A 71,274-nucleotide genomic window follows, 5' to 3' on the forward strand; every position below is an offset into this window, starting at 1 on the left:
CAATCCGATTCCGACAAAAAAAAAAAAAAGAAACAAGAAGAAGAAATTCTTCAAGTTCAAGTCAAAACCTAATTTTCTTTCTATTATGATGGTTTGCTTTCCGCTTTGAATGGTGAAAGAGAGTTTTCACCACTACCGGGGAAGCTTCCTTCCTCAGCTCGACAAATCGCAATTCAATCGTCAAATCAAATCCTTGGTATGCACGTTCATCTATGAAAGTGCAAACCCTAAATATAATAAATAAATCAATATAAACAATTTTTTTTCCTTTTTATTTTATCAAGTTAGACAGCTATTCAAATCTGGTTCGACTATTCCTCATCATGAAATTTTATGAAATTTTGGGTTGGACATGATGTAGTTGAAATAACTGAATTTTGGGTTGTTCGAGCAACTAAAGGAAATTCTATGAATTCAGAACCATTTAATATTAGTTATTTTTACTTTTCATCGTGTGAATATTCAGGAACTAAGACCGTTCTTCCTCGCCCATAACCAGCCCAAAAGGGGAACTGGCCCAACTTGGGAAGGAACATTCCCCATAGGAGTAGGTAAATCGCGGTCGTAAAATCAAGCATACAGACTATGGAACTTGGATGGAATCTTTTTTTTTTTTTAGTCAAGCAGGATTGGTTCACTAATGGGTAAAACTTTCACAGCTTGGATTTTATGCATTCACAAGCATGGTTGTTAGAATCACGATTCGAATCGTAAAATCTTACGATTCTACGATTCAAGGGGTGGTTACCGATTCCGATTCTATGGCATGAATCGGAAAGGTAGAATCGTGATTGAATCGCGATTCGATTCGCAAAATCGTAGAATCAAACAGATTCTACGATTCTAGTTTCAACCCAAAGTCATATGCCCCCTCCCTTTCCCCTCTCATCTCTCTCATTGTGCAACAGTATTGCTCATCGGTTCTCTTATTTTATGAAAAGTTTAAAACTTGTCTCCTGACTGTAAGTGATAGGGACTTGGAAAGTTTCTAGAACTGCTTCGAATTGAGTTCCGGCCAATTCCTGATTGTCGTATGGTTTGAGATGATTTAGGCTGAAATTTTTTCAACTTTTTAGAGGCAAAGATGATTCCAAGAAGGAATAGACCAAGAAGAAGTTAGGGAGAAAAAACAACTTCGCCTATAAGATTCGTGACCACGGTACTATATCAATTTTCATTTGAGGTTTATCACCGAACAAAAAAATTTCATTTGAGGTTGTTATAGTGGGAGCGCTTTCTTGTGAAGACTAAGCACCATCTGATTTTGACGAACAAAATAGAAAGCAACAAGATTTATCATTTGATGTTTACTTCTACTATTTCTGACATGAGATTTGATGTGTATGTATATATATATATGCTGTTTTTTTAATTATAGGTAAAATCTTACGATTCACGATTCGATTCTACGATTCACGATTCCACGACCCTCGACCGATTCTAGGTAGAATCGCGATTCTGACAACCTTGTTCACAAGGATTCAAACCCAAGAATTGACTTAAGTGAAACAAGCGACGAACTACTTAAACTAATCCACGTGTAAAAAAAAGGGGGGAAAGTGGCCCTTATTGGGCCACATGTCCATCACAAAGAGAATTTTAAATATATATATATATATATATATATTTATGAATAGAAAATTTTAATAATTATTTCTCGCAATGATAAAGATAATAAGATGGGAAAGTATCAATGAGAATATTCACCATTCAAATTTATGACGTACTATTTGTGCAATTTTGTTGCAATCATATACTTTTTCACAATAAGTGGTGGCGATGTTAAACTTTTAGGAGTTTTATAATAACGAACATATGTTCTTTATGATATAATCTAAAGTGACACAATTGTTAGCACGATCCATTTTATAGGCTCTAACCTCAATTCTCGTCAAGGCACTCTTTGCACTCCATTGATTTAGCTTCCTTTGTTTATTTTAATTACTTTGTTCCTTATTAAGTGCGATGGTCTTTCACGTAGCTAAAAATGGGCAAACGGAAAAATAAAGGATAAGATACTATTCGTGTGGAAAATAACAACACATTGGAAATTTGTGATGAATTGACGCAAGATAAGAGGTAGGAAGGCACGTGAGGGGAGTTCCCTTTCCTATCGACATGTCTCGAATTGGTAATAGAAATCAAAGAAGGACGACAAGACATCCTCATAACTAGGAATCCAATTCGGGGGGCAAAAAAAAAAATCTTCAACTTCAAGTCAAAACCTAATTTTCTTTATGTTATGATGCTTTGCTTTCCGCTTTGAATGGTGAAAGAGGGTTTTCACCACTACCGGTAAGGTTACTTTCTCAGCTCGACAACTACAATTCCATCATTAAATCAAATCCTTGATATGCGTATTCATCTATGAAAGTGCAAACCCTAAATATAATAAATAAATAATTTTTCTTTTCTTTCGTCAAGCTAGACAGATATTCAAATCTGATTGGCCTTTTCCTCATCATCCGTCATAAATAGCAACCAACCCAAAAATTGGAAGCCTTGGACGTGATGTAGTTTATCTTCCATCCGGGGCATTATCCATAAGCCCTGCAGGATCAAGAAGAGCAGCTACAAGGATGCCGACGTCAGGCTGGACTCCTGTAGCTTAGAGGATTAGAGCACGCTACTAGGAATCACGGTACCGAGATCGAATCCCTCCTCGCCCACAACCAACCCAAATGGGGAACTGGCCAAACTGAGAGTAGGTTAAATAATGATCGGAAAATCAAGCCTAGAGACTATGGAACTTGGATGGGGGGTCTTTTTTCTTAAAATGGCCTTCCATTTTGACTTTTTATTTATTATTATCCGTCGATAATGGCTAGAAAATGAAATATAGTATGCCCCGCCCAAATCAACATGATTTTTTTTTATTCACACCCCTAAATCTTCCTCGTCCTCTCACAGCAGCTCGAGTTCAATCAACTAAGAATGTCAATTATAGCTTCGGAGAGAATCTTTGCGACCATCGCTCCACGTAGCGATGGCAATGTATTTATGTAAATGGGTTTTACACCCGACTTATACCTTTATAGTTCGTTAATAGATCTTAAGCGTTGGGTTTTGAGATGAGATTTTATAATATATGTCAAAATCTGTAGACTTTTAGAGGATTCAAGATTTTTGCCTCAACACCCGTCCGAGACGTATTAAACTTAAATTACTAATATACCAGTCATATATATCATATCAATAACTAATCTACATTTAATTTTTTATTTAATTAAAACTTTCACTTATTCTCTTATCAGATCTAATCCAACTCTCTCGAAATCACTCAAGATATCATTAGTTCCACATTTGATGAAATTTAGTTTCATTTTAGCTTCTTTTGGATTCTTCATGATATCGTTTAAAGTCATAGATGATATCATAATTTAGTTTTATCGAATAATTACTCCATTAATATAATTTATATTTGAACATTTTTTTTACCAATAACTAATTCTATAGCATTTTTTCCGTGTTGCGATGATATCCAGAAACTTAACAGGTTCAGTTCGAATCATGTTGGTCCACTAAGGGTAAAACTCTCTCAATTATGAATTTTCTCCATTTATAAGAAAAATTAGTCTTTTCTCAAAAATGATAAAATTCTGTCAATGGTTAAAAGACAGCTTTTAGTAAGGAGTCGATAAACTAGTGAAAAGAATTTGAAAATTTTCATTCAAAATCTTTTACAAATTTGGGACGGGTTCGAAGATTAACTTAGAGAGTATGAGTATGGAAGGTGATGCAGAGAAAGAATCCAAATGTTTCTTCCACTAAGATCTTTCACTAAATCTGAAAAAAAAAAAAAACTTAGTGTGTTTGGTTTTAGAATTAAGTAGAGTTGAGTTTTGATTTCAATTGGGTTATAATGATTGTATTGTTGAATTATAAGAAAAAAAGTGTGAAAAAGTAATGAATAGATGAGAGAAAATAATGATTGTGCTATTGGATTGTAAAAAATGTAATGGATAGATGAGAGAATTCAATATTAAAAATTGAATTGAATGATTAAAAAATTGAAAAAATGAAAAGGTAATAATTGAATTATTGATTTTTGTTGTGTAATAAGTAGAATTAGAGTTAGAGTTAAAATTTTAAAACTTTGATTGCAAAATTATAAGGGTGTGTTACATCTTCTCATTTTCTATGATTCCAAAGCCACTCACTTGCTTTCTCACCAAACTCTCGTGTTTTGTACCACTGCTTGGAAGGCCATAAACCACAGAAACAAGGGTCAGCAGAGTTTTTCTCTAGAAACTCCCTCCGACACTCGAGTAAGAATCTTTATAGGGAAAAGAGCCAAAATTATTGGTAATGAACAGTGAACTTACCAAAAAAAGAGTCAACATATAAGTATTCATGGGAAAACTCGCAGGAACCTCTCTTGTTATCTTTGGACCATCAGGCCAAGGGATGGAATTGACTTGCTCCGCTTAGTATGAGACTGCATGAGCCTTGCTTCAGCCGTGGCCCTTATCCGAACATTTGGGGCCTGAAGCCCAGTGAACTGCTCCTCGACCCCCTCCGTGGGGAGGGGCTCCAACTCTTTATGAGAATGCGTGTGTGATTTGGTTTGGTTTTTTTTTGGGGGGGGGGGGGTGAGGGGGGCCGGGGGTGCGTGGGTGAAGGGCGGCGGCGGCGCACGCTGAGCTCCCCATCCCACTCTTAAGGGGGAAGGGCTCGGACCCTTCTATAAGAAGGAGGAGTTAAGAGTCTTTCAACCGAGATGAGCTCCCCATCCCACTCTTAAGGGGGAAGGGCTCGGACCCTTCTATAAGAAGGAGGAGTTAAGAGTCTTTCAACCTTCTCGCCGAGAACACATGCTCAGCCAGGTCCTTTTGACCCGTCTCCGCGTGGTTGGGGGCTTTGGACAGGGGTCCGTGGATTCATTATTGAGAGCATTGGGGTTTAATTCTTCCTTGACAGTTTTCCGTGTCAAACAACCAAATTAAGTTGGGTCAGCGCCTGGTCCCATTGCCATCCCTAACTCCATGGACCAAGATCAGATTTAAACTGGTGACCCGAGGACCACAATTTACCATCTTAAGTTGCCTCAACGGTCAATTCAATAAAGGAAGGACTCAGATCAGATCGGACTCGATCATCTAGATTGGATCCAAGAGCCACTGAATAGTGGCTTCGTCAGATGCTCGAGCCAACGGCAAAGTCAATACACAAAAATCACTATTCATTTTAATGCAACTTTCAGCATTCAATTAAGTTGCAGATTCCAAGGAAAATAATACTAATAGCCATCATTTCCCATGAATATAAAAGCCCCCGAGCAGTTCAGATAACTCTTTTAAGGTTCAGCAACTCAGCTCTGTTAGCAAATCACAAGGATGGCCACGATGAGGTCCACCCAAGCGATCAAACACGAACCACAGACTATGCATATGTGACCAAGCTATGTTAAAAATTCTATGTCATCAACACCAAATATTCGGTTGAGTTTGAAAAGTTAAGACTGATTATTGATACCCCAAGCTACAAGCTGAAAATGGAGCAGCTCGGTCAAGTAGCAGCCACAGCATCAGCTCTCGGTTTTGCAGCCAAGAGCTGACGCAGCTTAGAACCTGCACTTAAGTTCTGCTCATATGCCCCTTCCTCTTCAGTGCTCGTTTCCCTAGAACCCGCATTATCCACTTTGGAGAGCAAGTTCTCGGTAGTAAGAGGTAATACTTCCTCGACCTCAGTATCTGATCCCTCCTCACCAGTTCCTTCAGGCTCCAAATGCTTCAGCTTCTCCTGAATGCACCAACACAGTTTAAAATCATATAATTCAGCTTGGGTAAAAGGAAAACAGTGGAATGATAAAAGGAATATACAGAATGATACCATCAACATAGCATTTTCTCGTCTCAGCTTATTGGAATCTTCCATCAGTAGGTTGATTTCTGCTGTAAGAGCTGCATTCTCGTCAGTCAGGTATCCCACTCTATTTGCAAGTTCCTCAGCCTCAGCCTTGGACATAAAAGTAGAGAAAAAATCAGCAACAAAGTCTAGATTTCAGGCACTACATATCAAAGTGAGTATTATCCTTACCTGCTTCCTCAATCTTGATCTTCTGGCAGATTCACGGTTGGACTGTTTCCTTCTCTCCCGTTTCAGCTCCCTCTCATTCTGACCAAAGAGTGTTCCGAAGTTAGAACTGCTCAGACGAGGGAACAGCATTGTAAGTAAAACCATACAAGTAGCTCACCAGTAACCAGGTCTCCGAGGGAACTTTCAAATTTACGTCAGGAGCTGCACCTCCCTCAGGTTTCGCGACAGCTACAGACATTAAACATGATTTCAGTGTGTAGCTAAGTAACATCATAAAAACATATTGGAACTCCTTGTATTTGTCCTTCAACTTAATCTGCATAGCATACACAACTTTTTTCTTTTTCAGTTTGTTATTTCCTTCGAGATGGACCTCTCAAGACATCTTTAAATGGGAGAGTTCGCCCAGATGCAACAAGAGCCGTGAACATAGTTACTGTTCATCATTTCTCTTCTCGCTTTTGTTCAGTTATATCCTGTTTGCCGCTTCCTTCAGTTGTTACAGTTAAAACATCCAAAACCCAAATGAAACATACAAATAGGACTCTTAGCACCTCTAAAGCATTTATGAACATTTCAAATAAAGTATTCAAGTCTTTACCAGCTGGTGGTGTTCCATCATACATTCTTTTTCTCCTGATTTGATCGGCCTGTTAGGGGAATACATGAATATAGTTTTAAGTTATTACGTAAGAAGGATATTTATATGTGAAGACAATTTTGAAAAGATGCCACAAGGCCAATAAAATCTCACCCCGCTTGTGTTACCATCACTGCCATCACTGGTACCTTCAGTCTCTGTGCTGCTAATTTATTTATAATTCAAAAATACAGACACGTTTAGGAAAACTTATGCCAGTAGCAATGAATCAATAAAATGTAGCAGACACGAAATGTTTTAGCCCCACAAACCTCTCTGACACCCTCGGTTTAGTCCCGTTCTCAGCAGCTTCCACATTCCCATTGGTAATTGGCATTCCAAGCCCGTCAAAGGATTTCAACTTCTTCATCAAGCCACGACTCGCATCACCTGACGACTTTGATGGAGTTTCTCCGCTCATAGGAGTTGGAGTCTACACAATATGACCAATTAGAGTTATGACAAAGATCAATATAGGACTCATGAAAATCATCAGATGATGAGATGGCTTACAATAGGAGTTGCAGGATGTGCATAAACACCTCCATGTGAGTAGGCTGCTGCAAAAGGAGCCCCATAAGGTGGGATCATATGCTGCAACAAACAAAAGATGATTTTAACACATTTAGATGAAAGACGCGGAATTATAACATGGAATATTTGATTAGTTGGGGGCAATACCTGTGGAGGACCCCAGATGTAGGGATGTGGAGCATACCCAGGTGGCACTGCAGAGTTGTAATATGAAGGAAGAGCCAATCTAGGCCCATAATATGCCTAAAAAATGCAAGAGCTTTCTCTAATGAGCCAGAATTTCAATATAGAGCAATTGAGGACAGAAATTGTCCAAATGAAAAGAGAATAAAAAAATCTGTGCTGGTGTAGAACCTGTGCAGCTGCCCAATCAGGGTATACATGAACATGAGGTTGATCCTGTCATGCGGAGAACGAAAGAGGAAAAGATTGAGACTAATGATAAGTAGCCACTCATCTTAAGAAGTGAACATAAAGTGAAGAGAAAATCATGTTTATTAAAACAAGATTTTTTCAGGGCAGAGAGAATTATGCACATATAAGCGTCCTCAGCATTACCGAAGAAGCTGGAGGGGTGGAGGGTTTCTCGGTCTTGCTAGACTTTGCATCTTCCCGATTCCCCATGCTCAAACCCCTAATCAAGGACTAGCCCGAATGATACTAAAGTTACCTTGCTTTATTGATGGTTTCTCGAGGAGCTGCATGAAAAGGAGCCATATCAGCCTAAAATGTGCAAAAAATTGCATAACCGAAAAGAGATGCACAAGCAAATATAGATTTGGGACAAAAGGATTAAGGGGGCCGAACAGGACACAGAAATATCAAGATCAAGGGAGTAACATTAGATAATTTTTTACCAGAAATAGTATATACCAGTCTTCTCAACTCCAACTAGACCAAGTGGTCCTCCTCAGGTTAACATATAAGTTTTTTCAGATGCAGCAGAACTTTTTATTTATATATAGTTGCAACATTCATGAAAAATCCCATGTCACTTATTTAGAAAATAATAAATAAAAATGAATAGTAATTCATTTTCATACTATTAAACTTTGTAATGCTAACATGCTATACACTACCAATTAAATAAATTTTGATCCATCTTGGATGCAATATAACTGATTCTTGGCATCACATGTCCCAGAAACTATGATACCGCAGTTCTAATGTACATGCAGGTTATTTCTTGCCAACAACAAAACATAAAGACATAAGATTTAAGATCTGCCAGTAGATCTCAAACTTCTTCTTGTTCCTTTCTTATCATTTTTCTCTTTAATAACTGAGCATTGATCTTACTCATTTTACACACAAAATCAGAAATTTTGAGAACTGCTTATCAAAATGGACCCAGAAAAAAAAATGAAAAATGAAAATCTTTGCTTTGATCATGAAAAAATTTCGATGCTAGAATATGCCAAAAGATATAATCCTTAAACCAAAGTCTCTACTTTTTCCTGGATAGAAACACCAAAGTCTATAGCTCTATGGGGCATACACCTAATTCTCCATGCATCAAAGCTTCAGCGTCTAAATTCCAAGATAGACTGCAAACAGGAACTCCGTAAAAACCATAACTTTAGTATTTTCTCATCAACGTAACGGCGTTTGTCGGTAATGGAAGATCGGGGCAACGAAGATTGAGCCGCAGGGACCACGCTCCATTCAAGTAGTATCTGTCTGCTGCCCTAATCTCACAAGCAACCTCGCTTCTCTCCAATCCATCGTGAACAAAAACGGGGCCCCCCCAAAAAAAAGAAAAAAAAAATTGCCCGAATTACCGAAGACAATGATTCAGCAGCGTGACCCCAAAATCAGCTCACCTTCAGCTCGATCACCGGACGATCTCTTCCCGAATGCACCGAAATCGAGTCGAAGACAACGCGTTGACGGTTTCCGCTGGGATTTGACCGCTCAGACTATCCCCGGCAACTATGAGGAGACCACGCCGGCGACGAAGAACTCCGCAAGTGGCTCACAAGCCCTGCATTCCCAATCTCCCTCTCTCTCGTTCTCGCTCGCTTGCTCTCACTGAGATTTTGGGTTGCAGTGGGAAAGTGAAGAGTTGAGAAGGGAAACAGAGGAGGACGAGGAAGGAGGTGGTGAGCGCCAAGGCAACATCCACGTCACCGGACACGTGTCCAGGGAGTGCGTGGGAGTAGGCATACGCCGTATATACGGAGCCGGGAGGGAGGGGTGGTTAGTGATGTGGGGCCCACTGACATGTGTTGCCGGTGGGGCCCGATTTATTTATTCCGCCATCACCTGGCCGTACACGTGGCTTATCGTGGATCAATCTGCGAGCACCGGGACAAAAGGAGTCCAAACCCATTCATCCCCGTCCCCCCGCCATGTGGCTTACGTGGCCTTAATCCTGTCCCGTACGCAGCGGATTAAATTACTGTTAGATAATAAAAGATCTAATCGGTTCTTTATTGAGATTTTTTTTTAAATTTATAGTGATGATGAAAATGCAACTTTTAGAGTCCGCCCGCGGCTGGCCCCGTCTCCTCATGAATGAGAAATTATGTTGGACTCGTCCTTGAATAAGCAAGTCCGTCCATACTATGGGTGTACATGGAAATTCGATATCCTAGAATCCGGTCGGATCTTACTCGTTAGGGTAGAGTCCGAGTAGTTCGTATTGAAAATAAGATAGGATCCGAGTATTAAAATTAGAAACCGATAAAAATAGATTTTGATTCCGATTCCTACGTATAGAGTATCCAAAACTGAAATCGAAATTGATATCGAGACCATATAATAATTTTTCTAATTATATTCGGATATAATTTTTTCTTTTACTTTACTCTCCCCTCGAATTCAAGAAGAGAGAGGAGAATTTTGATAGGTGGTGTCTCCAATCTAGACCGCCACTATTCAAATCAAGTCACTGCCTTTTTTGAGGTAGTCAATGACCTAATCTTGGGATTGTGATCGAGATCGAAGCCATCATTGCCCCTCCTGTCTAGTCGCCTCTCCTTTCCTTTTCTCTCCTCTCCCTCTCTAACTTCTGCACAAAAATGACAATGGGACCATTTTGCAAAATTGGAAAAGTTTGGGGGACCACTGCAAATCTTGTAAAAAAATGATCAGCTGAGCGATTAAGTCACAAAATAAGTAGGTTTTTAGTTATTGAATCAAAGTGCTTTTTTTTTTCACTTAACTTAATAAGTTAAGTTATTTTTTGTGATAAACAAACAAACTAAATCCCATTAAGTGTTAAAAAATTAATTTAAGCATTTAATTGGCGTACACAAACACCACCTCTTTTTTTTTTGGCTGAATAATTCTCTTATTCACCAGAATCTCCTTTAAATATGCCACAAGAATAACCTTGGCTTGTCTAAGATGGGACTTTTCTTTTCCATACCAGAAAATCTACTGAGTTTCTTCCAATACCATGGTTCTTTCAAAAGATAACGAAAGTAATAATTAAAATTTTATGGATTTCTCGTAGTTTTTTAAAATTAGCAAGGTTAATCTAATAATTTAACAAATTTATAGTAATATATTTCCGTTTTTTTCTTCTCCTCAATAAAATTGGAAATCAAAATTGGGTTGAAATTTAAATTTCTCGTTCTTTCCCTCCTTCTCCATAAATTGCAATCCAAATAAAGTGCAAGAATTCCGCTTTAGACATTTTCTCTATTTTTTTGAACATAGTCATTGTTATTCATTTCTAACTAAGGGTGCAATGGAAGCACCAATAAGTAAGTCAAGAACTATAGACAGAGTCTAAGGTTGTATTTGTCTGAGTTTAAAATTTAAGCATTTATTTAAGAGCTGAAATTTTAAACATTTAATAGAATGCTTGTTTAATAAATTCAGTAATTATTGTTTCGTGGAACAAATGCTAAAAATTTGAAGCTCTTGGAAGCTTCTACTCACTTGACACCTTATATTTACACTGTTGTTGGAAGCTTCTACTCACTTGACACCTTATATTTACACTCTTGACCCAGCAATTATACTGTATTATTTTAATATCTTCTTGAAAAAAGGTTGCAAAAGAAAAGAAGGAGGAGGAGGAGATGAAGAATTGCCATTTGCCATAGACGAGGTCGCTGACAAGCACAGAGCTTGTAGGTTATATCGCCAGGGGCAATGACAATGACAGCTCGCTCCATCTGCCCCTTCTTTCTCTTCAAAATTGAAGAGATCGAGAAAGAGAGATAGAAAGGAGATCGGAGTGGTGGGAGTTGACGATCGAGCCCCACTATTCCGATTTCCCTTCTCTCTCATTTCGATTCAAAAGGAGAGGGATTTTGAGCAATGGTAGCCGGCAACAGAGCCCCGCCACCCCGATCAGGAACTCGTCGCCCTTCCCTCTCCCTCTCTTTGTCTCTCTCCTCCCCTATGAGGTTTAACCAAATGGGACTTATTTGCAATTCAAAAAAAGTTGTAAGGTACAACTATAATTTTTATAAAATTGCCTCGTTGATTAAGCGAGTAAATAAAAGTAAAAAATTAAGTAGGTTCTTTTTTTTTCGATGTGTACTTGATATCTGGTAGCATAATGGACTCCGACAAATCTAGTTCGAGCCAAGTCAGTCTATTAAGAGGTAAAACTCTCACAATCAATTATTTTATTCATTCACAATACTCAAACTCGAGACTTTCCTTAAGGGGAATAAGTGCCGAACCACTTGAATCAACTCTTATTAGTAATTAAGTATGTTCTTAGTTACTTGATCAATTATGGTGCGTTTGGATTCAGAGTTAAAGTAACTTTGATTTTAATTTTAATTTTGATTGTGGAAAATGACAAATAAGATGTGATTATAAATTTGATTTGAGAAACGTGTGTTTTTGTTGTGTAGTGTGTTGAGTTAAAGTTAAATTAAAATTTTTGAATTGGAAAATGTGTGTTTTTGTTGTGTAGTGTATTGAGTTAAAGTTAAAGTTAAAGTTAAGGTTAAAATTAATTGTTTGGGAATCCAAACAGGGCATAAAAGCCTTCTTGACTTGACTTATTAAGTTAAGTTGATTCTTTTATGCTAAAAAAAACTAGTCATATCTAATCAAGTGCTGAAAAATTAATTGAAATACTTAATTTGAGTAAACGAGTACCACCTAACTTGAGAACCAGATTGCAATTCATTAAAAGTCGAGTGCCAAATCCCAAAGAAACCCCAAGGCGTATACATACATTAGAGTCACCAGTCATTGCTTTACCCTTGGGGGCGTTTGTTTCGTAAATTATTAGAGGGAATATGACAATGCCGCCCTCAATTGGCGAATTTTCACATGTTTGAGAGAAAAATGGAGCCTGAAAATCCCAATTGGAGCTTCCTAAGGTCCAAGATCCCCCCTCTTCGTTAGAGAGAGTTTTCCATCTTAGAAGTGATATTCTTGAGGGAAAAAAAAACTTTCCTCCATAGAATAATATACAATTTTATTTTAATTGGACTCTCTTGCCCTCGGTTAGGAGGGCTGAGCTTTTTCTAAAAAATTTAATTTTTTAAAATTATTATTTAAAAATAAAATTTATTCATTGATTATTTTATAAATATTCATAATTTATTATAAATTAAAATAAAAAGTAATTCTTTATTAATATTTATTTCATGGATATATTATTACCTCATTAATTATACACTTGCAATTAAAAAATTAAATATATTTATTCATATAAAAATTAATATTCTGTGTTATCTTTTGAATTATAATTATAATTATAATTATTTTATCAATTTATTTTCGTACCAAACACCATGATATTACATTACCATATAATTCTCAAATAATATAATGTACTTATCAAATCACTGCAATATAAAATTGAGTTGGTAGTCAATGTCATCCTCGAATTTTTCATTTGCCATCACATTTGCCCCTAATTATTTTTGCTAGTAAATAAGCCTAGATGTTGGCCTTTCGGTTACCGATCTTGTCCCTCCGTTAACTCTCCTAACAAAATTCTGACATGGCAATGTAATGATGTCAAAAATATTATTTTTTAATTACATTTGTCCAAATCGACGTCCATTTTGTAATCTTTTGAGGAGGCAACTGTCGAGACCGATTGGTGAAAAGAGCATTTTGGCGGGGGGCTCCATTGTTGACCATCGCCTTCTTAGGCGTGGTCCTCGAACTTTGATGACCACGCTTGAGGGGGTAATGGTCGATGGGGGCACCTACTTGTTTAAGGGGAGAAAGAAGGGGGCCGACACGACTGGCTTGCTCCCCACACCACTCAGGCGAGGTCGTCAGACTCAGGCCACCTTGCCCTAGGGGTCGACAGGGGAGCCCCAGCCAGATCGACCTCCTTCGCCTCTCCCTTTGTTTTCGAAACCCAAAAAAGACATAAGGAAAGGGAAAAGGCGCCGACTCGACTAGGGGGTCCCCTGTCGACCCCTCAAGAGAGGTCCTCGGACCCCGAGGACCTCGCCTGAGGGGGCTTGGCCTGCAGTGGAGCCCCTATTCGGTCAGCCCCATCCATTCCTTTTCCTTGATCGGTCTTGAGGTGAAAATGAAAAAAAAAAAAAGGAAAAAAAATTAAAAATATGAAACGATGTCGTTTTGAACCTGATATGATTAAAATAATATATCTTTGACGTCATTACATTGCCACGTCACACTTCTGTTACAAATGTTAATGAAGGGACGAGTTCAGTAGAGGAAAGGCTAACGCTTAGGCATATTTGATAGCAAAAATAATTTAAAATTTGAAAAATATAAGGATGACAGTAAAGCCTAACTCTATAATAATTGATTACACTTCTAAATTGGGATTCCGTTCGCTTTTTTTTCCCCCCCTAATAATCTAACAATTGTTGTAATCTGACGTTTGACCAACCAAACGCCTCCTTTTTATGGAAAATATCGACTTTTCAATTTCTACTGTTGACTTTTTTTTTCCCACCGCTTATAAACTTTTTAGTTATAATAATAAAATTAAGGACATATATTTACCGCACTAAACCTCCTGCTTTAAGTATGTTTTAGAAATAGCAATAAATTATATTTATAATTTGTGTTAGTCAACTCGTGGGTGTGAATGCTTCCCCTGCGTACACATTGACACATTCAGATGAACAATTTAGTTCTGTTGTGCGTTAAACAAAAAAAAAAAAAAACAGAGAAAGTAAAAAGAAAGGTCTCTAAGTAGATCATGTTGATTCCTTGAAATCCAATTACGATAAATAATCTTGTAGTTTTTGTTATTGAGGAATTTGACCACTACCCCTTCAGATACTACTAGTTTTTAAACACAATACAGAACAAATCGGCATTCGTAAACCTATGGTGTCATTTCCTTAACTAACCCATGACACTATGGGCATTAACAGCGGAGGGTCAAAGTAATCACCTAGATCATGTTGTAGGTCTTACTTTGAATTGAACTGAAGATTAGACATGTTTCTTTATCCTCAATTTATATATTTAAGGAAATTCTAATACGATTTCGAGTCACGAAATTATCAGTAACATACTTAATATATTAGTTTAAGTATTTAGTATTTTAGTTCAAGTGATTAATATTTTTATTATTTGTGATGAATTATATCAAATACTAGACATTTAAATTAAAATACTAATAAGTAAAAGTAATAAATATTTGTACTAATCACGATCGCAGACTGCAATTTGTTTTCAATTAAAGATTATATTCTACTAAACTCAGCTCTAGTCTTCTCAAAATTCAATAATATAATCATTACTGTTTTATTTTTTCTTCAATTTAATAATAATTTCTCACTCATATTTTTTCTTAATAATTTTTATAATTAATTTTTTAATAATAAAATTTTCATATACTTTCATATTCATATATAAAAATATATATTCTCACCCATGCATATATTTATCAAAACTTGCAATAATTATTATTTTTATTTTTTCTTATTTCAAAAAGTTGAGTAGAATAGAATTGTTATTGAGAAAACTACCAAAATGGTCCCTGATTATCAAAAAGCGTCTCATTTGCATCTTAAGTAAATTTTTATACCATTTTAACCCTTTTACTAAAGAATTGTACATCAATTTAGCCTTTTCGTCTAAACTTAAACGAAAATGTCTGACATGGCATTTTTAATTGTTTTTCCCGATGACGTGGCTTAATTTTATTGTTTCTCTCCTAGTTTCTCTCTCTCCCCCTTAAGTTATTTAAATTCCTTTTTTCTTTTATATATCCTAACATCTCTCTGTCTCCTCCATCTTGTACCCGAGAGCTTACGATTGAGGTGAGGGTGGGAAAGGGAAATGGAAATTGGTGGGATTTTGCAATAGGTAGAGCACATGAGCTAAGTGAGAAAGCATATAAACCCAAAGTCATCTTCAATTTTTTAGTTTACTGTAGTTTGTTATGGGTTTTGAGCAAGATCGAGGTGACCTCGTGCTGGTTGTGTAGAGCTTTAGTGACGATGGAGGCTTCGTAATTGGTAGTGACAGGTAGGTAAGTTTATTTACTACTGCCACAACTGATTCTGTGGTTCCCCTAATTGTCCCCTTCATGTTTTCTTGAAAGTGGTCTCGTGCTTGTCTTTGTCGTGCTTACATTGCATGCTAGAAACCCATAAAAAACTAGCATTTCTTTTTCATATTTTTTGGTCTTTGCGAGATGGGAAGTTAAAGAGGTTCCTTTTTGGGGGTTTTCATCAGAATGGCTTAGAGCTATATCAATATAGTTTTCTATCACGGTGGAAGGTTTGTTAATGACCGGCTGGAGTATTTTGGTGGTGAGATATATGTATGGGAATACACGCATATAGATATTTTGTCTGCTATAGTGTTGAATGGCATGTTGAAGGATTATTACAAGAGCAAACTCACTCGTTGTTGGTATGTGATCCCTGGAATGACTATGGAGACTGGGCTTGAAAAGTTAAAGGATGATACTGATACTAGAGTGATGATGTCTATTGTATAAGGATTTAATGAGGTGCATATTTACTATTAGCATTTAACAGATACTCCTAAGGAGCTTGATGGTGAAGAAGCTTCACAATTTTTTGTAAGATTAGAAAGAGAAGCAAGGGAAATTGAAGCAAGGGAAAGAGAAGCAATGGAAGAAACGGCAAGAGAAAATGATGAACATGGAGATGATGAAGGGGATGAAGATGGTGATGATCATGATAGTGGTGAGAACAGTGCTACAACCTTGGGCCAGAACAATATTATAATTGGGATGAAGATGATGATCAGTTTGTTTAATCAACCGAGCCTCATTTAGAAGATCATGAAGTGCACAATGCATGTGCAGGTGTAGTGTCTGGATCTTCCAATCTACATGAAGGCAGCCTTCCACCATATGAACTGCAACATGAGGAGAAGCATAAAAGGAAAAGGAAGAACATGAAAACAATGTTAAAAAAAAAACAGCCGAATAAAGGGAAAGAATGTTTGTAGATGAAAAGACACAGGTTCAGATGGAGGAAATAGAGGACTCTGATGGTTAACATAGTGAGAATTTAGTGTCTCCTAATGGAGATGAAGATGATAGTGTTGATAAGGGTGTAAAGTACCTAATGTTGAATGAGCAATTTGGTTATGTGAATATAGAACTTGGGATGAAGTTTCATTCATTAGATATCTTCAAGTATGCCATAAGGGAGTACAATATCAACTTGGGAAGGGATGTTCGCTTTAAAAAGCCTGATGCAGAGAAGGTGAGAGCCATGTCTGAAAGGATTTCCTCTTTTATATAGATGGAAAGGCAGTGATTATTTTGGGAAGGTAGATTAGAATGTGGAATGCAAAGATGGAATGGCTAGTTTCATGGGAATGGATATACTTTTGTATAACAAATACCAAATCCTAATACCTTTTGGATTTGGTAAATGTTATATGTAGGATACTGAAGGATTTGTTCTTTTGGAAAGGAACGAATGTAACCATGACAATCAATCGGGTTATCTATATGGTATATTTTTATGCTTTTTCAATTGTTCAATATTTGGTAACTTATAATGCTCGATTACTTTGATAAAATCCTATCAAACACAACAGAAAGAAGATTGACAAAAAAACAATGTCATTCTTCATTACAAAGTTCATGAGTTTCCCTACACTGCAGAAGTACAGAGGTTCACCGTTATTTACAAAAGCATCCATATGGTAAAGTACAAATGCTTATCAGATACAAGAAAAAACATCCAAACTTCAAAGCAACTCCAATCAGCACCAATGCCAACAAAGTTCCCAGAACAATGCAGACAATCTCTAGACTCTTCACTCTCTTTTGGTACTTCAAATTCTTTCTCTTTAGCTTGTCAATAACCATTGAATCAGCTCCCATTACAGTGTTCTGTCCATCTCCTATATTTGTAACCTGCAACAGGCATGTTCCATCTCCACTCTCATTGCCACCCACTGTGATATTAGAGAACTCGTCAAAACCACTTGAAATACCCACAAGTGATTGATTTGTTCTTCATCGATCACATTCATATATAAAATAGGTATCAAAAGCATCAAATGACACGTTTCACAATGCAATCAAAGTCAATTATGTTAATAAAGTTACTTGATAAAATGGGCAACAAAGGAATTTTCTCCTAAAATTCTTGGGAGTCTTTGAGGTCAATAGGGAAGCTTGTCGTCCCAGCCATAGAGCCATTCCGCTTTGTTCCTTCATTCCTCATGCTTAACCCACTCGTTCACATTTTCACTGTGCATATGGCGTCGATGACAGTTGAAATCAATCCCCCCATTACATTAAGTAGATCTCGTCTTCACCATTAAACCAAATTGCGAGTAATCTGAAGACTAGAATTTAGGGGTTAGGGATTTGGGCTACTTTGAATATCAATTTAGGGGTCGATTTGGGGGTAAGGGATTTGAATGCCTTTGGGAAAAGCTACCCAGAGAATAAGAGAGAGGATACAGGAGGGAGATGTTTGGAAAAAAAAAGAATTTAAATTAAATAACTTAAGGGGGGAGAGAGAGTCGAAAAGAAACAATAAAATTAAGCCACGTTATCAGGGAAAAAATTAAAGATGCCACATCAGACGTTCCCATTTAAGTTTGGACGGAAGGCTGACGGAATGGCTAAACTAATGTTTCAGTTCACCTGGGATGCAAATGAGACGCTTTTCGAAAGTCAAGGACCAATTTGGTAGTTTCCTCAATTGTTATTCTACTCTAAAGCAAACACAAGCTAAAAGTATTACACGTTTGAACTGAATTACTAAACACTTGAACTGATAGTATTAATACGTGTTATCGTGACTTTGACTCGTGCAAGAAAGACCCATATTTACTATATATTTATTTCGATTATAAAAGGAGGTTTAAGAAGCTATAATACCATATCAATTTATTTTCGGGTTTCCATCAATTAATACCTACTATAGTTTCATTAAGAAACCATGTTGGACTAGTAATTAAAAAGTGGGCTACCTCCAATTGCAATTTACTCAATGAAATAATTCATGACAATTAACAAACAAGGACATAAAATGAAATTTTCCGAGCAAATCTATAAAACATAAAGTAAAGTAGAATTAGTTTTTTTAAGATAAATTATTAGTTTTATTTTTTATGAAAAGTTATCCAATTCTGTTTTTGTTCTCTAGAAAATGATTCATCATAAAAAAAAATCTTGAAATTTTTATAAACCGAGTAAATATAATTATTGTTATAGGAGTTCACATCCTAAAATATTTCAAGGAAATTTACCAAAGCAAAATATTTTAAAGAGATGTTTTGTAGTGGATTTTTTTCCTTCTTAATATTACTACAATTTCAGCATATATATAGTTTTTAAATCGATAATATAATAATGGAATAAGTTTGTATGTATTATAATTTATTTGATTTCTTAGTTTATTGCTAAAAATTTAAAATACTAATAATTTTTTAGTATCTAATTTATGAATGAAAGATTATTTGAACATCGACCATATTTTCATCATAATATTTATCTATCTATCTATATTTATTTATCATGATACTTATTTAAAAATTAGCTTGAATAATTTATATAATAATTGATTTAGTTATGCAAATCATATGATCTTCGCTTGAAAATACTATATGTGTTTATTAGAAAAATCACTTCATATAGATAAAGTAATATTTCCATCATCATATTTTCCATATGTTAATTTCATGATTTTAAGTTGTTAGACATATATTTTTTAACTGGAGTATAAACTTATGAAAATACAAACATTTCAATTATAATATTTAACTTTTAAAGTGATTTTAATACAAATTTGAATTGTAAAAATAGATCAAAAGTCCATGCATTGCATGGATAGTAGACTAATACATATAAAAAAATAAGAGATTTGTCTAGGGAAAAAAAAGAAAAAAAAAAGAAAAAGATACTGAATAATATCTCATCTGGCTAGTGCTGGTACGGCATTGAGGCAGCCATGGCTATGACCGGGGGAGTGCTGTGCCGGCGTGCTTGGGCTTCACCTTGGTTGAAGTCAACCGTCCCTTAGCGAAGCTAGTCAATAGTCATGCCTTGTCATGCACAACCAGCTGATATTTCCCCGATTAGTTACTTTGGCTTAGTTTGTGGAAAGCGAGATCACATTGGTTGGGGTCATTTTCTAATTACAATACTTAAGGTAAAAATCTTATATGATTCAACCTTAAAATTAAGGATAATAAAGGCAATTATGCAAGTGCTTAAGCTTAACGCTTGTACTCTTATTTATTACAATCTAATTGATGTTTTTTCGAGGTATGATCACTAAAAAATTTCTCAATAAGTAGAAGTGTGTGTAGGTGTAGCATATACTCGGGGCCAATATAAATCTACCCAAATGAACAGACGGGGGGGCTCATCCACTAGTTCCATGAAGTGACTATCGAAAAGAACGGTTGGGTTTGAATGTGGAATCCCATATGGATGAACTTTAGTACGGGGTCTAGAATTCTCTAGCTAAAGTTGACGGGGGTGACATGGTCAAAATATGATATTAGATTTTGACTACTTAAATCATGATTTAATTATAGGAATTTTTATGTCATATATTTCATAATTTTATTATTTTTTCAAATTTATCCCAAATTTTAAAAGTTGTCCGAAAAGGCCTATGATTTTATATCTTGTTCTAAATCTATCACGATGTCAATTTGTCATTCAATGACACAAATTTATTTTATGGTTTTAATTTTTATCAAATCTATCACAAGATTTTAATTTTTTCTCAAAATCATCCATGGGCAAAGGGTCACAGTGGCAATGATGGGTCCACTTTTGTTCCACATCAGTAGTACTATTAAATATTGATCGAGAAATTAACGCTAAGATAGATTCGGAACAAAATGTGAATCATGAATCTTTCTGAGTAATTTTTAAATCATATAATAAATTTGAAAAATGAATGAAATCATGAGATATCTAATGATAAAATTCATTAATTATATGCAATAATAATAAATTTCTGGAATATCAGAGACTTGGACGTAAATAAAGCACCTTAATTAACACGCAATGCTACGTAATTTATACAAAGATTTTGGGGCTATTCATGTCCGGCAAGCAAACTATGGCGACCGGCCTTGAGAGATTGAGAGAGAGAGAGGATAATATATTGCAATTACGCGTGGGACCCACCTTCCATCTTCAGAGTGGGGAGAGCTGGAGTCTGACTCATCTCACTTTGACTCCGAGTCCAGGTCCCGCCTCATTCAATCTTCAATCCCAACCGTCCATCAAAGATTCCGACCCTTCATTTTCCAAGTCCACCTCACTTTCAAAGCCAAAAGCAACCACGTGTACGAGAAAGAGGGCACAGAGCGGTTAAACATGTTCCCGTCCGAAATCAATATATTCTCGTCGAGGCAATTTCTAGCATTACACGAGGTCGCCCGGATGCTTGCATTCACGCCTACGCAGGTCCCACGGGCATCCGCTTCGAGAGTCGCGTGTTATTATGATCCAAGTTACTGTAGATGCAACCGTTGATTGATTGATTTCGATTCTTGTCATTCGTACTATTTTTAATTTTATGGAAGCGACCCGTATGAATTTTCAGTTCGAGCACTCGGTATTTTAGTTGAAAAGTTTAGTAATTCAGCTATACGTGTTGACGTGTATGAATTACTGACCACTCGAATTCACGGAGTAAACACTTGAACTGAAAGTAAAGTAGCAGACACTTATACTAAACTCTTGAATTTAAATTACTAAATATTAAATTGAAAATACTTAATGGATATGTTTTTTCATCTTTTCCTATCCTAGATTCACCAAAATAAAGCAACCAAAAAATATATAAGTTAAAAAAGTCTTATATTTTTATTTTACTTTTTAAAAATAAACATTGTTATATAATCATTTTTAATCTTCGTTAACTTTTTTATTAAGAAATAATTTTTAACTTTAGAAAAATTAAAATAATTCATATGTTCAAAATTGAAAAAATTGAAAGGTTAAAAGAAATAAAAATGAAGATGCTTAAGAGGCGCTAGGATTTGATAATTTGAAACGCTCTAAACAAGGTTTCTTTCCTCTCCCTTTTCATCCCCTCCGCCACCCCTTAGTCGGGATCGTCGACAACTTCGATTGAGGGGTTTGTGGCAAGCAGTGAAGCCAACGCCGTTCCCTTCTCTCTCTCTCTCCCTATTAACGAGTTACATTTTGCCTTTCATAAAAAAATAATTTCTAAAAATTATATTAAAATATTAAAATTATTTTCTGGATGGAAAAATGTTATTTTTAACAAAAAAAAAGTGAAGTTCGAACTAAAGCGGCAAAAAATGAAAGATAGAGGATGAGAATGAAAAAAAAAATTAAGACTAAAGTCGTGGAAAATTCCACAGATTTCCTTAAAGGAAAAATGATTAAAAAAAAAAAACGAAAGAACGGAAACTTAACGGAATTCAACGAAATATTTTTAAAATATATGTGTTTTGATTTTTTAATATATATAAATATACAAAATTAACTCAAAATAAATAAATAAAGCAACCACGTGTACTGGTGGATATCTGAAAAGTAAAGAAAACCTTGGCCAATTTGATTAATCCAACGGACAGGATCCAGCCACGCACCAGCCCCCTTCTCATTGTTCACTTGCCAGCGAGGCGTGATAAAGCAACAGATCTAAACAAGTAGTACCTTTCGACTAGCTGGGTATGTTGGGCCCCACCAGCTTAGCACATGCCGGGGAGAAGAGAGGAAGGTGGCAGGTGACGTGTCCCGATTCATTATCGAGAGAAGACATCAGCCGTTGATGGGACAGTGGACGGACGGAGATGCGCAATCTTAGCTGATGCCTACGGCACATGTGATGTGACCGCAGGTTGGTCTGACGTGGAAACATTTACTTTTTGTAGAATTTTCTAAAACCTTTTCTATATTGACGTTGACGAAGAGCTAGCCGTGAAAAGACGTCCAACAAATTGACGAGGTGCGTTGCAATTGATTATTTCGTTATATTGGAGGACGGGAGGCACTTTATGAGCAAATTAAGCCGGTGTTTGAGTGGAAATTTAATCCAATAAGCCGAGGACATCGTCAGGTCTCGTGCTCCAATGAATCCAAAAGTCTTATTCGTCATGTAATACATTGTCACAGGACTCATGTTGTGTTTGATTTTAAAATTAAATAGAGTTAAATTTTAATTTTAATTATGTTGTAATGATTGTCTTGTTGAATTATGAAAAAAATTATAAAAAAATGAATAGTTAAGAAAAAGTAATGATTAGTTGAGAGAAAATAATGACCGTGTTGTTGAATTGTGGAAAAAGTAATAAATAGTTAAGAGAAAGTAATAATTGTGTTGTTGAATTGAAAATAAATGAAGTTAAATGGAATAGAGTTAAAATTAAAATTAAAATTTATTTATGAAACCAAACAAATCGTTAATATTTTTATTTTTACTTTTTAAAATAGTAGTCATAAATTTATAACAACATATACTGATGTATTTAATACTAATTATTTTGTGATACACGTCGCGCGATATATTGTTAGATATAAGACTTTCTATCTTAAAATGAAAAAAAGAACTTAAAAAGAGAAGGCAAAAGGAAAGGAAAAGAATAATGCACCAAATATGAGATAACTTATATGTAACGGATATATTATATCACAATATCATTAAGCAAGAAGAGTTTTCTAATCCCTCTTAATTAAAAATAATATTATTCGATAAAAATATGTTTTCTTTTTATGTGTCTAATGACATAGTGTTATTTGGTTATCAATTATACATAATACCGTCTCGGCAGACACCATGGTGACGTCAAGCCTCGTTCAGCAACGAGCAGTTCCTTCAAATCGGGAAATGGATAAAACGGGCTTTCCATACGATAACTCGGGCACTGGGCTGGGCTGACTCAATTGACAATTTCGGCCATTTTGTTTTGTTGCCCTCATCTAATCTGGTCAAAATTACTGATGTGCATCTTCGATCCATTCACATGTTTCACTTATGATAATGATAATAAAAGAAAATGATCGTTTAGCCAAAATTTGATAAACTCATCGTACTTTCTTGTTGAGTAGAGCAAAAACCATGAATATGACAAAGAATGAGTTCGATCTGTCCTTTAACTTAAGCTCCTGGTTCGAGCACGAGCCAGTCTACTTATAGCAAGTCCGGAGGAAAATTGACGATTTTCGATGATGGCGGTGGAGGGTGAGCACAACCATCTTATAATCTGGCGAGTTTCGTGACAAAGTGAGATATGCATGATTGCACCACTCTTAATAGTGCCATAAATTGGCCACCCCGCCAAAAAGGCTACTGATAAAATGGGTCATGACGCAAGACCACCGAGCAAGCCCATGAATTAAATGGACCGTGTTGACACGCGCAAATTCACAACCGACCATTAGTAGGTTTACTAGAGTAGCACTTACTCTTGATTCAAATCAAAAGATCCCGAAGTTAATCCTCATTAATATGACTTTTCGTACCTGTTAATTTCATTTCTATTCCCTACGGGTTGTGCGAAAGAAATTGTACCCAGAGTAATTGAAAACTCGAGGAATTGAATGAACTTTATTCTTCGTTTTTTCTCTCAAATTTATTATCTAGTAAATGGTCGTGTTTGTCCGGCCATAATATAGTGTTAATAACGAGCCAATTATGGATACGCTAATTTTGGACATTTTGATGTGCTATATTTACATGTGTCAATAATTCTTCTTTTTATTTTATCATTTCATGCTAGAAGGGGATAGAGATAGGCTCGTCGTGGTAAGGTAAGAAAAAGAAAAGCAAATTACTTTATTCTCATTTTCTCTCTTAATCAAACGATTATCTAGTACATATTATCGTGTTTTGTCCGTCTATAACAGTGTCAATAACGTGTCAATTATGAATGAGTTAATTTTGGACATTCTGATATGCTATATTTAGATGCGTCGGCAATTCTTTCTTTTACTTCATTATTACATTACATGGTCATGTTTCTACCATTCCAATTCTTTCTTTTCTTTTCATTTCATTCCTTTTTACCAAACGTAACTTTACTTCTTTTTGGGTTATAAATAACCTTACTTCATTATTACCTGGTCATGTTAGACCATTCAAGCTTTGATACTAAGGTGATATTTGATAAATTAAATATTTAAAAATTAAGCACTTAATTAATTAATGGATACAAAGTATATGAGGTGGAAAGGAATGATAAGAATGATAAAAGTTTTCTAAGGAGAAAAAAGAATTGAAATGACTCATTTTATTAAGTTAAAATTTTCTACTCGTTTCATTAAGTGATTTTTTTACTTAATGATTAAGTAGTTTAGACCATCATCTTTCATCTTTCTCTATTTCTTTCATTTACTTTTCCTTAATTTGTAACTAATTTTTCAGCATTTATTTAATTAAGTTGAAACGAACACACTCTAAGTTATTTTCTTTTTGTCAAGGAAACTTATAGGCTTAGAAGACGATAGAGATAGGAGAGATTTAGTCGCGGTGAGATAAGGAACAAAAAAGATTACTATTAATCCTTCGTGTTTATATAATTATCATGTAATTTTTAATTATTGAAATGGCTAAAATTATCAATTTGGATATAACGCAGTGATACACATCCGCACTAATTAAGATGTTCCAGATTCGATATTAGTGGGATTATTTATCAACATTTAAAGACATCCCGTAAAATTTGACATTAGAAAGTTTATCAAACATGATTTTTAGGAAAAACTTACAGCTGCATTTGATATACAGAGAGCCTTCTTTTTTGGGCATGATGTATGTATCCACTCAAATTTATCCTCTTTATATGTTAACTGTTCACTTTTCTCCATTCATATATCCTGACAAGATAACACTCTCTGCAAAGCAGCAAAATTGTGTTAACTCTCTCTCCCTTCTTCCTCCCCTGTCATCATTCTATTTAGGCCACTGTGATGTTGAGGAAGCGCTTCATTCCGTGGGCTCTGGTGATGGTGCCAATGCTGAGCATCTCGTGCCACTCGAAATGCGCGTTCGAGGCAATATTCAACTTCGGGGACTCGAACACCGACACTGGCGGGTTTTACGCAGCCTTCCCTGGCCAGAACGGACCGTTCGGGATGACCCACTTCAAGCGGCCTTCTGGCCGGGCTTCTGATGGCAGGCTCATCGTCGATTTCTTGGGTAAGTATACTTCAGCTTCAAAGATTTTCGTCCATTAGTTACATATACATATATCCGTCTTTCATTGTCCCAGCACGTATAGTTGATTTGTGACAATTTTTTTTTTTTTTTATAGATATGAGACAACATATAGGATATTGATCTTCAAAGCTAATTTACTGTAATATCCGATCCGTATAGAGGACTCTCGTATCAGTATAAACAAGAGACGTACACGAACAGTTGGTGGAATACGTTTTGTTTTAAATTATCTGAATCCACAACCTTACCTCGTTTAAGAATTTTCCGAATGTAAACGACCTTGTCTCTTTGAGAAAGACGTATAATTAATGGAGCTTAGCCAAATCTTCACTCAATAGAAGACAACTCAATATTTCTCTCATTATTAGTTTGCTTTCACGTAAGCCATTACCGCCCTTATCGTCTAACTGGAGGTCTCTCTCATTAGCGAAGGGGCGAAACTTTGCCTTCAAGCGATAACTGCGAACCCGGTTTTTATCAGGACTTACTATGGTTTAATCGATCGCCCTTGTTTTTTAAGTAATGTATGCGTGATGCATCATATGGTGGTCTTGGAGTCGGGAATGAAGTTGGAGTGCGTCGTGCGTTGTTCTTCTAACTTTGTCTTGGAGGATTCGAAGAAGGGCCAGTGAGTGAGTGGTCTAGACTGATGCTCGTCCCAAAGGACAATTTGCGCCAACCTGGAAATGTACAATGATTGGACCATGTCGTGATTTTTAACATATTGGATTTATAATTATATATATCTTTGGTCGATCACATTTGTCTTACAATGGAAACTTCCTCGCAAGATTTATACAATAATGTTGGGACGTCATATATATAAGAAATTGGAGATTTTGAAATTAGATCTTCCAACATGAATTTTACATTATAATTCTTAAAAATTGTCACCTGACATTGTGAATGTATCTATATTTTAAAAATATCAATAAAGTTCTTTGCTATATATACTATATAATATGAGGATTGATTTGTTAATTTGATCTCTTCGAAATACTGACAGCACAGGCTCTAGGGCTGCCATTCCTGAGCCCATACCTCCAATCAATCGGATCCGATTATCATCATGGGGCCAACTTTGCGACTTTGGCATCGACCGTTCTCATCCCAAACACGTCCTTGTTCGTGTCAGGACTCAGCCCGTTTGCCTTGCCCATTCAGGTAAACCAAATGAAGGAATTCAAGTCTCGGGTCGAAGAATTTAACTCCTCAGGTAAAAATGGCGTCGGCATGGCATGTTACTACTATTTACATCAAACCTTCCTTCAAATGTGCTTATTTTCCTTTTACTGTAGTTGTGTTTTTTTTTTTTGGGCAGTGTTTCTATAGTTGTTTTTGCTACTAACTATATGTTTTATATATATAGGATCGAGCATTCTGCCTTCACAGGACATAATTGGGAAGTCCATGTACACGTTCTATATCGGGCAGAATGATTTCACGTCGAACTTAGCTGCCGGTATCGGAGGAGTGCAGCAGTATCTTCCGCAAGTGGTTGGCCAAATTGCCGGGGCCATCAAGGTTAGTCCGTACAAACTCCAGATCGCCCCATTATAAAAATTGAGAGTTGGTCCAGGAAAACACCTGAGAATTACCGGAAATCATTAGGCTAGTTGCATGACCTATTGATGCCGCCATGAGGACACTCGATTCTCGACCATTTTGCTGCCCTGAACATGACCTATGGAGCAGGCACTTCCAATTTAGCGGGTAAGATTTCTGTTGGATTGAATTCAACTGGTTGTTGCTGCAGGAGATATACGGTCTCGGTGGGCGGACGTTTCTGGTGCTGAATTTGGCACCAGTGGGCTGTTACCCAGCCTTCCTTGTCGAGCTCCCTCACAACAGCTCGGACATAGACGAATACGGGTGCATGGTGTCGTACAATAATGCTGTCGTGGATTACAACAAGATGCTGAGGGAGACGCTTGCTCAGACCCGAACATCTGTCCCTGATGCAAGCCTCATTTATGTGGACATCCACTCTGTTTTGCTTGAGCTTTTCCAGCATCCCACTTCTCACGGTCAGTTAAGAAAGTTGTTCGACATGTTCGGTTTCGAAGTTCTGTTGTTGACGTACCCCCAAAGTATGTCGTGGTTCAATTTGAAATCACAGTTCATAACTTCAAATATTAACAATCTTAATTGGATCCACCAATTAATCATCTTTGCCATTCATTCAAGTTGTGTCATGTGATTTATCAAAAAAAAAAAAAAGTTGTGTCATGTGTGTATCTATTCTCTGCTTAAAGCTAACATTTCTCTGTTCGTTTCGGGTTTAGGTCTTCAATATGGCACGAAAGCATGCTGCGGATATGGAGGCGGTCTGTACAATTTCGACCCGAAAGTATACTGTGGGAATACAAAGGAGATCAACGGGAGCACTGTAACTGCATCTGCTTGTAGCGACCCTCAGAACTACGTGAGCTGGGACGGGATACATGCCACTGAAGCCGCTAACAAGCTCAGCGTGCAGGCTATTCTCAATGGGGATTACTTCGACCCCTCTTTCCCTCTTCAGGAGCTCTGTGATCTCCAACCCATCGGGTGATACAACAAAAAGTATACAACCATCTCGACGATTTGCCTTACTCTAACTAAATAACCTGAGTTCGATCATTAGACAAAACACAAAACCGATAACCGATTCTTAAAATGAAAGAAACTAAATGGAGACCAAAACCCATGTATTCGTATGAACTCCCCTAAATTATTAAACTTACGGTGTCAAAGAAGCTAAAAGAAATACAAACTTGTAATATTTTTAAGGGCAGTTCAGTTTTTAGTACACACATTTTACGACTGACAAATGAACGTCCGCAAATCGCAAAACCACGCTGCCGACCAAGGAAGACCTAACCTTAGCAGGCGCAGATGTGCTGAGGATACAAATCCGAACACATACGTACAGAGAAGACATTAACTTAATTTTGTCAACTATGGAAGAATCATGTCACAATCAAAGGCATCTAATCTACTATTCCTGAAAGCTTCATTCGTCATTCAAATACAGAAAAAACAGCAAACAAGCCAAGTTTTTCAAACAAGTCTGCCAATTCAAGCCCCGCAATCTATGGCCTGATAATGGGAATCAACGTTCATTCGGGTTCTACAAAGAATCCTTCATTTTCAGTCGTTCACATAACGGCAGAAAAAATTCAGGCCGATTCTAATCGATTGATGCAACACGGAAGAGCTAATGGATGGTAAGATCATTTGCAAAATTTCAAGAAACATATTCATTCTCAACGCCCGAAGGTTGGGTTCTGATCATGGATGCGGAAGGCAATTTAGTTCTTCCGATATAAAACGTATCTAGTGGTACACCTCGCTCGGATTGCTTCTCCATCTCCTTGATCTTCCTCCTCACTACTAGCCTGTGGATGCATAACACTACCAAACACAAAAGGGCCAACACGAAAAACCCGCCTACGAATCCTACCACCCACCATTTCCAGAGCTTGTCCCCTTCCTTCTTGTGATTCGATGGCGTGAGGGGAACGGCTAGAGAAAAATGGCCTTGATGTCGAGCTGAGCACACGTTCGGCGAGGTCATGTTGCTAAATTCATATGACTTATTCATACCGAGTGCAACACATCTGATCAGCCCATTAGCGTGTTTTTCTGGAAAAGGAAGAAAATGAATGGAGATCAGGGTGCCGTCGGTGCTTAAATTCAGCTTCTGGCTCCCTAGGACAGTGGAGTTCGAGGCATCGTAAGCCGAAAACCCAAGAACTGGAGCGATGAGCTCATACCCCGGGACGTGGTAGTAATGGGAGGACAAGTTGTGCAAATTCTCAAACACTATGACGAGCCTCTTCACGTAAGGCATCGGGATGATCCTTGGTGGGATCCAGAAGTCGCTGAAATTCACACCTCTGACCCAAAAACTCGAGCTTCTGAACCTCACGACTGAGACTTCGATCCCAGAAAAACTAGGAGGGAGAGAGACTTTGTACACGGTTCCTGTCCGAGGCCGCTTCAGCGACTCATTCACAAACTTGAGGATATAATCATCCAGAGACTCCGGCGTGGACATGCTGCTGTTGCCGTCGCTTCCCAAGACCGGAATCGCCACTGCAGATCGAAGCACGACTAGGATGACCCACCAGCTGATAAACCTGAGGCCTCTTTGCATCTTTCATGCCGAAAAGCTCTCCCCCAGAATCATGGACTACGATATTACTTTCTGTCCTCCTTCACAACCCGAATGAATGTCCTGCATCCATCGGTCGTGGGGTAGAGGAGGAGAGCTGTTCGTATTTCTAGCTTCTTATGCGTCCCATGCTCTATACATCCACGGGAATAACGCGAACAACGAACATGTTGGATTATTCTTTCGAGACTCCTCGATCTGCAGATGAAGGAAGGAACAAAACGAGGGAGATCGAGTTGGTTTTGCGGGGAAAACGTGCGCTGGCTGGGGAGAGAGGGGAATGGTAATGTGTGGAAAGTGAGCGACGGGTAATGCGTATGTGATTCTTTAACGTAAGGAAAGTGGGGAAAAGCCATGCGAGGAGGAGGGTCTTAGGCTGGCAAAAGGTAAAAAGAAAAGGCTTCTCCTTTTTGGAGGGACTTTTCTTGGAATTTAATTAATTAATTTGGGGCTTAATTAATTATGATTTATGGGTATTTTTAGAATAATTAGTTGGTAGAGATAGAGTGGGTTGGTTGGGTTGTGACAGACGATTCCAACGAGGCCATAAGGTAAGGCCGAGTCCAACAACAGAGGAGACGAAGACGGAAGCTGTGTCCATCCATCCAAGAACTGCTACCCTCTCCCTTATTTTTAGCCTCCTTCTCGGCGATGGCGACTTTTGTTCATCAAATCGCGGAAAGATTCAATCCTTTTAGATGCCCGTTGTATGGTCGCAAGTCGTTGCGTCAGATCTCGGATCATACGTTACATTTGAGACCATCCAGAAAGTGGATCGCTAGCTAGCTGGCAAAAGGCCAAATGATCCAATCCATTTCTAGTCATATGACTCTTTGGCCTTTGCGGTATGAGTCGTGGAAGTCGTTAGTTAGTTGAGGTTCTTTTACATGCATTTTTCTCTTTGCTAGGCGGAGGTCTTATCACTTCGGATATGGCACAAATAGTAAGATCACATACATCAAATTTGCGCAGATCATCGTACAAAATTTAATAAATGTGAAGTGTGTTGGGAGAACCCATAGCAAATGTGAGCTCGAATGACGTTGAGCCGACCAAGAGTTCCCCATGAAAATTTAGTAAAGACAGTGTCAATTATTTGCATCGAACGAAGTTGGAATTTGGATTTGTTCCTTCATGGCAATTTAGTACAGCTCCTTTCTTTCTGACTTGCATACAGTAAAATCACCTTAGATGTATATATGCATATATATAGGATAAATATTCTTTTTCATGACATCATAGCTGTGTTCAGTCTATTAGTAGTCCCACTAGGTATTGAATCTGCGACTTCTGAATCAACAAGTAAGGACTTGAGCCACTACGTTGCACTATCTTTTCATTATTAATTCAAATTTTAATGTATATATATTTATCATCAATACACATATTGTACAACTAGTAGAGTAAATAAGCAATGGCATATCAAGTTACAGTAGTTATATTAGGTTAAATGTGATACCTTTTGGGTTACATTTAAGTTTGGGCTATCCGTATAAGCAGAAGATAACAATATATGTGATGGTGGACGCTCTTTAGTAGTATACACGTTACTCTGTCAAAGTAATTTGTACTCTCTTTTGTAAACGTACTTTGGCAGAGTAATGTGCACTCTCTTTGTTAACCTTTGACAGCTTGTTAATGTATCTATTTTGGCGATGCTAAGTTATTTTGCAAAGTCGAAGGTAATGCGATTGCCAGACACAGCTCTGCCGTGCCTAAACACAACAGAAGGACCAATTTGACATAATGTTACCTCAATGTTGTCACCTAAAGAACATGCTCCTTACGGTCCAAATTGATGTAACGTCCAATCTAAACCTTCCAAACTTACCCAATTTAGCATAAATATAAGAAGGACTAATTTAATGTAACGTTTCACAAAACTGATGTAACAATAACCCCTCATTCAACAGTATGACCACCTTAAGTTAATGGAATGCATTTGAGGACCTAAATGATGTCATCAAGGACCAATTTGATGTAATCATATGACCTATTTGATGCAAAATGCTGAAGTGAGGGACGCAACTGATGTAAGAAAGACCACATTGATGCAATTTTGATTTTTGAGGGACCTAATTGATATAACAAGGACCAAATTGATGCAACCGTCCAAACTCAGGACAAATTGCCTATTTACCCCTAGATATTCTATATTCATAAAAAATGAGTTCGCAATTTTGGCATTTTGCTGGCTTTTTCTCAACTGGAGGGCCATTATGAAAATTTTATGGATCTTCTGGACCAAAAATCACTTTATTAATTACATCTCTTAAAAAAGGACAAAAGATAGCAATGGTCCTAAAAATTTATCATTTTTTTAGTTTGGGTACTATAAGATTGACTTTGCAAAAAATAATCCTAAAACGTTTAGAAAAGTGATAGATTTGGTTGATTTCGTAACTGACCGTTAACGGTTGCTAACGTGGGCACAACATCGTTAAAAATAGTCCTAATTGGCCGTCAATTGGTATACAAGGACCAACCATCGCACGCCAAGTCAATAATTCTTAAATATTTATAAAAAAATCCATAATAAATCTAATAAAAATTAGAAAAATGTAAAAGAATAAAAAAAAGAAAAATAAAAGGATTTGAAAATAAATAAATTTTAAAATATTTTGGCATTTTTATATAATACGAAAAATATCAAAAAATGGAAAAATAATTTGAAATTTTTATAAAATAAGGAAAAAATAATTAAAATATATACAAAAAACAAAAAATGATAAATAAATTTTGAAATTTTTTATAAAATAAAAACAGAAAAGGACCCAGTCTCGACCTATCGGGGTTGGGATGTATGAGGGAAGGACAAGAAAGGAGGAGCCCTTTCGAGCCTCCCTCCCTTTCGATGAGGTCGACGAGATCTCTAATGCCTTCGACGACCTCACCAGGAAGGAGAGGAGGCCGGAAGAGTTCCCCCGATCCGGACCTCCCCTACCCCTGTTTCTCCCAACCTGTTAGGGCTAGGTAATCATTTTTATTTATTTTATTTTGTATTTTATTTTACATTTTATTTTTATTTGGTTTTAGTTAATTTTTTTAATTTTCTATTATTTTATAAAATGTCAAATTACTGTTCCATTTTTTGAATTCTTTTGTATTTGCTTTTTAACATTTTTTTTCTTATTTATAAAAATTTCAAATTTTATTTCTATTTTTATGATTTTTTTCAATTTTTTGTATTTTATAAAAATGCCAAAATATTTTTTGATTTTATTTATTTTCAAAAATTTTACTTTTTTATTTTTATTTTTTTACATTTTTCTAATTTTTATTTGGTTTTAATTAATTTTATTCTATTTTTTTAAACTTAATAAGATTTTTTTAAAAAATCTTTAAGAATTATTGACGTGGCGCGCAATGGTTGGTCCACATGTACCGATTGACAGCCAACTGGGATTATTTTTAACGGTGTTATGTCCACGTTAGCAGCAGTTAACGATTAGTTATGAAATGGACTAAATCTATTACTTTTCTAAACGTTTTAGGATTGTTTTTTCATAAAGTCATAATTATAGGACTCAAACTCAAAAAATAACAAACTTTTAGGACCATTGCTATTTGCTAAACTTAGGGACCAAATTGCTTATTTACTATTAGATATTCTATATCCGTAAAGAATGAGTAGATGATTTTGGCATTTTGTTGTCTTTTTCTCAGCCGAAGGGCCACTATGAAAATTTTTTGGATCTTCTGGACTAAAAACTGCTTCCTTGATTACATCACTTAAAAAAAACTATAAAATGCTGATGCAATACAATAGATTATTGTATTCTCTACAACTAGTTGTGTGGTAGGTTTATGTCAAGCCGGCTTGTAGTTTTGTTACGCTAGTCAAATATATATATATATTAAAAAGTAGGGTTAATTTCACGTAGCACGAGATTTTAAAAATTTTCATCACATAGTAGAAATCGAAATAATTTCACAATTCAACACGATATTTTGAAAAATTTTCACTATACAACACAACGTCAATTTCCGTCAATTCCTTAACGAAAAGATGACATGGCAGACTTTTTTGCCCACCCATGCACGACTGGACTCTCTATGGGTCTCACTTTTCAATTTTCTCTCTTTCTTTCCAACTCTCCTCTTCTTCTTCTCGGTCGACCCTTTGTCTCTATCTATCTCTCTTCTCTTCTCTTTCTTCTTTCATGCCCACGTAAAGTCATCCACATATTTTTCTTCTCCATCCCCTGCCTCCTTATCCCTTATCATCTCTCACTCCCCTCTTTCTTCTTCTCTATCCTTTGCCTCTCTCTCTCTGCTCCATTTGCTTGCTCTGTTTCTCCCCTTCCTCTACTGTCAATCTTCGAGTCACTTCCCCCATCCTCAGCTCTGAACGTCGCTTCGCATGTAGTTACAGCTTTCGCTCCATTTCAGAACGCCTGCAATGGCCGTTCTTGTAAATGGGTCGGCCCTAAATCCAATCCTTCATAGACCACAAGCCGCCAAGTTCTCTCTTTCTCTCTCGGCTAAAAAGGAGGCAACAGCATCACATGATAGCCATCATCTTTTGACCTTCCCTCTACATTGTCGTTCCATCCTATTGCCTCTCTCTTTATCTCTCTCTCTGTCTCTTTCTCAACCACACTTCATTGCCAAACGTCACATCACCTCACCAATCACCATCTTCTTTACCTCTGCCAAACATTACCATTCATTATCATCATCACCACTTCCCCTCTTCTGCCAACCATTATCATTCATCTCCATCTTCATCACAGCCTTATCAGCATTGCCATCTCCTTCATTATCATCATCGTCGCTTCACCTCGACTTCCATGGCCACACCCCTATTGAACCATATCCTCTGTTCATTTCCTTTATAGCCTTCTACATCTCCTTGGTAGCCAACTATTATCACCATCCTTCCCTTCTCTTCTCTTCGCCGTCACCATTAATTGGACCATCTTCCTTCTTTATTCTTCTTTCTCGGCTCTTTCTCCACTTGTCCCTCTCTTGGCCATTGTCACCACCGCCCTTCATCACCATCACTCTCCATCATCACCTTGTCCCCCCTCTTTTGTTGCGATGGTTGAACCTCCTTGAGTCCCTCATCCTTCTCTTCCTTTGCGTTGCTGCTGCTGTTGCTCCTACCGTGCTTACCTCCCTACCGCTGTTTGTCTTCATTCCTCCACAGCTGCCCCTCTGTGAAGTCCTTAAACTGACTTGGTGTTGTCTCATCTCTCTATCGAGCTGCCTGCTGAGTTGTTGTCCTCCTCAAGCTTATTTGAGCTCTACCACTGCTACTACTCTGTTTCCTGAGTTGCCACCCTCTTCGACCGATTGCTAAGCTACTACCGTACTAAGGCACGAGCCATGCTTGATTTCAATAGTAGTGGAGGGGATAGAGAAGAAGAAAGAGAAGAGAGAGACAAAGAGAGGGTTGACTGATAATAAGAAGAGGAAATGAGGAAAGAGATAGAGAGAGAAGTGAAAAGTCGGACCCATAGAGAGTCCAGTTGTGCAAGGGTGGATAAAAAACCTCTGCCACATCATCTTTTCGTTAAAGAATTGACAGAAATTGGCGTCGTGCTATATGGTGAAAAAATTTCAAAATATCGTGCTAAATCGTGAAATTATTTCGATTTGTACTACTTGGTGAAAATCTTTAAAATCTCGTGTTATGTTGTGAAATTAATCCTATAAAGAATCAGTTCATTGGCTAGACCTTTTTTTGGTGGAAATGATATATTTTATTAATCAACGCACATAATATACATTAATTGACCACATGATATTGCCTGCGCTAACCCAGCCATGACGCTGTCGAAATTTATCCCAGCCATGACACTGCTGGTGTTTGTCCTGACCGTACAATTACTGGGTAACAACATACTCGTTATTACAACACCAACAAGGAAAACTGACCGCACACCATACATAAACTGATCACAACCACATGATACCACGTAAATCAGACCCGAAACCTGATCTTCTAAGCCTAACCAAACACACACATAATTTGACCAAATTAGAAGCTCCTCTAAATGGGCACTGTGGGGCAAATAGAATCGAGCACGACCACTGCATTGGACTACATCGGTAAATCGTCAACTGTGAAAGTTCGAGAGGCCAAAGTTTTTAACTTGGGGTGGGGAACAGAAATCGGTGACCATCAAGGGCTCCAGAAGAGCCATGCTTGAGTCAGCCTGGTATGTCAAAGGGTGGACTGAATTGATGTTGCGCTGCGAGGGAATCGGACAGTAGAAGATTGGGGCGCACTGCACCTTTGCGCGGCGGTGGATCAACAACGGGTTGGTTAGGTGGAGGACGAAGAAATGGGGTGGCAGTGGAGGAGCGGTACCAGAGAAGTTGGTTGACCGAGAAAAAATAGGAGAAACGATCTTTACGAGTACGGGAGAGACGATCGTTGTTGGACGCGTCCAGTTGGAGCCGGACGCGATGGCGGCAGCTACGGAATGGGGTGGGGTTACTGGGTTAGGGTTTGGATAGAGAGAGTGAGCAGAGGAAACGAGGTTTTCATCTACTTATCATTGGCTAGACCTAGTTAATATATGTTTGGATAACAAATCACTATATATAAATATTTATATATTTATATATCAATATACTTTAAGTTGCAAACCATCAATCAACGTGGGTTGGTTCAAGTGGTACGACGTTTATTCTCATTGAGTTGGTTTTAATCTTGTGAATGAAGAAAATCTATGCTGTGAAAGTTTTACCTCTCAATGGATTGATTATACTTGAACTGAATTAGCCAAGACTCGTTGCACATTCGGATACTAGGGTTCAAAAAAAAAAAAATTTGTGAACCATGAATGGAGCTGTTTAATCCAAGAAGCTAGTCTTTAGTTAATTATTTGGGTTGGTATAGGCCCCGTAACTATGTCGCTTAAAATGTTAGATTGGGAAAACCCGATTGACCCCAACAGCCTTGATTGTGGTTTGCATTGGATCAAAGTCAAGAGTACTCGATCTAAACCAATATGCGAACAAATCCAAATCAATATCTAAACGCTTGGTTGATGATATTTGATGTGGAGAAAAAGTCCGAGTCGGGATCTTCCTCCCACTGGGAAGAATCCTCCCATTCTCTTCGGGTATGATCGATCCGATCTTCCAGTCCATACCCGCAATCCTAGGATTCATGAACCACGGAACAATAGTCAACCGGGGCTTGGGATCTGGTAAGGAGGAACCCCCTCCGACGCTCAAGTCAAAGCTAAGGGGGAGAGTCAGAGGTAGAGAGAGAGCAAAAAGGGGAGAAAAAGAGCTTACCCGAAGTCCCCAAGAGAGTGGGTATTATAGAGAGAGATATGAGGCAAAACTGGAATTGCTTGAGCGGGCTTGGGCCCATCATGGGCCGGTGGGACGGAGTCAAGTCGAGGCCCGCTCGATTCTCTTTGAGTCTAGGGTCGAGACTCGCCGAGGCCCCATGGGAGGTGGAGGGCTCACCAAGCCCCCCATGTTGTGGAGAGCCAGCCGAACCTTCCATGGGGGGAGGAAGGCTCACCGAGCCCCTCATGTTATAGAGGGGTCGCCGAGGGTAGAAGGCTCGCCGAGGGGTGGAAGGTTCGTCGAGCCTCCCCACGGTAGTTCAGTGTCTCCATTCTTTCGTGTATGCTTCTATGCTTGGGGTGCATGTTAGGAATTGGTGTATGTCCTAGAGGCAATCTATCATCTATTCCGTAATATGACATGTATTTCATTATAATACGAGACATTTCTATTATTGTGTAGATTGCGCTAAATATGATTATACACAATAATGTCCTTGGAATAGTGGGTTCAATAGGCATCAAGTGTGACTTGATTGTGAGATCCTATAATTACCGAACATTATTCTTAAATGTCCATAGTCAAAGTATTATCGTTAATTAGGACAACGATAATACGATTAGACTAGTGTGGGTGTTGATTGATGACCGAGTCTCACAGATCATGGATATAGAGATATCAAGTCACACCACATATATACATTAAGAGTAATGTGTATTGGACTGACCCGCCATGAGATTGCTACATGGGTTGTTACGTGACTGTCATTAACATATCTCAAAGTGACTATAGTGTAATGGTCCTTTGACTTAAGGTTACCATGGATTCCTACATGTAATGTCATATACTTTGATACTGTCAAATGCCACCGTAACAAGCTGGTTATAAAGACTGTTATTGGGTATATCACAGAGCATGGAGAGGAATGTGAGTGACCGAGATAGGATTTGTCCCTCCTACGAAACGGGAGCGATATCTCACGGCCACTTGGTGGTTAAGTCTAAAAGTGTATGCATACCCAAATGAGTCGATATAAGATATCGAGCTCATTTGTTCTGATAGACTTACCCGATAAACCAAGAAAGAGAGATATTGAGCCATACAAGGATGTCATCGACCATGCCTTGGGTTCAATAGAGATATAGAGGACAATGGATTATATTACACGGTAATATATGTCACGAGATTCGTCGAGAAATTGACTTTCCGATTACTTGAGTAACAGTGATGCATTGTTAGATGCTGCTCACTGTTTATAATATTGAAATAGAGATTTCGATATTACTATCAACGTAATTGGGAACCTACAGGGTCACACACTACGACTAAATTGACGAGATATTTTGAAATAATAAAATTGTCTAATAGAGATTAGATGATTTATGGTGCGACCGATTAATCGAATATTTAATGAGATTAAATTTATCGATTAATTAGACTCGATTTATTAGATTAAATGGACACAATTGATGCACGATCCATGTGAGGACACATGGCAATTTGGAATTCTTAATTCCTCTTGTCCCACACCGGTTTGGGGACTTGAAAAGCTCCCCCCCAAGCTCTATATATATAGATATATACTGCTAAAGGGATATATATAAAAACACACACATATATTTATATGGGCTATTACATATATATGTGCGTGCATATATGTGTATGCATATAAAATATATATAATTTGGGTTGAATTGTTCAACTCAAATTAGGTCCATTAGTCTGAAAATTTCGGGTGTCGCATCAATGTTTCTTTCGAGTGTTGGTCGCTAGCACCGCCGATCTCGAAGACTCGTCGACAAAGTCGGTGTGGATACCGGTAGAGGCGTCACGCGTGGGACGCTCGGCCGACAATTTTAAATATTCAAGGTACGCTTTTATTTACTGTTATTCTTCTAGTAGGTCTTGGAATTAGTTTCACGGCTATGAAATTTTGAATTTCTGTTCCTTTTTCGCTTCCGTAGATCATGCAAACTTACATGACTCCTTCTAGGGATATGCTCTACAGACAGCTGCTCTAATATTAAACAATGCTCCGTCGAAATCAGTTGAAAGGACACCATATGAGATGTGGTATGGGAAGCGTCCCAAGATGTCTTTTCTAAAGATATGGGGTTGCGAAGCTTATGTGAAGAGATTGTCTTCGGATAAGCTTGGCCCTAAATCGGACAAATGTTACTTTGTGGGGTATTCTAAGGAAACTCGAGGATACTATTTCTATAATCCCATTGAGGGCAAAGTGTTTGTTGCTCGAACTGCGGTATTTCTTGAGAAAGAGTTTCTCTCCAAAGGAACTAGTGGGAGGAAATTAGAACTTGGGGAAGCTCTACCACAAAATGACATTGACCAATCGACGGGTGATGTTGCAGAACAAGTACCACAAGGTGTTGTGGCACAATCTTCTGCACAGGTGACACAGGAGCCTCGTAGGTCTAGTAGGATACGTCATGAGCCCGAGAGATATGAATTTCTCGTGACTCAAAACAATGACGTATTGCTCATAGATAATGATGAGCCTACAACCTATGCGGAAGCTGTAATAGGCCCTGACTCTGAGAAATGGCTGGAGGCCATGAGATCTGAGATGGAGTCCATGTACAATAACCAAGTATGAACTTTGGTTGATCCACCTGAAGGGGCAAAACCCATTGGGTGTAAGTGGGTCTTCAAGAAGAAGACTGACATGGACGGTAATGTGATTACCTTTAAGGGCCGACTTGTGGCAAAAGGTTTTAGACAAGTTCATGGTGTTGACTATGACGAAACCTTTTCCCCGGTAGCTATGCTTAAATCCATCAGGATCTTGCTTGCAATTGCAGCTTATTATGATTATGAGATCTGGCAAATGGATGTCAAAACTGCTTTCCTAAACGGGAAGCTCCTCGAGGATGTGTATATGACACAACCTGAGGGTTTTGTCGATCCACATTGTGCCGGAAAGGTTTGTAAGCTACAACGGTCTATTTATGGGCTGAAACAAGCTTCTAGGAGCTGGAATCTTCGTTTTGATGATGCAATCAAAGAGTTTGGTTTCATCAAGAATGAAGATGAACCCTGAGTTTACAAGAAGGTTAGTGGGAGCGTAGTGATCTTCCTGGTATTGTATGTAGACGACATACTTCTGATCGGGAATGACATTCCTTCCCTACAGTCTGCTATTGGATCCATCATGTATGCTATGTTATGCACTCGATCCGATGTCTCGTATGCTTTGAGTATGACGAGTCGATACCAATCAGATCCAGGTGAGAGACACTGGATTGCAGTGAAAAACATCCTTAAGTACTTACGAAGGACTAAGGAGATGTTTTTGGTATATGGAGGCGAAGAAGAGCTCGTTGTAAAAGGTTACACCGATGCTAGCTTCCAGACCGATAAGGACGACAGTAGATCGCAGTCAGGGTATGTGTTCTCCCTGAATGGAGGTGCTGTGAGTTGGAAGAGTTCCAAGCAAGAGATAGTAGCCGATTCTACCATAGAGGCCAAGTATATTGTTGCCTCTAATGCCGCAAAAGAGGCCGTTTGGATCAAGAAGTTCGTGACAGAACTTGCTGTGGTTCCTAGCATTGCAGACCCAGTGGATCTCTATTGTGACAACAATGGAGCCATTGCGCAAGCTAAGGAACCCAGGTCTCACCAGCGATCCAAACATATACTCAGGCGCTTCCATCTCATTCGCGAGATCATCGACAGAGGAGATGCGAAGATATGCAGAATACCAACAGATGAGAATCTCGCAGATCCACTTACGAAGCCTCTTGTGCAGCGCAAGCACGAGGCTCACACTAGATCTATTGGCATTAGACATATGCCAAATTGGCTCTAGTGCAATTGGGAGATTGTTAGGAATTGGTGTATACCCTAGAGGCAATTTATCATCAGTTCCGTAATATGACATGCATTTCATTATAATACGAGGCATTTCTATTATTGTGTAGATTGCGCTAAATATGATTCTACACAATAATGTCCTTGGAATAGTAGGTTAAATAGGTATCAAGTGTGACTTGATTGTGAGATCCTATAATTACCGAACATTATTTCTAAATGTCCATAGTCAAAGTATTATCGTTAATTAGGACAACGATAATACGGTTAGACTAGTGTGAGCGTTGATTGATGACCAAGTCTCACAGATCATGGATATGGAGATATCAAGTCACACCACATGTATACATTAAGAGTAATGTGTATTGGACTGACCCGCCATGAGATTGCTACATGGGTTGTTACGTGACTGCCATTAGCATATCTCAAAGTGACTATAGTGTAATGGTCCTTTGACTTGAGGTTACCATGGATTCCTACATGTAATGTCATATATTTTGATACTGTCAAACGCCACCGTAACATGCTGGTTATAAAGACAGTTATTGGGTATATCACAGAGCATGGAGAGGAATGTGAGTGACCGAAATAGGATTTGTCCCTCCTACGAAACAGGAGCGATATCTCACGGCCACTTGGTGGTTAAGTCTAAAAGTGTATGCATACCCAAATGAGTCGATATAAGATATCGAGCTCATTTGTTCTGATAAACTTACCCGGTAAACCAAGAAAGAGAGATATTGAGCCATACAAGGATGTCATCGACCATGCCTTGGGTTCAATAGAGATATAGAGGACAATGGATTATATTACACAGTAATATATGTCACGAGGTTCGTCGAGAAATTGACTTTCCGATTACTTGAGTAACAGTGATGCATTGTTAGATGCTGCTCACTGTTTATAATATTGAAATAGAGATTTCGATATTACTATCAACGTAATTGGGAACCTACAGGGTCACACACTACGACTAAATTGACGAGATATTTTGAAATAATAAAATTGTCTAATAGAGATTAGATGATTTATGGTGCGACCGATTAATCGAATATTTAATGAGATTAAATTTATTGATTAATTAGACTCGATTTATTAGATTAAATGGACACAATTGATGCACGATCCATGTGAGGACACATGGCAATTTGTAATTCTTAATTCCTCTTGTCCCACACCGGTTTGGGGACTTGAAAAGCTCCCCCAAGCTCTATATATATAGATATATACTGCTAAAGGGATATATATAAAAACACACACATATATTTATATGTGCTGATACATATATGTGTGCGTGCATATATGTGTATGCATATAAAATATAGGGCCGGCAATTCGTATCGTGTCGTGTTTATACGTGTCGTGTCTAAACGGGTTCGTGTTATCGAAGTCATAACCCGTACACGACACGATTATTAAACGGGTTAGGTTTTGGAAACCCGTACACGACACGGTTATATTCGTGTCAACCCGTACACGACACGTTTAAACCCGTTTATCGAAACGTGTCATAATAGGTACACGAATACACGACACGATTAAACTCGATTACCCGTACACGTTTACATGACCCGTTTATCCGATAAACCCATTTACCCGGACACGTTTACACGACCCATTTACCCATTCAATCCGGTTACCCGGACACGTTATACGACCCGTTTATCCGTTTATTTCCTCCATGCATTGCACAGTTGCACTGCAGCTCAACAAAATTTCAAACACCATCCAAATTATACTGAAAGCCAAACACAAGTCTCATCCATCAAAAACAAGTCCCAGTTCTCAATTATACTCATCCAAATTATATTGAAAGCCAAGCCTATTGCCTCCGAAATTTCGAAATTAGGGTTAACCTAAGGATATTTTCGTAAATTCAGTTAGATAAACGGGTTAATGGGTTACACGATTACAGTAACACGATTAAACACGGTTAAATAAACGGGTTTAATCGTGTATAATCGGGTTACACGGGTTCAACCCGCTAAGACACGTTTATTAATCGTGTCTAAACGGGTTGGACCCGTTTAACCCGAATATCAAAAATACCCAACCCAAACCCGTTTAACTCCGTGTCGTGTAATCGTGTCGTATCAAATATTGCTGGCCCTAATAAAATATATATAATTTGGGTTGAATTGTTCAACTCAAATTAGGTCCATTAGTCTGAAAATTTTGGGTGTCGCAGCAGTGTTTTTTTCGAGTGTTGGTCGCTAGCACCGCCGATCTCGAAGACTCGTCGACAAAGTCGGTGTGGATACCGATAGAGGCGTCATGCGTGGGATGCTCGGTCGACAATTTTAAATATTCCAAGTACGCTTTTATTTACTCTTATTCTTCTAGTAGATCTTGGAATTAGTTTTACGGGTATGAAATTTTAAATTTTTGTTCCTTTTTCGCTTCCGTAGATCCTGTGAAACTAGCAATGCAGTCATCTGTATTCCTCTAGTAGTCACCTATAGATAGAGTGTGGTCTTCTATGCTCTATATGTAGCATTCTATAGTGGGAGTGCAGTCCAGACATGGCAATGTATATGGGGAAAGAATCATCAAGTCCTCCATGGAGCAAGGCTCGCTGAGCCCTCCATGGGGGAAGGTACACTGATTCCTTCAAGGGAGGCTCGGTGAGCCCCCAAGTGCGGGACTACGGTGAGTTCCTAAGTGGTCGGAGCGCATGGTTCTGCCTTACTTCGGCGAGTAAGGAGTTTACTGCCTTTCTCGAAGGCTCATGAATTTGGGATCCTACGTCTCGAACCGACCCGACAATGGTATATACCATATCAATATCCTTTCTCTAGAGATGGAATTAATTGATATATGACTATGAATATGGTTAGCCCAACAAAGCTTGTTTTCCCATGGCTGAGCTTGATCGGCCACAAGCAGTACAAGCGCTACACAACATAGATACAATACTTTCAAGAATTTCCATCTTTCATTTCTTTTGGAAGATAATATATTATGTACTTGATATGTAGAGTAACGGCTTTAGCTTACTGATATAGCAGCAGAAAAATAAGGAAATATATGAGTTGTGATTAATTTGTTCGGTACCTGGTGCTTTCTATACTCATCGTCTTTCCCTTCCAATGCCAATGTTTCGTTGCGAATTGTCAATCTACGATCTGCGTGAAGTGACTCGCTTACGGGGTCCTTGAGCTTTTTATTAATATCCATTTTCCGAGAGCAGCGGATTTCGGGATAGACATTGGTCGGAAAATGGCTCCTCAATCACCCAAAAGGAACGGTCGAGCGGTCTGAAATTTTCAGCGAGTGTTTTGGTTTTGCGAGAGCACTCAGCTGGAATTCCATTTCTTGACTAACAAGAGAGCATGGAAGAAGATCACTCATGAACTCCATTTTTTCATTAAATTATATTGCACGGTATTTTCTTGTCAATTTTAGTATGTCTAAAAATAAAGAATCAACACATATCACGTACAAGAAAAAAGATTTTAGGGTAGAAAAAGTGATCAAAATCTACAGATATTCTAGCCGCATATATGTATACAACAGCGTTATGCGCAGGTTTACACTTCTAACTACATTATATGCAATGTTTTGTGAATTTTTTGTTATATTTTTTATACATGTAAAGAAAAATAAAATTATTCATTGTTAATTTAAAAAAAAATTCAAAGGATTTTGTTATACTTGTTGGGTGAAATTTTTTTGATAATTAAAAATCATGAAATAAATAAATGGAAGGATATCTGGCCAAAAAATAATAATAATAATAATAATAATAATAATAATAATAAATGGAAGGATATGTAAAGTGAAGCGCAGATAATTGAATATTGTAGGCCGAAGACGATTTAGCGACAGAGGAAATAAATTTACCTAGCCGGTAAGCCCTCGCATTGCACGGAATTTTCCATAGTCATTATAAAAAAAATTTCAATTGATAACTCGTTATAATACTTGTTCATTCTTACTTTGTTTAATCATTTTTAATTAATGTTTGATTAAAAATAATAATCTCCCTAACAATTATCTAATTTGACTTAATTATAATTATAAATTCATAGATTTGTAATAATATTAATAGTAACAATAACAATAACAACAATAATAATTATTATTATTATTGTTGTTGTTATTATTATTAATAATTCCTCTGCAATTATTCCAGTTGGGTTACCAATAATTATATGTATCCCAATTGGCTTAATAATAATAATAATAATAACAATAATAATAATACTACTACTACTACTAATAATAAAATAGTTTTAGTGAATGTTATGGAAACAATAGGCATATGTAAGGCCAGTAATATTTGACATGATACGATTACACGACTTGGATACAACACGGAATTAAATGGATTCGGATGGTGCATTTTTGATATTCGGTCTAAACGAGTCCAACCCGTTTAGACACGATTAATAAGCCTGTCTTATCGGATTGAACCCATGTAACCTGATTATACATGATTAAACTTGTTTATTTATACATGTTTAACCGTGTAACCCATTAACCCGTTTATGTATCTGAATTTACCAAAATATCCCTATGTAACCCTAAGGTCCCTAACCTAATTTCCTTTGGATCCTTCCAGGTTCCAGCCTCCACCTTCTTCCCTTCCGCGCGACAACACTCAGATTCTCAGACGAATACGACCTCACCTGAGTCACCTCGATCGTGCAACCTCGACCTCGGCTCAACCTCGCGACCTCGACCCTGACTTCGCGACCCTCGAGCCCTCTCTCCGACCTTAGATGAAGACGACCTCACCTCGACCTCAGACGAAGATGACCTCACCTCGACCCCGGCTCAACCCCGCGACCTTGTTTGCTTCTTATTGATTTTCATTTTTTCACTGAAAAATCAATGATTTTTATTGATTTGTTTTGTCGTCGATTCCTCATTTTCGTGCTGTTGTTGATTGAAGTTCATGACTTGGGATGTTTCGGTTGTTTGCTGGGATCAAACTTGGTTGATTTAGTATCTTGTTTATGTAGAATTAAATTCCATAAAGAGGTAATCCTTTAGCTGGCATAGAAATTGCTCAGTGGATCAAAAATCCCTCCCTGTATTCTTCATTGTTTTGCTTCATTCGATTTCTTCCATGGTTCACGAAATGGATTTTCACTGATTTTGCTTCATTCTGCAAAGTTTGGTTTCTACATAACGGGATTAATAACGTCAGCAAAATTCCAAATTTGGGAATCCAAGCTCACTTGTTTTCTTAATCGAATGATATTTGATTGCTTTTCATGATCTTTTGAATTAGATGCTTTTCATCCTCCATGTCTGTCTCCAAACTTTCTTCCAATTTGCAGGAGGTTGCAAACAACTTTTGTGTGCATCAAAATGACATACACCATTTTGTTGGAGAGTGGACGCAAGTGCTGGGGATATATTCGGGCCAAGCCTTTTGATGTGTAGTTACTCTTTTCTTTAGTCAGGCAAAACATATCCCTTTTTTTATGAATTGCACTGGCGGTTCCCTGTTTCAGAATCAACAGAATCTTGGTGTAAGCAATGGCTGCCCCCGAGAATATTTTAGTTGAGATGCCCAGTTTCTTGAATTTGTATTTTGGATTAGTGCAACAAAGGTTTCTGGAAGACATGAGTGATGGCTTGTACATTTAATTATTCTTTTTTCTTCTCATTTATTTTTGGAAAATAGGTCGTGTTATCGTGTTAACATGTTAACGTGTCGAGGTCCAGGTAAACAGGTCACAAGTTCAATAACCGGGTAAATAGGTCACAGGTTTGTAGTGGACTTAGTTAAACAGTCGTGTTAATGTGTCCAGGTAACCGAGTTGATCGGATAAACATGTCGGGTTAACGTGTCCAGGTAACCGGTTATAATCATGTCGTGTATGGATACGTGTACCTATTATGACACGTTTCGATAAACAAGTTTAAACGTGTTGTGTCCGAATTGACACGGATATAAACAGGTCGTGTTCGTGTTTTCAAAACTTGACTCTTTTAATAATCGTGTTGTGTACGGGTTATGAATAGGTTATGACTTCGATGACATGAACCTGTTTAGACACGACACGTATAAACACGACACAACACGAATTGCCACCCCTAGGCATATGAATAGTCGTCGAATGAGAACCCCCATTTTGAATTTTCGGACAAATAGCATACAATTGTGAACGCCTAAGCAATTACATATTATATATAGATGTGATAGGTAGCTTACATGGTAGTCTCTTCCTCGCACGAAAATGCTTATGTGACATCTCCTACTTACACAACAAAAACTCTCATGATATATTACTTAACATGTATATGTATATATATATATATATATATAGATTGCTTTTTTTTAGGGTCATATTTTTCTTTTTTCTTTCTCTTTTTTTTTGGCTAGAAATGTGTGACTGCTTAAAAAAAGGGTAAAACTGATATTTTCTTTCAATGAATGCAAAATAGGAAAACTGATATATATTAGTAAAACTTTTACTGATATATTTTACATGTATATACAAGCTGCCAAATAGGAAAGGAAACTTCAAGTTCAAAGAAGACTAGTAAAGTATTTTACTGATGAATCTGTGGAAACAGATGTAATAATTGGACCGAGATCACTGAAAGGCCATAAAAGTTAATGGCCGATCTTTGTCGAGATCGTGGTAATTCATCCTCTGTCATCAATATAATAGCGGATTGTAGTTCCAAAAAGAAATTGGAGTATATCATAGAAAAATCTTTACAAATATTTCGAAATTTATTTTCGAATCCGTAAATATTGAACTACATATAGTCAAATAGAATTAGGTTCTAATTTGTCACTGAGCCAAAAATTTATGGCTCTATTTCTGAAAAATTTTCACTGAATCTCTAAGTGATTAGGTCTATCTCCAATCTAAAAATTCAAATTAATAGGTTGTAGCATCCAATATCTTACAACTCGAACTATAAACAATTTTCGATTTTGGCGCATTCCACCTCCTTTCTATTTTGTTTACGTGCCTTGAACCAAACGGCCCTTATTCTAAGAAATCATTCTCCTACATATGTTATCCACTTGGAATGATGGACGCGCACAAAATTTTTCGCTCTATAGTATAAGAGCGAACTCTCTTCTTCCTACCACCTACGAAACATATATATGCTATTATTTTGCAAGTATTGTCTGCTGCACTATCCCAACAGTTTTCAAAATTATATGAATATGTGGTTTTCAGGGAAATCTTGGAATTGTTAAAAAACATTATCACTACTCGATTATGTATAAATAAATAGAGAAAAATATATGTCATAGTACAACCTTTTACTTTCGTATTAATTTTATCATAATCTTTTAAAAATATACTATATAACACATCGTTTAGGGTGTAATGTCAATTATGGCCTAACATCAAATTTTTCGTGAAAATTAAATTGAAGGCTAATGTGGCGCACCTATGGATAAATAGTGAGTCCAAAAACTTGCAATATGCAAAATAATCCATATTCCAATCCACCTGATGCCCTTTTACCCACCCGACTCCCTCACTATCAATGCCCGAATCCGTTCCCGCCTTTTTCACATACAAAATTGCTTTTTTTGAAAACAACCACACCATTAATAGAATGAAAAAAGAAATCACATATAGAACTTATTGCAGTTCATATAGTGAACAACGAATGAACAATTGTTAGAAAGAAAAGGACAGCTTATACCTGTCAAATGAAATGCAAACCTTAATTCGTTTTCTTCTATGAGAATTAAAGAGGGAGAGCTGCGAAGAGAGAGATTGACTAGCTTGTGGGTGAAGAGAGGGGAGAAACGGCAAAAGCGCTGAATTGAAGATAAATTTGCGGCTGCAGTGAGTCGAGAGAAGTGTAAAGAGGCAGGTATGAGATTCGTGTATTGATGGTGGGGGAGTTGGGCGGGTAAAATAACATCGGACGGGTCTTAGTTATTTCGCATGTGGTAAGAGTTTGGACCCACTATTTATCCATAGGTGCATCATATCAACCTTATGTTTAATTTTCATGGAAAATTTGACGTTATGCCATAATTGACACTAAACCCTAAACGATGTACTATATTGTATAATTTTAAAAGATTATGATAAAATTGACACGAAAGCAAAATGTTTTTCTATGGCATATATTTTTTCTAATAAATATTTCAAGAGAAATTTGCTTTTTAGTTTGTCAATGGCAAGATAACTGCAGTCTTGGTCGAGACTTTGGTTGGAAGGCAAGTGGTTTGTGATAGCTGTCGCAGATCCCCACGTGCGTATGTAATTTTTTTCCTTTTGTATTATGCACTGTTATCAGAACTGGAACAGATCGGCCGGTTCGACCAGGAACAAGAATCTTGATTGGTCCAGTTCTGTAATTGGACCCCATATGCATAGTTGAACCCATGGACCCATAGAACCGACCGGTTTTTATAGCGAATCGGTAATAAATCGACCGGTTCCTTCTATTTTTTTAAAATTAAAAAAAGTGAAAATGAGCTTGACTTGGGGAAGGATTAAACTGTCGACCAGTGACACCTCAATGAGGGAAATGCTTGACTTGCTAACCACTCCACTATCAATTCCTTTATCTCATAAATGTAGATTTCTATTCATTTCTTTGTAAACTCAATTTATTTTACATCAACCATCACTTAATATATTAGTTTTCTATCATAAAGACTTATTAAATTAATTTAGCACATTTATTTATAATTTAATTAAACCTGCGGTTTGAACAAAAAAACCCTTAACCCAAGCCTTGATCGGTTCAACGTCCGGTCCGGTTCTAATAACACTAGTATTACGGTAAGCCTTCGAGAAAGTTTTACTAACTTGGATTTTTTCCATTCACAAGAATCAAATCCTAAATCTTATTTTAGGGAAACAAAAGCGGTGCTTGAATCAACCCACGTTGTTGCATGCGCGTGTAATTTGATCCTTTTAAAATTGAAACTGGAAGTTCATCCATCAAGTACTTGTTTGGCGGTTTTTCAACCCGCAATTGCATGGGCCGTACAAGTAATAAAGAGTGAGTAGCGTATCGTTCTCACGAGAACTTGACTTAAAATTCTGCAAATGTTCGAAATTCTTGCAACTTAATTGAAGTCAAGCAAATTTAAAATCGATTTTTAGAAGACTAAGCAAATTAAGAATAACCAAAAATCAATTGGTGGAGATGACTTAAGAAAATAATCTTCCCCACACTTCGTTAATTTGATCTACTTCCTTTATTTCTAATTCGTTTAAGACCAAATCTACTAACCTAAAATTCACAAGTGTTTCTTAAGTATCTTTCGAGTTACTAAGGAAAAATACCTATCTCAATTGACATTCTATATTCTTATGGGAATTGAAATTGAGCTAGATTCAGTAAGTCTAAACCTTAATACCTAAGGTGTGTAAGTATGTTTCTATCTCACATACTAATCAACTCAATTTTTCAAGATCGAATTTAGGTTATTATATCCCTGTTTTAAACCTAAAATTCCTTACTCAAGTTCAATTAGGTTAATAAATCACAACAATTGTTGATCTAGCAATTGCAAGCATTAATAACAAGCTATAATAAGTAGATTAAAATAAAAAAACTTATAAAATAAACAAATTAACAAATTAACTACGTGCGGGTTCAATGCAATCTTAATATATGAAATTAGCCCATAGATAATAAAGAACACGAGTAAGAATTCAACATATATATCGAAATTAAGAAGAAATTGGTAAGAGTTCAAGAGAAGAATGACATAATCGTGCCACAAAACCCCAAAACCCCAAAACCCAAGTATTCCTCCTCTTAGATGTACCTTCAGACCCTAGTGTCGTCGGCACTATAGCTTACGACCACTTTAGCTTACACAGCAATCGAGGTTTTGTTACTCCCAAATCTACTTCTCTAACTTAGGAAATAAATATTATTTTATATTTTAAATCCTAAAATCAAGCGTAAGAAAATTTCTAGTATAACATTATTTCAATGGATTTGATTCATCTTTTCTATATGGAATTAATATCCTTAATACCTGTCTTCACGTGCAACGTGTGTGTACGCGTAACCTAGGCTCTAATACCATATTAAATTTATATTGGACTTATATGGACTTAGGTCCATATTCACCTAAAAGTTCAAGCTGATAAGTGGTGGTATTCAAGCCATATATTAACCCATAAATTTTTCTTTTCTTTTCCGATGTGAGATTTGTCTCATTTTACTCCTCAACACCCGTCCTCACGTGCAACGTATGGTTTATTTCTGCCTACACGTTGTCACGTGTATATAAACACCCGCCCTCAACAATTAACCTCGAGCTGGGCTCATCTTCCTTGCTCGGGTGAGGGGGGACACTAACACGAGGCGTACTCTTAGCTGCACTCGACATACTAGGCTTGGTGTGGTGTGGATGCGCACTCGCGCACACGCGCGTAGGCACGCATATGCGTAACTTAGACTCTGATACTATATTAAATTTCCATTGAGCTTACACAGACTTTGGCCCATTTCCACTTAAAAGCTCAATCTAATAAGTAATGGTATCCGACTTTCATATAAACTAATGGATATTTGTTTATCTTTTTCATGTGGGATTATAATTCCCAACACCCGCCCTCACGTGTAACGTGTGGTCTTATTTCTGCCTACACGTTGTCACGTGCCCTTAAATACCTGCCCTCAACGACTGACCTCGAGCCGGACTCATCTTCCTTGCTCGGGTGAGAAGGGACTACCACGAGGCGTTCTTTTTGGCTGCTCTCGGGTATACTGGGCTTGGCGTGGCGCGAGGCTTACGTATATGCGTGTGAGCACGCATAGGCGTAATCTGGGCTCTGATAGTATATTAAATTTCCATTGAGTTTACACAGGCTTGGACCCATTTCTACTTAAAAACTCAAGCTAATAAATAATGGTACCCAACTCTCATATAAACTGATGAATATTTGTTTATCTTTTCCATGTGGGATTATAATTCCCAACAAAAATAATCCAAATAAACACGTTACTCTATTTGGAACCGGAGTTAAGTTTAACGTAATTTAACTTAACTTTACTTTTCCTTCAATTCAACAACATAATCATTATTTTTTTTTATCTTTTTTTCAATTTAATAATAAATTTTCTTACATACTTTTTCTTATATTTTATTACAGTTCATTTTTTAATATTAAATTCTCCCAACTATTCATTATTTTTTCTTGAATTCAACAATACAATCATTACTCTTTTTTTATCTTCTTCTTCAGTTTTAATGATAACTTTTTTCAATTAATTTTGTTTTCATCCCGTGAAATCAAACTTAATCCAACTAAATTAAACTCTACTCCATTATCAAATACACCATTAAAAGAGAAATAAAAATAATAGATAACCTAGAAAATAAAATTAAACTAAAAATGACCTAAATACTACTAAGGCTCAACTAACTTAAGGACGTAGCATCGATTTATAGCCCAAAAAGTACCGAGACTAACTCGATTCTATCGAGTTATCATACCCCAAACCAAAATTTTAGTTCTTGAGCAAAACAAAACAAAGGAAACAAGCAAACCACTTCAACCATATTAGAATCTACTAGACAGGGAGAAACTACCTTAACATTCTCAAGAGAAATCACCTTTACCATCCTCCACCAAAGCAAAACCTTTTATTTAATGAAAAGCATCTCATGCGATGATAATTAAAAAAATCAACAAATCAAAAGTTTAAGCAAAAATGTTTCGTGACGATTCATATAAATTTGCCTATCATCCTCTATCCACTACATCTAAGGTTCGTGACATTTTAACCCAGGCAAAAACACAAAATAAAAAATTAATTTTCTCGATGACAACCCATGTAACGAGCATTTGATCAATCGCTCTCAGTCCAGTTGGCTCAAGGCATTAGTGATGAAGCACCCCTTGAATTACTTTCTTGAGTTAACCAACAATTTTTCAAAATACCTTTTCCAAACATTTTTTTTTCTCTTTTTTTTATTTTTCTTTTTTAATATCTTTTTTTAGCTTTTTTTTAATTTAATCCCATTTTTGCTTAAAGTAGAATCTTTTGACGCAGATAGCGACATGGCCAATGAAGGCACCCAACTACTCAAGCCTACCGGGTATTTTTTGGGGCATCTTTTTAGCACACAATATAAATGAAACATAGCACATAACATAAGTAAGCATTTTTATTTGATACCCCTAGATAAAAATCCCCTTAGAGTTCACTTCACGGAAGAATTCAAAGTGGCTAAAACGCGAAAGGTTGAGGATAAGAGTAACAGGAAAAGAAAAAGGTTTTGGACCAAAATGACAAAAGAGCTAAAGGTACACGACCAAAATTGTCTTTATCGCAATCTAAGCCGCCACTTATCCCAAAAAAAGATTAACCTACATTAATTTGATGGAAAAAGTTAAATATGTTGTAGACAAAAATTACAAATAAAAATAAAAATATAAATTTCAAAACGAAATGCATTAATAAAAATATTAAGTGAATCGCATAATGCATGGGATAAATTTATATTGTAATTATTTCTAATTATCTAAAATTTGATCAAAATAATTTTATTAATTTGATTATGTTAATAATATTAATAAAATATATAAATAATTCTCTTTTTGAGTGAATACAATATTTTTTTTTGTGTAAGTAAATTACTTAACTTTTCTGTGGATAATACAGTACTTAATTTTGATTAAACTAATTTTATTTATTTCATGTAATTGTCAAACTGAATATTATTAAGATTTAATTATGTAATCGTAAACTAATTGACATTTATAAAGACTAATCATATAATAAAGTATATTATCTTCTTCATGAGTAATAATCTTGAGCAATGTGTGAGGGGCATGGCCAGTTATAAGAACTAGATGAACTAGCCCGTGCGTATGAGCGAGCTAGAGGTTCCGTTCAATTGATTTTTTGAACATTAATATTATATAGAGGAAAATATTCATACATCACGGCTGAACATGATGTTTTTTCCTCTTCAAATCTAAAATTAGTTTCTTGCAATCTAAATTTTATAAATTGAGTTATGCTTTCCAAATGAAACTAGCTAACCACCCGGTGCTGTCGCGGATTTTTTTCTTCTTTTTTGTTATTTAAAAATGTAAATTACATCCAACATGAATTGATTCAAATATTTTTATACTTGTTCTCTTTAAGTAAAGTCATGAGTTCTAGTCATGTGAATGAAAAAAATTCATGATTGAAAAAGTTTAATTCTTTAGTGGGCCGATTCTATTCGATCATGGATTCTTGGGCCCATTGGACTTCTTGACAGTTGGTGTATGCCAAAAAAAATAAAAATGTAATGACAATGTACAAATCCTTTTTTCGGTAAATTAATAAAATAATACTTTAACGAGGTAAAGAATTCCAATTGCGAAACTTTTCCTCTTAGAATTTTTGTCTTTCTCGCCTCTTAAAAGGAAGGAGAGAATAATTTTTTTTTAAATGAAAATAAAGAATATTTTTTTCATATGCTTGATCTGACGGAGTGGTTGATTCAGTAAACAAACATACACACCTCTATAATTAAAAGTACTAATACTATCCCAACCTATGAAAGACAATTTTTTCTATATTTGTGGAAAATGATTTTCACTCTCAAGATAGATTTGTAATGCGATCCCACTGTCGCCAACACATCAGAACAATTATGCTCATTCTTCCTGGAGAAGATTGTAGATCGTCGATGACAATATCATCAAATGTGGTAATTTATTATATTCATTTATAAATTAATTATTCTTATCGTCTTCCATGAATAATAGTCTTTTCGGTTTTCAGTAGTGAAGTGGGTACGTGATATTACACTACTTGTTACAGTTTTATTGAATGTCGGACGAAAGATCATGTAATGAAAGGGCTCTCTGTGTTCCGTGTTGGTGTATTCATATATCATGTTCTGGCTTTTATTATTCTTTTATGTAGATTTATCAAAAATGAACGTTGACAAAACCCATTTTCTGATTTCGGGAGAAGCGACGAAGGTTTAATTATAAAAAAGAGTGGATTATCACTGTGGTTCTCTATTTACGTTATTATCACCGTTTTTATTCATGATATATTTTTGTCACCACTTAATTCTAAATATTGACATTTCGTTTAACATTTATATCATTCTATGACGGAAAAGTGACATGACATATAAAACCGTTCATGAATTTTCCTTTACGGATGTTAACGGAATGATATAAATGTTAGACGGAATATCAATATTTGGGGTTAATTGGTAACAAAAATATGTTAGGAGTAAAAACGGTAACAATGACATAAGTGGAGGGTGGTAGTGGCAATCTATCCTATCAAAAAAAGAAAAAAAGAAGAGAGAGAGAGAGAAGCGACGGGGCGGGAGAACCTGACGTGGGAATGTAGATAGGCATCGGACCAATCAGGACGCCCCATTTGTCCACGTGTAAATGCGGAAATCTCCGTCCTCACACCGTCTCCTCGCAAAAAATCCTTTGGATAACAAAACCATTTGAAGAAGTGGAAGGAGGCTTTTGAGTCCATACCATTCCGTTCCTGAAGAGAGAGAGAGAGAGAGAGCGAGAGAGAGAGCCACACACATTCTCTCGGAGCTCCTTATGTACTCCTCCATGGCAGCTGCATCAACCTCCATGGCGGCCACCGCCGCATTGTTGCCACCGCGAACCCCAGCCGCCGTCGTCAGGGCCGCCTCGCTCTCCTCCCTGCCGTACCTCCCTCCCCGCTCTTCCTCCCCTTCCGCCAAGCTCTTTACTGGTACATTCTCCTGCTTGTACTCGCATTGCGCGCCTCATGCTGTTTGCTGAATCTTGCACGAAGAAATTGAACCGATCACTACGAAACGTTACTTTTCAAGTAGAATTTCTGGAAAATCAAAGATGAGGTGTGAAGTTTGCAAGTGTGAGATGCTAGATGTGCTTTTCGGCAATTATCCGGCCTCTAATCGTCGTACTTGACATTTGGTTTGGTGGTCTCGTTGTTGTGGAGGATTTAAAGGAAATCGGAGCAGCAGTACCGATTAAATTTCAGTAGTTTGATGACCAGTCGATTAGCTAGACTAGTAATTCTGTAATATCTGATTTAGGAGATAGTATTGGATTCCTCGAGTTAGTGCTGCTATCTGTTTTTGGTGATATATCTGAATCACTCTGTTTCTTAGCATCTCAGCGGTTTGATTCCCTTCGGATCAAAGCCTCCTCGTCGGATGAGTCGCCTGCTTCGCTTGATGCGAACGAGGTCTTCACTGACCTTAAGGAGAAGGTAAGACGTAACCTAAGCATGAATGGTTTCCGAGATGAGGCGCTCTCCTATTTAAGATAGAGGTTTTGCTCTTTTATTCGGGAAATGAAATGACATCAACTTTGTTTGCGATGTTGTTCAGTGGGATGGGGTCGAGAACAAGTCGACTGTTATTCTCTATGGGGGCGGTGCTACCGTTGCTGTCTGGCTATCTTCTGTCGTGGTTGGTGCTATCAACTCGGTCCCCTTGGTAAGCCCTGCTTTCGACATTCTTCTCATTAATCTGCGAGGACTTCATTCCTCTTTTAACTTTTTTTTTTTTTTTTTTCGCCAGCTTCCGAAGATCATGGAGTTGGTGGGGCTTGGATACACTGGATGGTTCGTGTACAGATACCTCCTTTTCAAGGTAACTAAACGATCGGGATACTCAACATTTGGATTGTTAATATGTTATATCCGACAATGAAGCTTTAAATCACCCGGGCCTCTTTGATCTCTACAACTTTCAATTATGCGAGTGATTATTGTGCAATGCTTGTGATCTCAAGCATTTTCTTTCATGTCCACGGACACTAACTCATGACTTCATCTCTCTGTTTCCTCAGTCAAGCAGGAAGGAACTGGCAGAAGATATCGAATCGATAAAGAAGAAGATTACTGGAACCGAGTAGATCACCCTCTATCTGTCGCCAGAATTTGTAAACAATTTGGCCTAATAGATCTATTTATGCCGAAAATCATCTGTGCAAGAGGTGTTTGTTTACCTGTAATCTAGGGTAGATCGATCTTCCCGAATTTTCTGCTGCTACTGTATTTCTGCGCTTCCCCTGTCATAATAATGTGCGATTTATATGTGATTCAGCTGGATTCCAATGCTGTTTGAAAATCTAGGCCGTAGAAATCGGTTCGCTCTGTTATCTCGATATGGATATGGATATTTTGACAAATAAAAGTTTTCAATAATGGCGGTATGTCGATAAAAGAAAAACTATTAAATTGTTGTCCCGTATGTCTGTCATGTTGACGTAGAATCAACTGCACCAACTGCAAAGGAGTAAACTTGAGCTTCGCGATGATTGGACTCCGGGATTAAGCCTAAAAGTGTAAAAGCCCAATATAGTAATCTAGGATTGAAAAGCCCAATGGGCCCAACGAGCTCTTGAAAGAAGCCGTCATCTATCCAACAGAAATCTAGAGAGAGAGAGAGAGAGTGGAAGTTAAGCATAAACCCTAAAACCCCTCAAATCTCTATCGGAGCTCTTCACTGTGATCCGGCAAGATGATGCGAGCAGCTAAGCTCAAACCTCTCTCGTCGTCATCGGTCGATTCCTTGGCCTACCAGTTCTTCCAACGATGCTCCGTCAGCGGAACTGCGAAAGGGAAAGCGAAGATCAAGCAAGGCCAGCAGCTGAAGCGCTCTAAGATCACCATGAAGAAAGGCGGCGGCGCCGACGCCGGCAAGGGCGCCACCAAGAGGGGCCCGTCCGAGGCAGAGGCGCTCGTCGACGCGTGCCTCAATGCGCCGACGCCGCTCAGGCACTTGACCCCCAAGGAGAAAGCCCGGGAGGCCGAGCGCGAGAAAATGGGGCTCATCAGCAAAGAACGACAGCGTGAGCTCGACATGTTGAAGAAGGGGAAGGAGAAATTAGGCGTATCAGATAAGCCTGGGATCATAGGGACTCCGGGATTGGATCTGATCACGCTAGGATTAGTCGATGCGGATAAGATACCGAAGTACGAGCTCACCGTTGAGGATGGGAGGAGGCTGGCGAAGGAGTACAGTAGGGTTCTCATGAGGAAGCATAGGGCAAGGCAGGCGGCGGAGACTACGTTGCTTCGGCTGAAGAAAGAGGCCATCGAAGCGTTGCCCGAGCATCTGAAGGCCTCGGCATTGGTCCCGGATTTGACTCCTTTCCCGGCGAATCGGTTCATGGCGACTCTGACTCCACCTATTGAAGGTTACATTGAGAGGGTCAAGGAGGCTGCTAAGAAGGACCCGGCAAAGGAGAGGCGCAGATGATGGAAGTCCCCGATTCGTTATAAGGTGAGGTTCTCCTCTAATGAAATTTCTGGAGTGTCAAAGGCCAACTTTTTGCTTGCTCTGTTGTGATTAGTGGAAAATTTATTGACCTCGGTGGATTGGACACATTCATCTATCTTCACGGATGGTATTTTATAGCTGCCCACTTAATAATTTGTCGATTTCTGTCTGCGATCCGACTGCCGTGAAAATAAGGATGTAGGTGCTCCTTGCGCATCCGATGTTAATGATTTCTGAGGAATCTGTTGGGGTCCCTCCCTGCATTGTGCACTGCCTTTTGAGGCTAACGCTGCAAAATGCAGACTGCTCTTGGGTTGTCTACCTGCATATAGATGTAGTTGTGATACGGCCAGCTTAGATTTTAAGATAAGTATTTGTCATTAGGCTTTCTATCTCTGCCTAAAGTGTGAGTGATAGCTCATATAGATGTAGTAGCGATACGTTCAGTATCTGCTCTGAAAGTCGTTAAGAGTATGAAACTTTTCGTCTTGACGACTTTAATCATCCATTTTACTTACTATATCCGGGTGAAATATGAGACTTTTGACAGTAGTTGAAATTGATCTTTGGAAGAAAATTTAGCCTGTTCCCCTACTTTTGCAACGGTTGATTGATTAAGTTCTTGTGCAGAAGTTGCGCTTATCTGAGCGTTAGCTTTGTGGTCATTCCTTCTTTTCCCATTACCATATCTGGCACTTCCCTCCATAATTCTCAAACTTGATGAAAAATGTTATCTTTATGACTTCGGACTCTGTTCGCCATCCCTTCTATTACTTTTGACTGTGTGCCCAAAGAAAATAGACTGTTCCATCGGTACACTCTGCATGCATTGGCCTTCTGTGTAGGTATCTAGACATAGAAATCTAATTCGTATGCTCGGTTGTCAGGGCTTGGGCGTCTTCAGCTACAGATTTGACGGTCTTGGAGCCGGTACGTTTAACTTTAGATCTCATAGCTTCCGCAATCAGATGAATTGTTGGGATGGAACTCCAAGATAAAGTACTTGGCATGTGGGAGAGATCCTCATTATAACCCTATCAATAAGGAGCAGCCACAATCAAAATAGGGGCCTGAGTGGGATTACTATTTCTTTGGTAAAGTGCGAGCCACTTCAGCGGAGAGACGAAAGATGTGAATTGAGTCATTCCCGCTCACTCAACCACTACTTTGGTTGTTCTGTTCCACTGTTGCAATCCGATGTTGTCTATGTGGAAATTTGTGAATCGACGAAAAAAAGATTCAGTTTCGTTTGTATAAGTGATCGGTCAGTTCTATGAACATTTTCTGAACGTCATAATGAAATTTAGGTTAGCTTCTCCCGCAGTTGTGTGAACCGGGTTTCTTCGCCCAGTCTCGTCTCATGAGTGGTCTATATTATTTTTGTGTTGGCGATTCGGCATAATGAAATTTAGGTTAGCTTCTTCCGCATTTGTGTGAACTGGGTTTCTTCTCCCAGTCTCGTCTCATGAGTGGTCTATATTATTTTTGTGTTGGCGATTGGTGGGAGAGCTGTCTCATCTCGACTTTGCATTTTAGTCAAGTCATAGGGCCTCAACTAGACGTGATGGACCAGTATACCTATTAGGCCAAAGAATAGACTGAATGGGTCCAAATGCGGCACTATCTGGCCTGATAGTCCTACTTGAGGAGGATTTGAGGCCGTCGTGGAAGGGTTCACAATCTTTAGGTTTGTGTTTCGGAATTTGCTATCATTCTGGAATCCTACGCTTGCCCTGTACCCTATGTGTTTGCCATGGGGCCTAGTCAATGGCTCCGAGTTGAACCCGGGCTAAGGGCCCCTATGGAAGTGTAAAAGTTTCCCCGTGTTCATGAACCACTCGTTTTTTACCAGGAAAGGAGGCAAACTGTGACAGACCAGGTACCCACAATCCACTATAAAGTGAAATAAGCCATACGGATGAATAACCACCCCAAGGGAAAAGAGACGGCTTAGAAGAAGTCATTTTGCCATCATATTAAATTTCATAAATTTGCAACCTCATCAGCTACACATTCTTTGCCTACCTCTCCATTTTACTGAAAAGCCCCCACCAGCAACTCGAACAGCCACTCAAATATTTCCCACTAATTACGGTAGAACCTGGCTCTTCGGTTGCCCTGATCGCTGTTCCCGCGATATCAACTACAGCAGCTTGATCATGCTGCTTGCTGTGTTGGTGAAGCAGCAATGAAACAGCATACATAGAAGGTTAGAGCTGTAGAAGTGTCATGCCGCTCAAACTCCAGAGTCAGCGTGATGTCCAGTCAGTGTCTGATGGTAAGCTCGGCTCTCAGGTGAAGTATACCATTTATGAAGAAATGGCTGTCTTCGGCCATGAAGTTAGTCCACGGTATCCCAAATAGGTTTCGGTAGCCAACTGCTTTTCCCCCCATGAAAGTGTAGTTGCCCTTATATTTGCTCATGTACTCTTCTGTCGGCTTTGACCTCGATGCAAATTCATAGTCCACAGAAAAGGTGACTGATCCCTTCTCTTGCATCCCGAGGAAGAGGCCGAAGCAATGGAACGAGCTCTGCTGGTCCATGTTGCAGTGAGCAGATAGGAAGAACCCCTGCCCCCCCAGATGGAAAGCCTGAGAGTAAATTCGACCCGAAGGGAAAAGATTCGCACACTCCTCCCGATTCAGGTCCAAGTAAACAACACATTGCTGCCGAGGTAGTTCAAACTCTACCACCTTCACGGGTCGATACTTGTATGCCCGCTCCACAAACCGGCGGCTCGAGGAGCCAGATTCCTCTGCAGCCAATGTTCGCTGGCGGTGTGGGGCCTCAGCCTTGAAAAAGAGGGCCTCAAGCACAAGCTTCGATGCAACATCATGGTCAAAGTCATTGCAGATTAGGACCTTCTTGAGTTTCCGGCATGACATGTAAGGGAACCGGATGAATTTTGCTAGGCGAGCACCCAAGACCTCTCGCCGCTCCTCCAGTGCCGGGTACTGTGTCCTTGCCCATTTCAAAACAAAGTCATAGACAGCATCTTCTGAGGCAACTTGGAGATCATCACAAGACAAGATAGCCTCAATTCCAGTAAGAGGCAAGGCCATCACTTCTTCCTGGAACCTGTTTCAGCAATGACAATTATTTCATAACAAGATTGCGGCATCAAGTTGCTGAATATAATAGCCCATTTTACTCTGTATGACTGCTAACTTTACGAAGACGCATACATGAAAATATTACATACTTGAAGGAAATCACATGATGTCATAGAAACTCTTACTTGTTAATGTCCTTGTATCGAGCAGCAAGATACTGCTTCGCAGCATCTGTTAAAGGCTGAACAGCCTCACCCATTAAAACACTGGATGGAAGCTCCAGATAAAGCAATGCAGACTCAGGGGTCATCGGCATATTTCGCAACATCCTACTGCAATACCTCATGCAGGATGCTACCTCAAATTTGTCGGCAGCCATCAGAACATCCAATAACGCAGGAGCAGTGTTAGCAGATAATGTGTTGCTGTACATGAAATTCAGGAGCTCCATGAGGGCTGCTTCTTCTGTTCAGGAAATGCTAGTATTAGAAGGGAATGCAATGAGACTACATAGAATTGCTACAGACCATGCAAGCATGACATTAAATAGATTCCTGTTTCTACAATAACTCAAACACAAAGACTGTCAACTTAGATAAACCGCATTATGGTCTAAATTAAGTTAAACGGAGTGCAAACGTATTGTATTACCATGGTTCTAATCAAGCTGGAATGAGTGTCACTATGAACATGAGCTATAAATCTAATTGCCACTTGAGTCACAAAACCAACATTTGACTTGAAAGTTAACACATGTAGAAGAGATCAGGAAGCCGAAAAAGCAAAAGGTTTACCGGAGGCATTGATACGCAGAGTTACATGCCGCTGCTCTGATTCCTTCATCCCATTTGAGAAAAGCTACATATAAAATGATAAAATAATGTAAGAAATTAGTAAAGTGCAATAAAGTGGGGGACAAAAGAGAACCAGAATCCACACTGATAAACTCTTTTATTTATTTATTTACCTTATAAAAGAACGGACTTTTTGCAGCCAAGATTGGACTACTTATGTGTAGTGTTTTAATTTTCAGAACAGTAGAACTGTCCATGCTCCAGTTTGAGTCATTGCTAGAGTCAGCTTCATCACCTATAAGGGAAGAGACACAACTTTAGTAAGTACAGAAACCAGTGTATGTGAGTAAAGACAATACTTAACCTCCGTATAACATGAAAAAAGCAACTTCTCATGCAAAGATAAGAAAACTGATTAACATGTGATACTATACCTTCCTATCTAAGAAGTAGACAACTATGTTACTCAGACATGATGAAATGCTTATTTCGTGCTGTAAAACCAGTGCTTAATGTTATGGTTTATTCAAAGAGGGGAATCTAAAAAGAGAAAAGAGAACACTTTTGGACTCAGCTTCTCACGAGTTATGCCCAGATAAAAGCTGGATCCTACAATAAACAAAGCTTTTCTAAGATGTTACCAAAAATATTCCCTGCGTCTCATTTGATCATATATCAGGTTGACATAAAATAATATATCTTTTTATTTATGGAATTCCACCACATGCTAAATACTAACCAGATGACATTGAAACTATAACCTTTATAAAAGGTGATGCGACATAAAGACTGGAGAATAAAAAATTACATCAAGAAATATGTCAGGACAAATTCAAGTACCTGATGGTGATTCTTCAACCATTGCAACTGCTTCGTCATGATTTTCAAAGCCTTCACAATCGTCCATATCAGGCTGATTCAGAATCTGCTCCTCTGCACAGACGGTGAGATCGAGAGCTGAAAATAAGAAACAAAAGATCTCCATCAGAAACTTATGTCACTAGTAAAAGTAGCATGAGCACAACACACTTCAAAGAAAATCTTAATTGGCAAATCTAAACATCATAGCTAGCCTATAGTTTCCACCACCTACATACATGGCAAACAAAATAAAGGCTGGGTCAATTATATCACCAAGAAGTTAAATAAGCAAACAGCACCATAAAGATTGCCAACATTCATAATTCAAGATAGTTTTATTATCCGGTTTCATAGAGTGACAAGACCAAATATCCTTAACTATCCATTCAAGGCTCTAGGCTTTTGCATGTTCGGAGTACCTAAATATCAGCAAGAAAAGTATATATGAAGCTTATAGTTCCTACTGCTCATATCCAAACCTTCAAATACCTTCGCGAAATTAACAATACGGATCAATCGATATCATCTACTTCACAAGCCTATATGACCTTCCTGACCAACTATAGCACTCAAGACCCTCGTATCCCAAATAAACATAGTAAATGATACCACCAACGCCCTCCTACGTGATTTCCTGACAAGTCGCTTCCTTTCAAACATTACTCCGGAGGGCAAGCCAAACGCAGTAAAAGAAGAAATCCTCTTCCCCGAGTGAGAAACCTCGTCCAAAACGTACACTTCATTCAGAAAACAGACAGCAATATGAAAAATTTCCAGGAACAAGCTCTACTTCATAAAATGCTTTATCATCTTCTCCGTTTCCCCTCCATTTTAGACAGAAACACACGAAGGTATAAACGTCGGAAATTCGGCAGAACATAGTGGAAAAGGAGACAATCAGTGGTCTCAATCTCCAACGCCCACCACCCACGTGAAGATGACCAAAGTAGCAAAGCTCATATGGACGAAAATGGAACCATCACGAGCATTGACTCCCCATTTCCGTTCACCAAACCACAATTTAAAGCAAGATCAACATGCGAAACCCTAGGAAACAAGGCCCGAATGGAATTAAGGAAGCAAGCACGCACAGGTTTCCTTCTTGGCGTCCTCCCGCCGGCGCTTGCGGAGGCGAGCCCAGTCGGCTATGCTGGTGCAGGGGCCTTCGCCGTCGGACCTGCAGTCTGAGGGCCCGCCGATGATCTCGATCTGGAGCATCCGGTCGGAGAAGTTGCTGTCGTTGAAGGCGAAGCCGAAGTTGCCATCGGAGGGTTTGGAGTAGTCGGAGTCCATGTCAGCCCTGGGGTCGAACAGATCGGAACTCACCTCTCTCATAATCGGACAGAAAAAACCAAGAAATGCCCGCAAACACCCAGCGAGCTGCAGAATTGGAACACCCCCACACAGAAGAGCAGGATCGGCGAAGGGTCAGAAGAGCTCCGTGGGCCTTATCTAGAGGAGGAGGAGACCGAGATATGGTTATGGCGGCTGCTCTGGAGGTGGAAACAAACAGCAACGGATGGATGAAGCGATATGCTTGTGAAGAGAGAGAGAGAGAGAGAGAGAGAGATGGAGATGGAGAAGGAAGAGAACTGTTTCGAAGGTGAAGAAGAGAGTCTGTTTTTCTTCAGCTCGACTCAGTCGGCTCGGCTGTTTTCTGTTTTCAGTTTTCGAGGTCGTTCGTCGTAACGGGAGATCGGGTTTTCTGTTTCTGCGTAGTTCGGGAGCTTTTGTTTTCCGTTTCCCTCTGGGCTTGAGGGGTTTTTGTTTTCCGTTTTTCGGAAGTGGTCGTCAGGAAGATGATTATTAAACTTTTCAATTATTTTGGTATTCGAAAAGTTAATGAATCCCGATTAATTCAATTGAGGGTATAAATAATGTTCTCAAATCTCAATGAATCCTGATTAATTCAATTGACGGTGTAAATAATGTTCTAAAAAAAAAAGATTGGAGGACAAAAGTATCTCGGCTCTATTGTTGAGGGTAGACAAAGTAATTTTTCCCTAATTTTAATTGCAAGAGAATGTCAACCCTTTCTGGGTGAAATTTTTCTTTTTTCATAAAATAAAAAAAATAACAAAGATGCTATTATTTTTTCCATATTAGTTGCGCAATCAATGGCCGTCAATTTGTGATATAAAGTTGCAAGTCTATTGCATTCACCAAAAAAGTTGCATACCATTTCCATAAACTAGAAGAAGTTTCCTTACTTGACGGGCTATAATATAACGTGATGCACACACTGGACTTTTTCTCCAAATTTAATAAGTCATTGACACGCTTTCACTAATTTGATTTTATTTTTTCCATCTTTCCATTTTGGTTGCATGTACATATGTATATGCATATACGTGTCTCATACGTCAAAATGAAAAAAAGACAACATATAAAAAAAAAGATATTGCGTAGTGGTGCACACTTTCACCTGATAATCAAGAGGTTTTAGATTCGATATTCGTTGTGAGACTATTAACGCCCATTTATTAGTTATTAAATTTTTTATTTTATTATACTAAATTCATGAGCCTCCATTGTAATCGAAAAAAGATAATATATCTCTATGTGGCAAAATAACTTCGTATTACATAAAAAAAATATTTGCCTTAAAAGATTTCATTGTTCATGATCAATTATAGGGATACGGAAAAAATTAGAACTTGCATATCATGATTGAGCATTAAAATTTAGGACATGAATTTTAAGTTAGAACTTACAATATCTTGTCATGCCATTTTGGATGGATACGATGAAATGAGGTCTTAAGCCTGAATTAGGTGCAAATATGCCTCAGAATATAATAATAATTTCAAGGAGTAGTCTAGACAAATTTGTGCTTAAATTAATTAACAAACTTGATGCCAATGTCACCGTCGAATAGTGGTTGGCAAATTAAATTAAGAATGAAAGACTTGAGAGGATGGAATGGTTTTGGCTTATGAGAATTGCAAAAACACTCAGAAAAGTTAGAGGAGATACAAACTAGGACCCCACTCAACAGAATGGGGAGGAGGAGATCAGGCTTAAATTAGAGCTCGATGACTACTGACCAGAAAAGACCTGATCTAGAGACAAAAGTCTTGAGAGTTATAACTGAAAGACGGTGACAGGAATACCAAGTTCTTCCATCTCTCAACAATTATCCGACGCCGTACAAATCATATTGAAGCAATCAAATTGGAGAATGAAGTTACAATCCAAGACCATTAGGACATTGGTAATTATTTTATCCAAAACTTTACACACCTCTTCTCGTCTTCTAATCCCTCATTCCTTACAGTTTTAGAGGGGCTTGTTAGCCCAATAATCACTAAGGAAGAGAATTCAAAACTTACTGACATCCCACTATTGATGAAATTTCTTTGGCCTTAAAAGCTATACCAAACCTCAAAGTCCCCGAACTCAATGGATTACCAGCTCTTTTCTATATTTTTTATGGGGAGACAGTTCAACCTCTTCTCAACTCTGCTGTGCAAAGACTTTTCCAGACAATATTTCTTTTAAAAGAGCGGAATAATACTTTCATTACCCCTATTCTAAAAAAGCCAGGGTCTGTAGATTTCAAAGATTTTCGTCCTATCATGCAATGTTTCTTATAAAGTAATTTCGAAAATTTTGGTTGAACGCCTCAAACTCTTCCTTCATAGAATTGTATCTCCAAATCACATGGCTTTTATTGAAGGAAGATGGATAAACGAAAAATGGAATCCTTCCCCATGAAATACTTCATTACATGGAAAACAACAAAGCTCGCGTGTTGGAATGAAAATTAATTTTATGAAAACTTTTGATAAATTGGAATGAAGTTTTATCATCCAAGTTCTAAAAAACTTTAGGTTTGATTTCAAATTTATTTCCTGGATCAAACAATGTCTTTTCACTACTTCACTGTCCATACTCATCAATGGACCTCCCCACGAGCACTTCAACCCAAAAGGAGGCATTAGACAAGGCGACCCCATCTCCCCTTATCTCTTTATCATATCAATGGAAATCTTGTCTAGATTACTCTACAAGGTTGAGGTACATGGTGTGATCAAAGGCGTTCAAATTAGTTGTGGCGGAACTACCATTTCCCATCTCATATTTGTCAATGACTTGCTCATCTTCTCAAGGGTCACAACTTTGGCATCATTCATACAAAGGAAATGTTAAAGAAGTTTCATTCCTGGTTGGGCCAACAAATTAATCTTGACAAATCTGGGGCATTCTTCTCAAAAAATACTCAAGCCTCAAGGCATCAAAGCATCAAGAACATGCTGGGAATGAAAAAGCTAAAGGCCGATGCTTAATACCTTGGCAATCCACTCTTTCTCCGCAAAAGGAAAAAGGAATCCATTCAATTTCTCATCGACAAGTTCAAAGGTAAGTTAGAGGCCTAGAAATCAAGAAAACCTTTCATGGGCAGGTAGACCGACCCTCATTAACTCAATCATTGGTAGTATTCTAATATATACTATGTCTTAGTTCCATTTGTCAAAGACCACTCTAAATAAGATGGACCGGCTCATTAGACGATTATGGTGGGGAAGCAAAGAGGAATCGGGTTCCTACTATGCCTTGAAAAGCTAGGATACCCTATGCCAACTGAAAGCCTCAGGTGGCTTGGGTTTTAGAAGAGCAGAAGACTCCAATATGGCCATGTTCTCCAAAACGGCTTGGGCTTTAACTTCAAACTAAAACGGCTTAACAATGTGAGCAATGAAAGCAAAATATGTCAATTTCCTATCCCCAAACAAAGATCCATGACTAGCTCATCGCACCTTTAGAAATGGTTGCAATAGTGTCGGGGCCTTCCAAGTAGGTGCTTGCCACTCTATAGGTAATAGAGCCTTAATTTTAGTATGGAAGGAACCATGGGTACTAGGTATGACAAATTTTAAACCCTTACCTGCAATAGATATTGACACCAACCATGACATCAAAGTACGAGACATAATGCTCTTCCATCCCAAAAGGTGGAATATTCCTTTGATTAGAAATCTGTTCGATGTTGATTGTGTGCTGAATATTATAAAGTTGCATCTCCCTTTAGAAGACTTAGATGATTATATTGTTTGGACTCCCACATTTCAGGAGATCACACAGTTAAATCTTTTTATTTGCTCGATCAAAGATCTCGATTCAATCAAAATTCAGTGGTTAAATGGAAGTGCATATGGGGTCTATAGATTCATCAAAGATTGAATATCCACTTGTGGAGAGCAGTGAGTAAATGCCTCCCTAGGTTTGCTGAAAGTGAAACATCGTGTCCTCTTTGTCAATCCGGTTCTGATAATATTACCCACCTATTTGGATATCTATTATCGATTGGCATGGAGGGAATCACCATGGAACTTGATCTCAGATAATTTCCCTGCAAACTCTTTGTCTGATATTGTAAATTTTATTGTGCAGTCCCCTACTATGCTTCTTATTAACCGCATAGATCCTCCGTCTTTTGCAACTTATGGTGCTATTGTTCTCTACACTTTATGGAACCTAAGAAATGAAAGTTTGTTTGCATGAATCATGAGCAAACTCAACCGAATGCTGCAACACATCAGGAAAGCTTTCAGGGAGCATTTGAGCCATAGAGATCATCAGCAGCCACAATCTTCCAACAGCTCGACAACCCTCCAGCCTGAAGCCTACAACCATTTCTTATGTCCTGGCATGTCGGAGAACTACCCCCATTATGTTGGACCCTCTCCATGATCGAGCTTCACAGCCCCTAAGAATCGCTGCGTAGAACTTGAGACGTAGATAGCGGAAAATCGGCTCTGATGCAGATTGGAGAGAAGACCAAGCATACATATAAGGGGTAGCTCGGCTTCACAATCAGATCATCATCTAGTCATGGTGTGCACCCATCAAGACGACATCACCATTACGAGCGGAAGCTGATGTGGTCTTTCTTACCCTTCCCTTAGCCCTTAATGCAGGATGGTCAAAAATTTGCATTGAAATTGACGCTTTATTAGTAGTAGAAGCTTTTGCTAATCCTTGGAGTGCTCCTTGGATAATTAAGAATATCGTTTTAGACATCATGATTTTATCTTCTCTTTTGTCGGAATGTTGTTGCAGTTGGGTCCCCAGAGCGTTGAATTACCAGGAGCATGACCTTTGTCAACTTGGCTTTAGTTTAGGCTGTGATGCTCTTACTGTCTTCAAGGGGTACCCTTGCAATGATTTTCCATGATGTTCCTTAGTATTTGTAATAACATTAAGAATTACTCATAAAATAAAATAAAATAAAATAAGAATGGAAGGTGGCCAAAAAAGGAGAGGAGAATGGAAGGAAATGGCCGGCGACGGGGTCAAATTAAATAAAACAAATTAGTCCAATGAAAATGAAGTCCGAGAATGACATTTCCATGTGTTCCATCATCCAATAATATAGTATTGGATGATGGATGATTGGATGATTGCCTGCTTAGGTAATTAAAAAAAATGTGAAAATTATACATTTAATCTAATTATATCATTGCATGAAATTGGAAATTTTAATTAGAACTACTAGTACTTATGGCCATAATAATTTGCCGTTTCAGAAGCCATGAAGGTCATCTTGGGAGACCCAAAGGTACAAATTACTTATCCATTAATTAGATGCTTCGATTGCACATTATGTGCAATGCAATTATGCGGAAATCAACACTTTAGAGAATCTCTATGTCGATGAAGTTTTTGTCACATTCCCATTTCGACCATAATCCAAGTTATGTTTGTCATTTAACATTGATCATGTTCATTGCTAAGGAAGATATTTTGGGTTGGTAAATATTCTCTTAGGCCATGTTTGGTGGTCGGGTTTGGACAAAATATTGGGGTGGAAAGGGATGAGATTTCAATTCCCATGAATTTTCAGCATCGAATGCTACGTTTGAACGTTGGGTTAGAGATGGGGTTAGGGATGGGATACCTAAGATTTAATATCCCACGAGATTATAATATCCTAATCAATTGTTTGGAATATGTTTAGGTTTAGGATTAGGATATTCTAGGTAAACGACTAACATATCCCTCATCTATAAATAAAGAGACTAACATATCCAAAAGCCATAGAAGAGGGAAGAGGGGTCGTGGGGCTCGACGCCAGCCACCAACGCCCTCGACGAGGTCACCTAGGTGCTAGTGGCCGGGGTTAGGGCCCATCGCTAGTGATCAGCTACCTTGATCGGGACTGTAGTGTCTGGAATCGTGCCATTGCAGTCCCAATCCACCTCCTCTTTCTCAATCTTTGAGTAAAGAGAAAGCAAGAGACAATTGTGGCGCAATGGCGTCGGATGTCGGCCACCACCGCCACAAGCGAAGCTGCCGATGACCTATGAGATCGCCGGAGATCTTGCTGGCCGAGGCGGTGGTGGCTGGCATTGGGCCCCCATCGGCCCTCTTTCTTCTTTAATTAGTTCATCACAAAAAAAAAAGAGACTGCACTAATTCGTAAATTCAAAAGGAGTAGGGGTATTCATGTCTTTTTACATAAAATGTTATCTTAATCCACCTTTAAACCACCCCCTCCCCCCGGTAGATCCTACTGAATCCCTAATCCAAACCGTATGCTATTGTCACTAAACATGGGTTTAGGATTTTAGAAATCCTAACCCACTCTTGATTCAGGCGATCAAATGTGCCCAAAACTAATATCAATAATGATTGTAAGAAGATGAAAAGAGAGAAGAAAAAAGTAAGTAAAATCTATCTATTTATAAAAGCAACTAAAACTGTTGTTCATTCCACATGTAAAGGAGAGCAAGACTCCTGCCCCCATCTTCCTTTCTTCATTTTTGCCCTTTTGTCTCCAAACTTTTGATCATTCCTCCACAAACTTTGATTTTTTTTTTTTTAGTTTTTGCGCTTCTTTTTTAACAAAGAATGCTCATTGTATTAATTAATACAAGAAACAAAAAGTTAAATGAAGAGATACCGAAAGTTCCACTAATGAGAATCGAACTGTTAACGTCTTGGTTCTAAATGAGAATTGCACCACGTCTTCTTTTTCTTATGTGTCTCTTCTTATTTTTTTCTTACATCCTTTATTATAGACTGCAATAAAATTCCAATTTATGATGGCAAAAAAAGCCAGAAAACTGTTAGAAAATTGAAGGTTATTTTATTTTATTTTATTTTCCATTTTTTACTCTTTTTAGTTTATAAGGTTCCCTTGATTTTTGTTGCAATCTTAATATAACTATATGATATACTAAAAGTACACCCATACTATGATGAAATAATTTCATAAAAAGAAGATACATTACAAATTATATGTAAACAAATATAATAAAAATCTCATAATTGATATAATAGTTATCCTATTCTTAAATATTACTAAATCAGAAATTTAAAGTTTTTGAACTTACAAAAACTGAAATTTCTAAGATCTATATGAACAAATTTTTAAAAAAGTTTGAGCTAAA

At 37.9% G+C, this 71,274-nt stretch overlaps 6 protein-coding genes across 10 annotated transcripts; 3 read left to right on the plus strand and 3 right to left on the minus strand.

Annotated features, from left to right (window-relative positions):
- Positions 1 to 5,185: 5,185 nt before the first annotated feature.
- On the minus strand, positions 5,186 to 9,322 carry LOC116192889 (common plant regulatory factor 1-like). 3 transcript variants are annotated; one of them, XM_031521582.1, is made up of 12 exons: positions 9,037 to 9,322; positions 7,772 to 7,911; positions 7,568 to 7,612; positions 7,361 to 7,456; positions 7,193 to 7,273; positions 6,952 to 7,112; positions 6,794 to 6,845; positions 6,641 to 6,689; positions 6,197 to 6,267; positions 6,040 to 6,117; positions 5,833 to 5,958; positions 5,186 to 5,742 (listed from the first exon to the last, which is right to left on the minus strand). In XM_031521582.1, the coding sequence occupies exons 2-12, from the start codon at positions 7,835 to 7,837 to the stop codon at positions 5,509 to 5,511; spliced, it is 1,059 nt and encodes a 352-aa protein (XP_031377442.1). In that variant the 5' UTR covers positions 7,838 to 7,911; positions 9,037 to 9,322; the 3' UTR covers positions 5,186 to 5,508. The 3 variants fall into 3 exon arrangements, with proteins under 3 accessions (XP_031377442.1, XP_031377444.1, XP_031377443.1); XM_031521584.1 differs by having other exon boundaries at positions 7,884 to 7,911; positions 9,037 to 9,321; XM_031521583.1 differs by having other exon boundaries at positions 6,794 to 6,842; positions 9,037 to 9,320.
- Positions 9,323 to 25,385: 16,063 nt separating this feature from the next.
- On the plus strand, positions 25,386 to 28,519 carry LOC116192990 (GDSL esterase/lipase At4g01130). 2 transcript variants are annotated; one of them, XM_031521706.1, is made up of 5 exons: positions 25,386 to 25,722; positions 26,750 to 26,959; positions 27,113 to 27,267; positions 27,500 to 27,770; positions 28,029 to 28,519. In XM_031521706.1, exons 1-5 carry the CDS (start codon positions 25,494 to 25,496, stop codon positions 28,295 to 28,297), a joined length of 1,134 nt encoding a protein of 377 aa, XP_031377566.1. In that variant the 5' UTR covers positions 25,386 to 25,493; the 3' UTR covers positions 28,298 to 28,519. The 2 variants fall into 2 exon arrangements, with proteins under 2 accessions (XP_031377566.1, XP_031377567.1); XM_031521707.1 differs by having other exon boundaries at positions 25,552 to 25,722; positions 26,755 to 26,959.
- Positions 28,520 to 28,972: 453 nt separating this feature from the next.
- On the minus strand, positions 28,973 to 29,884 carry LOC116206404. The gene has a single exon (XM_031539277.1). It carries the CDS (start codon positions 29,882 to 29,884, stop codon positions 28,973 to 28,975), a length of 912 nt encoding a protein of 303 aa, XP_031395137.1.
- Positions 29,885 to 55,388: 25,504 nt separating this feature from the next.
- LOC116192992 (protein CURVATURE THYLAKOID 1A, chloroplastic) lies at positions 55,389 to 57,051 on the plus strand. 2 transcript variants are annotated; one of them, XM_031521710.1, is made up of 5 exons: positions 55,393 to 55,645; positions 56,049 to 56,149; positions 56,271 to 56,378; positions 56,463 to 56,534; positions 56,734 to 57,051. In XM_031521710.1, the coding sequence occupies exons 1-5, from the start codon at positions 55,489 to 55,491 to the stop codon at positions 56,797 to 56,799; spliced, it is 504 nt and encodes a 167-aa protein (XP_031377570.1). In that variant the 5' UTR covers positions 55,393 to 55,488; the 3' UTR covers positions 56,800 to 57,051. The 2 variants fall into 2 exon arrangements, with proteins under 2 accessions (XP_031377569.1, XP_031377570.1); XM_031521709.1 differs by having other exon boundaries at positions 55,389 to 55,645; positions 56,271 to 56,534.
- Positions 57,052 to 57,318: 267 nt separating this feature from the next.
- On the plus strand, positions 57,319 to 59,519 carry LOC116192991. The gene is made up of 2 exons (XM_031521708.1): positions 57,319 to 58,172; positions 59,057 to 59,519. Exon 1 carries the CDS (start codon positions 57,408 to 57,410, stop codon positions 58,146 to 58,148), a length of 741 nt encoding a protein of 246 aa, XP_031377568.1. The 5' UTR covers positions 57,319 to 57,407; the 3' UTR covers positions 58,149 to 58,172; positions 59,057 to 59,519.
- Positions 59,520 to 60,049: 530 nt separating this feature from the next.
- LOC116192989 (BTB/POZ domain-containing protein POB1-like) lies at positions 60,050 to 64,600 on the minus strand. The gene is made up of 6 exons (XM_031521704.1): positions 63,970 to 64,600; positions 62,858 to 62,974; positions 62,191 to 62,312; positions 62,018 to 62,081; positions 61,409 to 61,688; positions 60,050 to 61,248 (listed from the first exon to the last, which is right to left on the minus strand). Exons 1-6 carry the CDS (start codon positions 64,211 to 64,213, stop codon positions 60,435 to 60,437), a joined length of 1,641 nt encoding a protein of 546 aa, XP_031377564.1. The 5' UTR covers positions 64,214 to 64,600; the 3' UTR covers positions 60,050 to 60,434.
- Between the last annotated feature and the right edge of the window lie 6,674 nt (positions 64,601 to 71,274).

This window comes from Punica granatum, chromosome 1 (assembly GCF_007655135.1).
Source record: "Punica granatum isolate Tunisia-2019 chromosome 1, ASM765513v2, whole genome shotgun sequence".
NCBI lineage: Eukaryota > Viridiplantae > Streptophyta > Magnoliopsida > Myrtales > Lythraceae > Punica > Punica granatum.

Excerpts from the sequence above, each read along its gene's own strand:
- LOC116192990 (XM_031521706.1), top strand. The coding sequence starts at position 25,494 with ATGTTGAGGAAGCGCTTCATTCCGTGGGCTCTGGTGATGGTGCCAATG. Across the intron at positions 25,723-26,749 it reads GCTCATCGTCGATTTCTTGG|CACAGGCTCTAGGGCTGCCA; the intron begins GTAAGTATACTT and ends AAATACTGACAG. Across the intron at positions 27,771-28,028 it reads CCAGCATCCCACTTCTCACG|GTCTTCAATATGGCACGAAA; the intron begins GTCAGTTAAGAA and ends TTTCGGGTTTAG.
- LOC116192989 (XM_031521704.1), bottom strand. The coding sequence starts at position 64,213 with ATGAGAGAGGTGAGTTCCGATCTGTTCGACCCCAGGGCTGACATGGAC. Across the intron at positions 62,975-63,969 it reads GGACGCCAAGAAGGAAACCT|CTCTCGATCTCACCGTCTGT; the intron begins GTGCGTGCTTGC and ends TCTTATTTTCAG. Across the intron at positions 62,313-62,857 it reads GGTTGAAGAATCACCATCAG|GTGATGAAGCTGACTCTAGC; the intron begins GTACTTGAATTT and ends CTTCCCTTATAG.
- LOC116192889 (XM_031521582.1), bottom strand. The coding sequence starts at position 7,837 with ATGGGGAATCGGGAAGATGCAAAGTCTAGCAAGACCGAGAAACCCTCC. Across the intron at positions 6,118-6,196 it reads CCTCGGAGACCTGGTTACTG|AATGAGAGGGAGCTGAAACG; the intron begins GTGAGCTACTTG and ends CTCTTTGGTCAG. Across the intron at positions 5,959-6,039 it reads GATCAAGATTGAGGAAGCAG|GCTGAGGCTGAGGAACTTGC; the intron begins GTAAGGATAATA and ends TTTATGTCCAAG.
- LOC116192991 (XM_031521708.1), top strand. The coding sequence starts at position 57,408 with ATGATGCGAGCAGCTAAGCTCAAACCTCTCTCGTCGTCATCGGTCGAT.
- LOC116206404 (XM_031539277.1), bottom strand. The coding sequence starts at position 29,884 with ATGCAAAGAGGCCTCAGGTTTATCAGCTGGTGGGTCATCCTAGTCGTG.
- LOC116192992 (XM_031521709.1), top strand. The coding sequence starts at position 55,489 with ATGTACTCCTCCATGGCAGCTGCATCAACCTCCATGGCGGCCACCGCC. Across the intron at positions 55,646-56,048 it reads TTCCGCCAAGCTCTTTACTG|CATCTCAGCGGTTTGATTCC; the intron begins GTACATTCTCCT and ends TCTGTTTCTTAG. Across the intron at positions 56,535-56,733 it reads ACAGATACCTCCTTTTCAAG|TCAAGCAGGAAGGAACTGGC; the intron begins GTAACTAAACGA and ends CTGTTTCCTCAG.